The 72,089-nt window shown below is 41.3% G+C and overlaps 1 protein-coding gene across 1 annotated transcript; it reads right to left on the reverse strand.

The window, feature by feature from the left end:
• Window positions 1–11,095: 11,095 nt before the first annotated feature.
• On the reverse strand, window positions 11,096–34,123 carry GRPR (gastrin releasing peptide receptor). The gene is made up of 3 exons (XM_032681009.1): window positions 33,153–34,123; window positions 15,083–15,434; window positions 11,096–12,191 (listed from the first exon to the last, which is right to left on the reverse strand). The coding sequence occupies exons 1-3, from the start codon at window positions 33,569–33,571 to the stop codon at window positions 11,799–11,801; spliced, it is 1,164 nt and encodes a 387-aa protein (XP_032536900.1). The 5' UTR covers window positions 33,572–34,123; the 3' UTR covers window positions 11,096–11,798.
• Between the last annotated feature and the right edge of the window lie 37,966 nt (window positions 34,124–72,089).

Consider the following 72,089-nt stretch of genomic DNA (forward strand, 5'->3'; position numbering starts at 1 on the left):
TTATTAGATCTGTTCCCTTCTTACATGGATGCTGCAGTTCCAAGTTTCCTGGAATGTCTCCTGGACCTTTAGAAAATTCAAGTACAGTTACTACAAATAAATTAGAAATTATTTTAAAGATAATAATCTACCTAAATCCAAGGCCAATATTCTCTGCTCTTGCAAGACTAGCAGGAAGTTGGGGTTACACAATATTGTGAAGGGTGGAGAAAGCATAAGAATCAGTTCTTAATCATTATAATTAAACTGAATTGATTAAGTGGCCTGAAGGATCCTTGAGTAAATTCCAGCAAAAATATCCTTATCCACTCTGAATGAGGGCGCAGATAAACTTCCTAAGATAAATAGAATATGGAAATAGATGCTTCATTAACTCCATTGCCTGGTAAGGATCTTCTTTAAGCCTGTGGCAGAAAACTTAATAAAACCCAGTAAACTTAATAAACCCAAAATACTTAATAAAACCTACTAGGTAAGAGACTTGACAGATTTTCTTAATGACTATCTTAATAAACTCCTAAGTCTGTGGTAGGAAACAGCAAAGAAATATGTTTTCCCTGTAGAGAGTTTGCAAGATCTCCCATGCAAATGGAAATACGTGCAAACTGGTAATTAATGCCAACATTGGGCACCATGCAGCAGAAACAAAGAAAAGCTCAGAAGTTCTGCTCCAGAACATTTCTGCTATCTGCAAGTAACATAAGGCAGCAGAAGGTGATTTTTTCTATGTATTTTATGACTAAGTAGATCAAGAATTGCAGCCGGCAACGTGTGCTCACGGCCCAGGAAGCCAATCGTGACCTCACCTCAGCTGCACTAATGAGTAGTCAACAGGTCGAGGGAGGGGATTCACTCCCTCTACTCCAGTTTGGTGAGAGTCCACCTGGAATGCTGTGTCCAGCTCTGGGGTCCTCAAAATAAGCAGATGTGGACCTGTTGGAGCAGGTGCAGAGGAGGCCACAAAGATGATCAGAGTGGTGGAACACCTCTCCTACAAGGACAGTGAGTTGTGGCTGTTCAGCCTGGAGAAGAGAAGGCTCTGGGGAAACCTTAGAGCATCCTCCAGTACCTGAAGGGGAGTATGAGATTGCTGGAGAGGGACTTTTAAAAAGTCATGTAAAGAACAGTAGGACAATGGAGAATGACTTTAAGATTAAAAAGGATAGATTTAGATTAGATTTTAGGAAGAAAATCTTTACTGTGAAGGTGGTGAGGCACTGGAATATGTTGCCCAGAGAAGTTGTGGATGTCCCATCCCCAGAAGTGTTGAAAGCCAGGTTGGATGGGGCTTTGAACAACCTGGTCTAGTGGAAGGTGTCCCTTCCCATGGCAGGGGGATGGGAACTAGATCATATTTAAGGTCCCTTTTGACCCAAACCAGTCATTGATTCTATGAAAAGAATTGCTAATGCATGCTAAATGCAAAAGTACAAAATGTTCCTAAGGTTAATCAATAACCATTTTAGTATAGTTTTAGAAGATATGATCTAGCATTAATATCAAATACTGCATTTACATTTTAAAGCTATTCAGATAATTTCTCATACACAAGGATTTTTGAAAATATCAGTAGGCATCCAGATTTCCTTAAGTATCCCTATCTTAAAAGCTATGCAAAGATACTTAATTTATCCTTTACTCTTTTGTGTGTTCAAGTCATGAGATCACTGATGTGCCAGTACAATTTTTACTAGCCACGTCTGCCTGAGCAGAAAGAAACCAGACTGCAGACCATGTAGAATCTGCAGTCTCCGGGCACTTCATGTAGTGCTGTGAGATATCTTGTAACACTTTTCTCTACAGTTTTTTCATTGAGTATCAGGGACTTTCCAATTTGTGCAAAGTGATACATTAAAAAAAGTTAATGGAATATTAGTGTACTCCATACCTTTACATGGCAAATACACAGGGGAAAGTCTGAGTTTTGATACTCATACAGTGTGAAAATACCTACTCAAACACAGTATTCTGCTTATTTCGTGGTGTTTAATATCATAATACACTGATCACTTGCAAAAAAATGCAATATAGGAAGCATTTTCATGTAGTAATATATAACAGAACTGTAGCCAACAGGATAGAAAAAGTAAATGAAGTTTTAAATGGTGGATAGTGCAAACATGTAAAGAGAATAATAAGCAGTCCTTTCTCAGTTGCCTATACTGTTTAAGCTTTAAATGATAAGTCAAACATGGAACAAAGCATGAGTGCAATGTAAATCTGAACCAAAAATGCCAAGAAGAAGAAATTGAAGTTAGTAAGATATTCTGCCTCCTGCAGCACTCCTACACACCTAATGCCTGCATCCAGCTCACAGTGTTTGTAATGAGAATGGAAAAGGTGTTACAGGCTTGGATTGGATTGATGACCTCCAGTGCAATAACACTCAATAAAAAGCACTGTTTCCTTCAAGCTGCGAGCTGCAGTTGATTCTTGGAGGGCCAAAACTGTTGTGTAACAGATGCTTGAAGTAGTATGGATCTTGAAGCAAAAGTCATTCCTAGTTTATTTCCAGTGAGCCAGACACACAGCCCACTGGTGTCAACATATCACAGGAGAGCCTTCATAACGCGCCTCTGTATTTTTCATTAATTAATCAACTTTATGCAGCTGAATTTCCCAGCCAATAATTGTTAGATATATTCAATTACTCTGATCCTTTGTTTTTACAGGCAATGCTGACTGAAGCTTTTCATTGCTCTGTCTGTGACCTCCTCTCTCCCCCTGCTCCGTCTGCAGCCCCCTTGTATTGCATCCACATCTTCTCTGCTGCTGCAGGCCAGTGACAGCAGAAATGAGAGTACTACACTTTTCAAAAACCTTTGCCAAGTCCTTAGGGTCTGCATGTCTGTTGTTAGTCCAGTGTTGCCCAACTGGATCTGCGGTGAGGATTCTCAGTGGGATTTTTTTGGTGACACATCCTCTGCTGCTGTCTATTTGGTTGTTGGAATATAAGCCTTTCTGATACCTAAAAATTGACGCAAAAGCAAGTGAATTAAAATGCTTATGAATCTTGTGGGTTATTTTCTAACCAAAAAGCAACAAATGTAATCTTATTTTGTCCATCATGTTTTATTAGCTGTAAGTTTTGTGTAATTCAACATTCACTTTTTGACAGAGTCTTCAGTTTGAGCCCACATTTCTGTAGAAGTCATCCATGAGCATTTTTAAAAGCACAGTGTATAAAATTAGAAAATTATACAAAGGCATGAAAAAAATCCAAATTACAACACATGCTTTCACTTTTTCACTTTTTTCTTTTAAATTTCCTTCTAAATGCTATTTCAAGAGAGCTGAGATATTAACATTCATGCAAATTTTCATTTAATAAGGAAATTATTTTTCGGTGGTTTTCTTATCAGATTATACATCCTCTGGAAAAGGAAAGCAAAGCATGTTTCAAATAAAATAAACTGCACTGCCTCTGTGCACAGCAATTCAAGACATTTACATTCTATACAGATGGTTGAATGCATTAATACATTACTTTACAAAGCAATAAATAATATTCATAGGAGATATTAAATTTACACACGCTTTATGAATTATGTACTCTTGTACTTCATAACTAAGCTTTTGCACACATGCACTTGAAAACTGATATGAAATGGGTTGTGTCTTCAGCTGTCTTCAGAGTGCACTTCTAGTAAAGCCAGTCTGTGATATGATATGTAACCACTTCTTATCTTGCTGTCATTGTTTTTATAAAAAGTAAATACTGTGTGGTCCTTTTAAGATATTTTTTAAGTGCATGTCATGGTAATGGATTGCCACCCTTCCTCAATTGATTTCTGGCTTGTTCTAGATTGCCAGCAACTGGTCCTGAATGCACATTCAGAACAATTAGAAGTGTACAATGATTTTTCCTCCAGGAAGAAACAACTGAACTTGAAATGCCCTCCTGGGGTTCAGTGCTCACCTGTCTTTCAAAGTGTTCTGCTTCTTGGAATGAGATGGGTTCTGCCTGGACACTCCTAACCACTGAGCGAGTGCAGTGTTTCATGTTCATAAAATCAGAATGTTTTTCAACCTAGACTCTGTTCCTCAGATGGTACAACACAACTTACCTCTTCCCTGAAATGCAGCACTACACTCACAGGGAGAAATGCACTGAATTTTCTCAAAGAGCACCACATTTCCTTTTGGCCATCAGTAAATTATGTTTTTCCTACAGGTCACCCCTTTCATGACAGATATTAGTGTGTATCAGACCAAGGGCCACTGCTCTTGCTCTTCATCTTCAGCCTCTGGCATAGGTAGCAAAACTCTAAGCACTGTAGGCATGAGATTGGCTTGAGAATTTTCTGGATTTGCTATTATCTTCTTCTGAATAAGCCTATGGCAAAAAGACATTTTTATTCTGAATTTTCCTCCCAGTTTAGTCTGGTTCATGAGTAATCACATGGTAGAGGGAAGACAGGCCACAGGTTAGACTTACAGTCTAAAAAAGCTTGAGCAAGGTGTCTAAAGTCATCCCGAAGGATCACTGGGGCCACCGCGAGTGTATTCACAGCCAGTTCCCCTTATCATGTCAGTGGGGATTAGACAACAGAGGGCCAAATGAGCAAAGGCTTGAACCACCATCAGAAGAGGTCTCCTATGTGCCTCATTAAGGTGACTTATGGGGAGTAAAGACCCTTTCTCCTTGTTAAACGATCTTAAGAGCCTGCCTAATGTGACATCAGATGGCGGTGACAGGGCTCCGGGTAGCAGTTGGTAAGAACAGAAAAATGGGGCATCACGTACACCCTTCTGCTGGCCAGCATGGGGACAGTGCAGGACAGAGAGGGACCCGGGACAGAGACTCAGATAATTGTGGTGGGACTTGTCTAGACAGACACGAGCCATTTAAAAGTTAGGCATTCAGCCTACGCTGGTCATCTAGAGTTGGTCTGGGTGGTGAGACATGCAAAGGTAGGTGTCCAAAACAGGAGGTATGATGTGCATGGAATGTGGCTATCTGTCTCCATGGATTGGTGAAGATTAGGTGGCAGCTTGATGAGGCCAGGTGGCTGTTTTTTTCAGGGCTACAGATAGGAGAGAGGCACCCCATCCCTGGGGACTATGCTCAACTCTGTTGCTGACCTCCAGGGACAGTAGGTCACCCATTTCTACCTGCTTTGGCTTGGTTTTAGGCCAATCATAAAACACAGACAAAGGTGTCACTTTTTTTTATTCTTGAACCCTTCAGAGTTCTTTGGACAAGAAGACTTTTTCGATGGGCAGGTGTAACAATCTTCCTTCTCTGCCTCACAGTGCACAGCCTGGTGTCAAACCCACCACCCACTAAAATCCAGCTGCAGGGAGATGCTGATTGGAATAGCAATAATACACTGTCTGAATCCATGGCTGGAAGTGCTGACACAAAGCCCAGATCCATCCACTTCAAAGCAACATACTGGGTGGACCTAAGGAACTGCCTCGCCTTCAAAACACAGAACAGCACTTACAAAGAGATATTCAGCTAAGGCAGGCATTTTGCCATTAAGTCTAATTAATTTACATTAAGATATGTTCAATTCTTTATTTCAAAAGAATTTTGGAATCAATTCTCTTTAATTCATATCCACTTATAATAAAACAGTCAAGCTAATCACAGAAATCATTTGAAGTAGCTATTTCCATAAACAAGCAATTAGGCACTTATAAAATTAGTTTTGGATGTGATTTTAATATAAAATTAGATAGTCTTCATTGATAATCTTAACATTAAGCAGAATGTCATTCAGTCTCTATTCTTTAAAGATTTTACAATTGTTGTGATCAATTATTATGAAGTGCAAGGTAGACCTATAAATATTGATTGAGCTGGCCAGCAGTGATGGACTTTCCAAGGGGAGACCCTTTCCAAATAGAACTCTTTCATCCCTTTTGTGACACGACCTGCACTGGTGCCCTACCTGGGTGAGGACTCCTATTAAGTGTGAATCCACATCCAGCTCCACCAGTTTCAAGGTGCTGAGCCTTTTAAGGTGGCCTGTACAATTATACTTCCTAGAAAAGCTATTACAAACGAGAAGTAAATTATAGGAGATCTGCAACCTGCACCCAAGTTAACAGCACCTGGTTTGGAAATGTGTCCTGCCTCATCTTCCAGGAGTCCAGCAGGAGGCTGTGCCCACCTCCCACCTATCGGAGGGTTCCGCCCACCCAGTTACTTACAGCCACAGCTGCAGGCAGGATGGCAGAAGGAAAACCCTGCCAGCTCTTTTGGGAAGAGAGAGGGGTTGGGGACAAGGTGGTCTTCCCAGAAGAGATGTGTGGTCACAGATCTGGCACAGGGCTGCTGGCTTTGGGGGAGCAGTCTGGCTGTACAGCCCATGCGCAAGACACGCGATGTGCCGGGCAGGGCTGCAGCGAGTGCTGCTTGTCCAGCTCACCATCCCCTGAGCCCCAGCTGCAGGGTGGCTGAACTCACTTCTGAGGGCTGTCTGTAGCTACCCAAGCTAAAATACATTTTACAGCCCAACAAAAACTTTTCTATTCCTAAATAAATACCAATTTACAGAAGACCCAAATCAGCTATCTTCCATGCATGTCTTTCAGGCTTAAAAGACAGTGTCAGGTATAAAGATGGTATCATACAAATTTTTTAAAAAAGAAATGGAGTAAGGGTAGCACAACTATTTCAGTAAAGGTGCAGAAAACTCTCAGGTTTGAATAATGCCATCTAAATATTTCCTTGCATCCTTGAACTGCTGCCTTCTTCCTCTTGGAAAGGGCAATATCAGTAATCTCTAATGATTTACGGTAAATGATACAGGCCCATTACCTGCTGTGTTTTCCTAGAATGGAGAGGATAAGCTACCCTGTTATTATGGTGTCTAGCACTAACGATGAGCCATGCAGTTAACATTCAGGGGACTGCTTACTGCTCAGATAAGCAGCTCTGAACTTGCCTTTAAAGAAGGCTGAAAGACAGCACTTTTTTTCCCAACTGAATACACACAGATGGATTTCTACTCCAAAAAAAATGTAATTTGTCAGAAAAATGAGCAAGAAGGTATATTATTTCTGCCAAACCATGCATAAAAATATAATGTTTCTGGGTTTTAACTATAACATTCATTCCACACAAATCAAACTAATTGGGAGAATCAGGATTACTCGTATCAATAACAGATTTCCTGTTTTCATGTTAGGTGAATCGAGAGGCTTTGAATTACTGTTTGTTTGTCTGTTGGTTTCTTTAAAAGAATAAATTAATTACTTTATATGTTATTTGGTGGATTTTTTAAAATAAATATTTGAATTAAATAAATATTTTAATAAATAAATATTTGTGTTTAAAAGTACAACTCTTCCTTTCCACCATCTGGTATGTTTTCTTGCTTACAACTATTATGGCCATGCAGCAGAATCACACCCCTTTGATTTTTCATATTTAAACATTTCCTGAAAAACACTGCAACACAAATGCCCCTCATAGACAAAGCTGAGGAATCCAGAATTCTTTACCTGGTGTCAGTATTAGAAAGTTTCTCTACTTTTTGATTCTTTGTGGTGATTTTCCAAGCCTAGAAGAAAAACTTTTTGAGCTAAACTGCACTGAATAATCCTAAACTAAGGCAAGAACTGCTGAAAGCTGTGATTTACTTGGCATCTTCGTCTCCCACTACATTCAAGGGGAGCAAAGGGAATTCAGCAGTCTCAGAAAATTTAAATTTCTAATTAAGAACAATGCTTTATCCTATTTAATTTCTCCTGAGAAAGCATAGACACAACTCAATACAGAATCATAGAATGGCTTTGGTTAGAAAGAACCTTAAAGATCATCTAGTTCCGAGTCCCCTGCCATTGGCAGGGACACCTTTCAGTAGACCAGGTTTCTCAGAGCCCCATCCAACCTGACCTTGAACACTTCCAGGGATGGGGCATCCACAACTTCTCTGGGCAATCTGCTCCAATGCCTCCCCACCCTCACAGTAAAGAATTTCTTCCATATATCTAACCTAACTCTTTCAGTTTGAGACCATTAATCCCATAACTCACTACAGTTTCTCCTGAAGAGGCCCTCCCTGGCTTCCTTGTAGTCCCCCTTCAGATACTGGATATATCCCTGTTCAATATTAGTTTTGCACTTCACACCAATTCAGCTAATGGCAGCTACATGTTTTTAATAACTCTCTGACTGTAGTAAACAGCAATACTGCCCTAGGGTGTAACATACAGTATTCTGGCCCAGAGATCATTTTTCCCACATACAACCTGCATCCAGTGGAACATGACACAACTGCCACGTGCCAGACATGACAGAGAAGAGTGAACCCAAAGAAATATCTAGTTCAAAGGGAATTTCACGTGTCCAGTTCTAAAGGTGTCTGTGTGGACTCAGCCAGAAAATTCCTCAGCCTCCCAGCAGCCAGGCATTTCAGAGACACTGTCTTTCAAAGCACTGAAATATAGCATTCCTTAAACAACGTGGTTTGAGTCACTATTGTAATGGTCCCTGTGCTGATGGAGAGAGCAGAGCTGAGAAGTGGGTGCAGAGCCACCGCAGGGTCACAGCCAGGGACTCTCCCCACCAAGGACTGCAAAGCTTCCCAGGACCTGGCAGTACCTGAGGGCACAGTGCTGCAGTCACCTGCCAGGCTTATATCCTGGGCACAGGTTTTCTTGGGTTATATCTCGGGCACACGTTTTATTTTGAGCACTTTGAAAATTTATCAAATGAAACACTGCAGACAACACTCCAAGTTGAAAGAATCAGCGCTGTAGCTGTCCCAGCAAACACTGCGAGAGCTCAAGATAAGGGATCAGACTGCTGCAGCAGTGTAAAGTACATCATGTTTTTGAAATCAAGGTAATGAGACAAGGAGTGAGAAACAACAACAACAAAATTGCATCTGCAAATATTTCAATTACATGATGGGATATTTCAGAAAACTTTCTTGAATCTTCCTTCCCTGACCCCAACTGCTGCACTGTACTTTTTTCATTATTTTAATATCAGGGTGAGATAGAAACAATTCCAACCTCAGTTTTGCTCTTCCAGTGGCACTAGAAGAAGAATGCAAGTTTGTGAAATACATCAGAATATTTTTTGCAAGGAACCTTTTTCAATGGATTTTTTTTTCACAGAACCACCTAATTGTCTTAAAGATATTAAACAGAGGGGCAAGGATCTGAATAAAATGAAGAATGTTAATGAAAACTGACATGTTGTTTGAAAAAAACCCTTGATCTAATTTGCTAAATATTAAACAAAGTTGTAGGTATCTTAGATTCTGATGAAATGATTGCATGGAACTCCCCCTAAATTTGTGCCTATCAGCCTCAAAAAGAAAGTCAAAAGGAATGACAGAATAACAGAATCATTAAGGTTGGAAAGACCTCTAAGATCATTAAGTCCAACCAGCAGTGCCAAGTGCATCACTAAATAATACTGAGTAAATTAAGTAACAGCGAGGCTGTGACACATGTGGACACTTGCAGCTGCATTTCTGGAAAGCACTTTCCAGACCAAAGCCATAACCATCTTTCCTGTCCTTGGAGGAGTCACAAGCTCCGTTAGGAAGAAAAGGGTAAACTCAATAGCACTTATTTAAATCTAGGGTGCTGTATCTTCATAACTCTCTTGTGTTCAAAACAGTATCTTTCTCGAGGAGGCAGGGTTGGTGTTCAGCTTAGCCTGAAGGGAGATATAACAATGCTCTTTTCCCCATATTTATGATTTTCTCATTTTTATGATTCATGATTTATGATTATAGCCCCTTCTCTCAGAAAAAAAAATTCAGAAACTTTTGAAGTCTCTTGTTGAGCAACAATAATCTCTTGTTTGTTATCGAACAGAGGACACATTGTGTAGCACAGCTGGTGTGGCTGTTGTTGAAGTATTTAACTCCTGCTTGCATTTGATGAAATTCTTACAAGTCTGAAGAAAATATTTAGTAAAAATACCTGAGGTCAAATGAGTTTTGCTCATTTTGAAATGTCATAAACAGCTCAAAGCCTGACCAAACTCTCTGAAATGGTCACAGACTGGGCTTCTGATACTATATGTGGCTTCTTGTTAAAGATTAGGGAAAGCACTGAAAATTTTAGTACATGAGGACCTCAGATAGTTCAGTAAATTGAAATTAACACCACAGTGACACAGTCATCTGAGCAAGGGAATTGACTCATCTGTAAAATAACCCTATCACATTCATTTTTAGGCTGATTGGGGTGTGGAGACACTTACAACTGCAACAGGGGGTGACACAGGGGTGGTGGGGAATATGGCAGTATCGCCCTTAGCAGCACATCAGCACAGTGGTGTGGCCACCTCCTGAGCTCACTTACCTCCATGTGCAACCTCACCCAGAGGGCAAAAGGGAAAATCAGTTGAAGTTTTCAGAGCTCTGCCTTTGGCAACGTAGCCCTTGTGAGGCCTTGGACACAGCAGCTCCCACCAGCATCTCAAAGCAGCTGCAGATGCAAGGCTGAATGCTTTTACACTGCACACACGATTTTTTGTACATACAGAGCAAACCCAACACAAAGTTTTACTGGCTTTCATTTATCTTTTGCTGTGGTAATGAAAAGGATCATTGTCAAAGAGGATGAGGGCCATTAAAACCTCAATATTCCACTACAGTGATTGGTTTATGGCCTCATTTGGCAGCAGTTTTCTTTATCAGGTGTGCAGCTTCATTGCCTGTCCTATGGCCCACATGCTTCAAGAGTTTGTTATCTGCAGGACACCGTGCTCCTGTTTCCAGAATAGATGGTACCTGGCACAGGAACAGTTCTGGGGTGAACATTACAGAAGACCTGATTCTCCAACCTGTTAGCCAGTTTTGGCACTCTGTCTCCACAGAATTTTGTGAAGATAGAAGGAAAAAAATATGGGTTGGAGATCAGACCTTGCATTGCTGATAGCTTTTACTGAAAGAGTGTTTTACAAAACACTGCTACATGAAAAATAGCTGTACTTGATTTTCTGTTATTGCCCACCGTTAAACAAATCCAACTAAAGTTTTGTTGTATCACTTAGGTGATGAAACACTCACTATCTCACACCTTGAAGACAGAAATAGCAAAACTAATGCTTGGAAATCACCCTGCTGTCTCCTCCACAACATAGCAACAGCTCACACATTTGAAAACTTTAAACATATTCCAACTCACATTTATTCGTGTTACTGCTTTCACACTGATGTGGTGCAAGATACTATTCATTTCAGATGGGGCCACTGACATGCCCCAGTAAACTGTTGATACGTTTCATACCATGAATTAATACTGTACTCAGAACATTAATAAATACTTGAAAAGTCTGTAAATGACCTGCAGTGAACTCCTTTGTAAAAGTATTTACCTTATTTAAATGGATTTATTTCTATGTCAAAATATATTTTACCATGAACTGATGAATGAAACTGTTCTGACAAATTGTGTGCACCTGATATGGTCTTTGTCACTGCTGTAAATCTGCATGAGTTTGGGATTGAGCAGAAAGTGATGAAGATTCTGCAGAGCCAAACAATATTTGATCTTAAGGTGCTCATTTTGCTCTCAGTAGAAGCAGCAGGTCTTGAAGCAACTTCTTACAGCACTTCCCAGGGAGCTCCCGTGGGCTGGTGCTCAAAGATTTGATGCTCTGATGATGCCTCAGTCCAGGGTGAAATGTTGGATACTTCAACCTCAGTCCAAGATGAAATGTTAGATGCTTCAAGCTCCTCTGAGTTCTCTGAGCACATCAGACCTCCTTGCATCCATGTGTGCCTTTGTGTGTGTGCTACTCACCGCCCCTCCTGGAGCAAAGTCAAGCTACCGTGCTAAGTACATGATATGGTGGTGCCTGACTGTGCCCTTTAGACATAGCCCTCGTGGCAAAGGTGGTTGCCATTGATAAGGCTGAAGGTGGCCAGGGAATGGTTGGTGCTCTTGAGGGAGGTCATTCGTGTGGTGCTCCTGGCCATGCTCTGGGACCGGATGAGGAGCCGAGCTCTGCAGCAGAGCAGCTGGTTGTTGAACTGTTTCCGAAAGCTCTTGCTGAGCAGGTAGAGAGCAAATGGGTTGACACAAGAGTTAGTGAAGGCCAGGATCCGGGCACAGATGCTGGCAATGAAATGCAGCACGGAGGTGTCCACCTCGGAGTAGTGGTAGGACCGGTATAAGTAGACGATGTGAGTGGGAAGCCAGCAGAAGGCAAAGAGGCACACAAAGACCAGTACAGTCTTGGCCAGGCGCTTACGGGATTCAATCTGGAAGAAGTAAGAGAGATGCAGATTAGCTGCTATCCTAGCTCAGACCAGTAGCTGACAATTTTTACCGGCACTGCAGGTTTGGGGCTAGCCCATGGCAGGTGGGATGTCCAGAGCAGGGAAATCTAGACTGCAGGTGGACAGAGTCAAGAACTCTCCTCATCTCTCCTCAACTCCCTTCCCTCAAAACCAAACAATTATAAAAATTTATTACATAAGAAGTAGTCTTTCCTGTTTAGAGAAAAAATTCCATTGACTTGTCAGTTTGCAAAATCCCAGCTCAGGCAACAAAAGTGTGGACATTTGCATTAGTTTTCCACATATAATATATACAATCACATGCAATTTTAATATATTACTTTATTATTAGTATTATTATTATTATAATTAATTATCGGGTAGGAGTCTGGGATTTTTCACAGAGCCCAGATGCAGGACATTCTGCCATAGGGCCATGTGGTATATGTACACAAAAGTGCTGTCAACAGCTTACAGCCCTTTGAGATCAAGTGCAGCACTAGGAGTCTGAAGGAGATGGAGAAACAGAGAAAGGATATTCTGTACTTGGGGAAACACCGAGGCAGTGGCAAGGTGGATCCTTCAGCTGAAAGCACTGGAGCCACCAGGAGAAGACAGATACAGGTGGTGAATAGATGGATGAAAACCCCTGAGCACAATTTGAGCTTTGTCAGGGAAAGGTGCTTTTACAAAGCCAGCTAACACGCAGTACAACCTTCATGCACACAGGACACACTTTTGTTTGACTTACTTCTACACGCTTGGAGTCAACCCAAAGGTATTGCTCAACTGAGGGAAGCTGAGGTAAACCATACCTTGTCTTTTGTCCACAAGTGCCACTAGGCCAAAGAAGGGCAATGAGGATGGTGAAGGATCTGGAGCACAGAGAAGTGGCTGAGGGAGCTGGGGTTTTTAGCGTGGAGAAGAGGAGGCTCAGGGAAGACCTCATCACTCTCTGCAACTACCTGAAAGGAGGTTGTAGCCAGGTGGGGATCAATCTCTTTTCCCAGGCAACCAGCAATAGGACAAGAGGGCACGGTCTTAAGCTGTGCCAGGGGAAGTTCAGGTTGGGCATTAAGGAAGAAGTTCTACACAGAAAGAACGACTGGGCATTGGAGTGGGCAGCCCAGGGAGATGGTGGAGTCCCTGGAGGTGTTTAAGGAAGGACTGGATTTGGCACTGAGTGCCATGGTCTAATTGACAAGGTGGTGGGAGGTCACAGGTTGGACTAGATGATCTCAGAGGTCTTTTCCAACCTAGTTGATTCTGTGATCTCTTTTCCTAATGAGCACAAAAACCATGATGGAGGTTGCCCAAAAGGAGAGGACAGACAGAGCTGCTCAGAAAAGTACTGCTCTCTGGGAGAGGTTGTGCAGCCAGAGTTTGCAGGATTGGAAAGTATAACACTGCTGACTTTTTAGGGCTTAGTAATGTTCTCCTCTCTGGCAATCCCTGCAACTCTTTACAGGTGCTCCTAGGGAATTTGTTGCATCCCACTCCCTGTATTTAGGTAGGACTTGGATGACCTGAAACTGCCATATAGCCTCAGCCCCACTGCCCTTGCTCCTGCCCTAGTACAGCTGCAGTGCCTGGCCAGACTCTAGGGACACTTTGCTATCCTACCTCCCCTTCCAAGCTGCACAGGTAAATCAGAAACTGAGCACCTTACACAGGCTCATCTTTCCTCAGGGCAGCTGCAAGCAGGAAGCAGGCACGAGAGACCTGACAAGCCCATTTTGACTTTATTTGGTGCCCTTTTAATGGCACTGAGTGAAAATCAGCCATTGAGCTTAGGGAGGATTGACATGTACCAGGTGATAATGTCTCCAGAGAACGAGCTGAAAATTAAATCCTTTGAGAAAGGGCTCTCCTTGGCTAAACCATATATTCTTTTTAAATGTATGCTTAATTTGATATAGGGCTATTGAGGCCACATCTGCACAATAAAGAAATCGATACCAGTTATCTCAGATGGAGACCTATAGCTCTTGAATGCACTGCAGGACAGGAATGATGGACTGAGGGTGCTAGACTGCAGCCTGGCCTTTTGCTTTCTTTAGAGCTCTCTCCCCAAAACCAAAGGGTGAAAGGACTGCTTTTACTGCTCACTTTATTGTCACTAATCAAAACAGCCATCGGATCAGCAGAGAAATGGCCTGCAGGGGAGAAAGATTTATGTGCATTCAGAAGGGGAAAAGGACAAGGATTTCAGAGATTGCACCTTATTTGATGGGCAAAACCCAAGTCTTTCCAGGCCTACCTCTTCACCATAGCACCTGAAAGCTATGTGACATGATTGTGTTGGGTCAGCCTAAGGTGAAGGTGTCAGCTGGGTGCAATTGTGTGGACAATTGTTCAGCTGAAGAACAGCTTGTGTCAGTTTAGCTGAGGTTGAAGCACACCTCAGTTGAAAGGAAGAGGTGAGACAAATAAGATAAATATGTCAAGGTCAGTAAGCTGTTTAGAAACAGGCAAGGCTTTATCCAAGGTCCTCTCTCTCACAAAACAACTTTCAGAAGTTTTGATTTTCTCCCATATCACCCCTCTGATTCTATCTCTAAACACTGTATCCAGCTCTGCCTCTTCCCCTGCATACCAGTCAACACCTTTCCAGGCTTTGGCATGGGTCTCCTGCTATGCTTGCCATGGTAACCACTCTGCCAAAGTCTCTGAACTTAGAAATAGGAGGTAATGCTTTAACTGTTTAGCCCTGTGTCGTGGCTTCTTTCAACCATTTTAATTCTTTTACCCCAAGTAATCTATTAAAATTAGCACAACAAATGCAGTCTGTTCCAGTATAAATTTCTCTGTATTCCATCTTTCCTCCCAGATTCAAAGAGAATGTGGATTTTTGAAGAAAGTCAAATCTCTACCTGTTTCCTCACATGCACATTTCCTTCCACGGGGATGTTGTAAGCACTCCGGATCAAATTCTTAGCAATAAAATAATAATATACTGAAATTACAGATAGGGGAATGATATAAAATATGAGAAATGATGCCATTGAATGAATTTTGGGATGCAGCCCATCTGAATGAGGGTAAGGAGCACAGCTGATGAAGGTTTTATTAGTCCCTTTGTCATGGAAAGGGTGTAGATCTGAAAACACTGCTTCAGGGATGGCAAGCAACATGGATACAATCCAGATTATAGCAGCTCTCACACAGATCTTCATCAGTGCATGGGATGCTTGGATCTCCATTGGCCTTACTATAGCTTTATACCTAAAAAAACAAACAAAAAAGGAAATAGTTTATTGACCTCAACATTCAGGCATTGTATTCCTGCTTTTCCCTTTCATTCAGAAATAAAAACCCAAATGAAAGCCTCCTTTACTCAAGACTGATTTCTTTTCTGATGTTTTAAATTTCAATGTTTTCAATAGATTTCTCATTTTAAACCAGAGCCACCTGTCATGGCTCCATTCAGTTTCACGTGTATTGATTATGAGTTTGTTTAATTTGCAATCAATGCAACAAAGCACAGTGCTGCCTGACATTAACATGTAAATTAATATTAATGACATTAATATGTGTCCAAATAGCATTAAGACAGGAAGTGCAATCATAGACTTCTCTTCAAAAGCGTACAGCAGCTTTCACAGAATAGTATTGAAGGAAACTGGGTTGAGATTTTGCCACACGTTTCAAGCTGTGAGTGTGCTGGCCTCCTGCAAGCCACAGCTTATTTTTAGTCAAGCTACAAAGAGCATATTGCGTGTTTTAATTGCTATTTGGTGGTGCAGCTGGCAAGAGTTGTCCCTAACTCAATGCACTCAGATTAAGTAGCCAAAACTACTAACTGAGTTTCTTGCAGAAAAAAAAATTATTGCTTGCTATGTTAGATATGTAGAAGACATTTCTGATTTGAAATTTTGTCTTTTATTATTTCAGCCTTTCAGAAAATTGTACTTTAGAATCCAAGAAAATCATAGAATCAAACTTATTTGAAGTTGATGTGTGTAATGAGAAGAATGGAAAACATCAGAGCTTCATATACGCTGGACCCCTGCTCTGGCAGGAGTTCACACTCCAAGTAAACCACAACTCACATATACATTCAAGAAACATGGTAGAAAAAAAAAGATAATTAGGAAGGATTATCTACAGGTTTCCTAAATTAGTATTTAGGGTCATCATCATACCAGTTACAAACTGTAGGATATTTCTTCCAGGATCTACCTCACACTGCCTGAGGTGCATTTGGTACCCCCTTGGTCAGCCAAAACCCATGCTCTGGGGACACTTCATGATTCCCCGCTTACTACAGTCTTCATTATCTAAGGTTAAACATTTGAAGGAGGAGTCTATCAGTCCTGCACTGTTTTAGCTGGATAATTGCTTCATTTGCAGGATAAGCACGAATTCAATGTCTGATTATATGCAATGCAATATCCTGGTCAGCACACCTACTCTTTCCCTCTATGTAGGTATGATTGTGTCTACATATCTCTGATTATATTTTATATACATAAACATATTTGTATCTATAGATGCATGTATATAGATGTAAACATAATTACATACATATTTCCATTTATTTATACTTATTTTTATAAAGACTGTATCTGGACATTTTGTCATTTGCAGATGTTCCTTCATACAGATGTCTTGTGTAGATGATTTTTTCTTTCATGTACTACAGACACTTTGCTCAACACTTTGCTGTTTAACCACTTATTCTCCGAGCTCTACAGCTCCCCTTTAATCCAGCTATGCAGCTGCATGGGCCAGACACAGTATTTTTAAAGCTTGCGTAACACCTCTTTAACTTGCACTCTAAAACTGGGGATTAAGTGGCATCATACTACAAAGCACAACCTTCCAGCATCAGATCATAATCTCAGGTCAAGAAAATCATGGTATTTAAATATGATGCTACAGCTATTGCAGTAATAGAACAGAAGGCAGATTACTAAAAAAGTGTTGTTGAAATAGCTTGATTCACAGTCTAACTGACCAGATATAGATTACTGACAGAAACTCTAGCTAACTGAAAATCTTCACTAAACCTTAAGGAAGAGAAATGCAGAAGGAAATTAATAATATACCAAAGTATTAAATTTAGTTAATGCAAAGGTTTTTCTGCAGATGCTTATTGTATGTTTATCAACATGGCATGTTAGCATGATTATTTCAGGGATTTTCTTATAAAATATAGCCAGCTGAGACAGTATTTTACAGCATTAATTTCCAGGAACATGAATAAGTTAAAGAATACAGAGAAAGAGAAACTCTGTTTAATTTTTATTAACACTAACAGAGTAGGGGGAGCCAGAAAATGAATCCATTTCAAGTTATCAGTATATTTTAATTAGAGATGGTATTTACAAACAATGTAATTTTGAGAGAACATAATTAGAAATGGCTAGGAGTGCTGGTACTGATTACTAGTGTGCTGGTTTAAAGGTAAACTGGCAGGGGAAAATGAACCCAACTCAAAAGAGTCAGAATAACAATTTAATAAAAATAATACAATAAATACAATTATACAGACAAGCAATTGGTTTTAACCCACAAAAGCCAAATGTATAACCCAGCACCCTGGGGCATGAACAGAGTGGTGTTCGTTGGGCCCCCCTCTCTCCTTGCTGAGCCCCACATAGTCCCCCCTGAGTCCAAAGTAAAAGGAGAGGGAAAACCCGTTGGTGAGAGTGCTGTTGCAGTTCGGTCGAGAGTGGTGGTTGCAGTCTGGTGGAGAGTGGTGGTCACAGGCCTTCTCTCGATCCCACGAGTGGTACCAGAAGTCCCAAGATTATATATCCTCAGGTTCAGGCAGGAATGCCCAGTACCTCCCTCACGGTGGGGAGTTCCACAATGGGGATGAGGACAGAAACATCCTCCTATCTCACAGGCCTCTTAACACCCAGTTTATGGCCTGAGAGGTCAGGTGTGCTCTGGGCAGCTGCTGTAATGGTCTATTAATAACAGTTTCTGGGAAATGGCATGGAAGAGTATAGAATACACAGTTTTGGGTTACACCCACACAGTGATGAGCTGGTCCCAGATGTTCTAACTAGGACAACTAGATGTTTAGTTTATTTTTAAAGTCTCCTACAGCTGATAAAGGAGAAGATCTGACAGAGGTTTTGCTTCAGTGTACACTCAAAGCATGAGGGTGAAAGAACAGAAAGATAAAACAGAAGAAACAAAGCTAGAAAATAGGTTTTGAAAATGTACATTCTCAGGTGCAGAAACACAGGGAGATATTATCTTCATAGCCTGACAATGAAATCAAATTGTTCTGCTGACTATTTGCATGACTTCTTTGATGGTGGGTTAACTTATTCAGAAATCTTCAGTAATCTCCATTAGTCTCTGAGTATTAAAGCTTGATTGATCAGTATTGATCTGGTGGGAGTCTCCATTTCCAGTCACCTTGCTGATGCACCAATGGGTCCCTCCTCAGCTCGTGTCTCAGCAGGAATTCCCCCTCCCCTGCCAGCTTGGGTTCTGGACAGCAGTTACTGTCTGCAGTAAGGGCACAAAGGGTAGGGGTTACACATGAGGAATTGGACCCCCCAGCTGGTGCTTGGGCTGAGACACCACTAGGAGGTTTTCCTCTGGTCAGTGTTCAGGGGGTGAAAAAGCTGCAGCTCCTGGTTGGTTTCTGAGTGGGGCTCAGAAATGCCTTCACTCCTTTACTTTCCTGCACCACCTTCCTGGTAGGGTCAACCTCAAGTTTTATAATTTATTTGACATTTCTTAAGAACTTCATCAAGGTAGACTGGATTTGAGCAGCAGCTCATTCTGCTTTTCAGCACATATATTTCCAGTCTGTATGTCAAAAAAAAAATTCAAGCTCTCCACAGCTTTGTCCTCTGCAATTTCTTTTTCAATGAGTTAGCCTGAGGCACATAGCACATAACGTTACCACATTTAACATCCAGCATGTGAATATTTCTATCCACTTTGAAGGGGACATTGATGAATATGCCTATATACCTCAGTGGAGCCATGGACCTACATGGCCAGTCAAGCAAGCTTTCGTGCAAAGGTCTTATCACAGCATTATTTTTAACCCATATAGTAACATGGGCTCAGGCAGTACGTGTCACATGTTCAACTTGTCTGCAGTAAATCTGGACATGGCCCTGGATTTATCACCTCACATTCAGTCTCTCATTATTGTTTAATATATTTATTTTTTTCAGCTGAACTCCTTTCCATATCCGCTTTTAAAGAAATTTTTGAAAAAGATTATAAACCAGAGGTAGGATTCATGCCCTACAACAAAGGCCAAAACTTAAAAATATGACTTCCGAAGATTCAGCTGAATAAAAAGAGATAGTCAAGAATTCATGTCAACTCCAATCTCTCTCCAGTTGTCAAACAGGCCAGATGAAAATGCCTGGGTTGATGATCTGATCAGAAATATGAAAGAGATGCTGACCTTTACTACTGCCCACTCTTTGAATTTCTCTGTTCCCCTATGTTTGTTAAGCAGCAACCTGCTGCATGCACTGCAGCTGCCTTTGGGCCAGGATGGATGCCAATCATCTCCATGCTTCTCAGTCTTGTTCAAAGGAGCCCACAAAAAGAAATTACACATCGGGCACTCTTAAGTGCACTTAATATAACTGCAGTTCCTGAGGCACCATGATGGACCCTGTAGGGAAATCCTCTCCTACACCAGCCACAGTCACCGCTCTGGTGCTGTCCCAGGTCAATCTCCAAGCCTCCAAGAGGAAGCTGGTGAGAGGGTTGCTTCAACCCAGAATGTCTGATCACTTCCTAAACTAATCCTCAAAATTCGCTGTGGATTGGTAAGATCTCACAGAGCATGTGCATGTCCACTGAATCCTTGGAAATGTCTTATATACATCTCTTAGGATCTCTATCATACTTTTGAGTAATTGTTTCTCAGAACTGAAACTACTGAAATGACCATAAACCACTAAAATGTGGCACACTAAAGGTCTTTCTGTGGTAAACACTTTTTACACTGAGGTTAATATGACAGGCAAATAGAAAACTATGTCATTATCCTTGTGTTAATAATAACATAACTAACGACAGCATCACCTAATGTACTCTAAAACTTGGACTGTGCAAACATTGGTTAATACCGTGGACTTAGCCCTAAAGCTGCAGCTTCAAATATAAGCACAGAAGTAGCTTTACCATGGAAAAGACAGTTCCAGGTATACTTTCCAAAGACACAGATCAAAATAAGGCCCCAAACAGATGTCAAAATTTCCTAGGAGCAGTTTCTCTGCTGGCACAAAATACTTTATCCATCCTTGTGCTCCTCAGCTGAGCCAAGAAAATACATATCAACTGAAGCATAAACAGACTCTGCCTGCAAAGCCATTATGCCTATATGTTTCTAAGCATAGGGACATGCAGGGCTGAAATTTTATTCTCTGGGGAAGAAAGGACCTTATCTGGACATTGCAGCCTCAGTTCTTCCCTCATGGCTTTTTCCTGTCACCTTCATCCACTTACTTATGCCTGCTACAACAGCCACAAAAATTAAATTAAAACAACTAAAGCATGGGAGGAAAATCAGATTTTTCCCTTGGATTTAAATTAACTTCGCTCCATATGTCTAAATGTCTCGGGTTTGTGTTTTTAGGGAAGTAACTTTATGCTGTGTGGAGAAGCTGGTTCTATACGGAGCCTCATCTTGCTTTCCTCTTTTATGTCGGCTGTGGGAAAGGAACATCCCTCCCTCACGGCAGCGAAGGTGGCTGGTCATAGAGGTCAGTGGTTGTCAGAGATATTCCTGGTGACCGAATATGACAGCACAGCTTGTATAGTGTTATGTGCCTGCCACTACCTCCCTTTCATTGATTGAATCTGACTTAAAAGGAGGCACTAAGTTGCTTTCATAACTCTTGCTTCTTTACTTTTTTCAGCAGTGGGAGTGTAGCAGAGAAAACAGCTAAAAGAGACTCTGCCACAGAGTACTGCTCTTTCTATCACAGTCCTTCCAAACATGTCCATCTTCTTGCAGCTTAACCTCATGCTTTCAAGAAATATAAGAAGAGAAAAAAAAGCCTCCCCCATCCTTTCTACAGAGAAAAAGGACCCTGCCCCTCCCAAATGAATTTGCAGGAGTGACAAAGAAAGTTTCACTCCTTAAGTGACAAAGAAAGTTTCTTCCAAATAGTATCATCTGCTACTATGTCCTACACTGTTTACATAAAAAGATCCTGGGCCCTACTCCTGAATTTGTATAATGATTTAAAAAAACCAAGTGTGTTAAGACCTGTTCAAACAGAATTTCAGAAGCCTTGCCTGTCCTTGCTTCATTACTAGTCCCGCTGTTTAGACTGCATCAGGCTGGCAGAAAGATGTGCCATACTGCCACTTTCTGCTTTATCTCCAAAGTGAGAAATCCACTTATAAAGTTTTGAATCTGTTTAAACTGAGTTCTATTTTGAGAAGTTGGGCTAATGTGAATCTCAAATTTAAATAAAAAAGCAGGGATTAGTTGGAATGGACTGATGTCCTAAAAAAACCAGCCATGTAAATTGCTAAGAAGTGAAAATGCTGAGTTCTTCCCAGCTCTAGAAAACGAGCTCCTGAAATTGCCACAACTTCCTGTGGTAATGATGAAAGAACTGCCTCTCAGTCAGCACATCCCCACACTTCTTCTGTTCCCACTTGTACACCAAAACTGGGAGAAAAGCTGTGCAATTTACAGTCCCTCTAATCCTCAGTCATCTGTTCCCATTTGTAAGCTTAATGCGCGTACATTGATCTGATCCTGGCACGACAATAGACTGAACAAAAATCCTCTCATTAAGATTTTCTAATTATGTTCTACTAGTATCACATTATTGTTTTGCCCACATAATATGAAGGACTGGCTCAGTCACCATGCAAAAAAGCCTAAGGCAACAAAGTTGATGCTATGGAAAAACTACATAAATGAAGCACATGGAGCCCTGTTGAGTGTGAAACTCCACTTGGAAAGCAAGTCTTATTAAATATCTGAAGAAATTTATGACAAATGAGATGCCACAAACTTTCTTTATTGTTTCCACCATGAATGTTATGAATATTTATAGCTCTGAAGACAATTCAATAAATCCACAAAATTGCTAGACTGTCTAACCCATCAACACACTCCGACAATCTATTCTGGGTCTATCTGCTTTCTGCATACTTAGTTATCATTATTATGCATGATTCTTGAGTGAACATCTGTTATTAAAATCTTCAGTAAATTGCATATGGGCACAAAGACATCTCTAATGGGCAAGTCTTAGACACATTGGCAGGTTCTGCCTACTTTCTCTTTTTATTAATGTAACATTTAAATGGAAAGAAAAAGGAGGCATTGACGGAAGTGGTATAGTTCTCACTTTCTGAAGCCTGCAAAATTCAGTCTGTATACCTGCATACTGCTACATTATCCTGGAATCTGGACAAATGGGAATTTCAGTCCAGGAATGACTAAATTCAGAATTGAGGCAGAGTGTTTTAGAGACCATTGAACTGCACTACATTTTGGGGAAGGAGAATTCAAACAGTACTCATCTCATAATGAATGTACTATCCTTAATCATGACCATCCAGAGCATAAAATATTTCATAAATTAACTATATATATGAAAAACAATGGCTGTAAAGGTTCCTAGAGGAAATAGTGTGAGTCCCACAGATGATGCTTTTCTCATCAGAAAGACCCCCACTGCACCCAGGGTATTTATTACCAGTAGATGATCTTCACCTGATTCTAAGTCAAAGATTTCAACGGAGCCAGCTTTGCAGCTTGTTGCAGTCCTCGCAAACAAATGTGAGACCTGATGTCAGAAGGAGGGCTGGGACCCATTCATTTATAAACATCCTTTAACTTGAAAAACAGCGAGCTCCCCCCCACAGCCAATGTCCCAACTCCTCAGCACCAACTCAGCAGGGTACATGTGCTCAAAACACTCAGCCAGAGGGATATGTGTGTTCATGCCACCTGGCACCAAAAAAACATGCTGGTGGAGCAGCTTGCTGGTGCTGGGGTTGGTAACGTGTTGTGCATCTGCAGTGGAGCTGGGGGAACTGGTGCTGGCACCTGGGTCACCAGGCACACAAAGGAGCAGACCTCACTGATGCTTTCCATCCAAGGCTTTGCTGTCTCAGTCCAAGTCTCCAGGCTTGTCAACAAGCTGGGATCAGGGGATTTGCATGCCTGAGGACTGAACTCTTACCAGGACAATGAAAGCAGGGGCCTCAGACATGGACTGCTCATTTTACTAGATAATCTGCTGTATTTCTCCTGAAAGCACCACCTTTGGTACATAAATACAACATCACTGACTAACCTAAACAGGTGGCATAACTGCTGGACATCCCACAGAGCCAGTTACAGAAGTTCATTAGAGTTTCTAAAAATGGCAGTTTCTCAGCCCCAAAGGTTCTGCCTGTGATGTACAATAAATCAATACTGCTCCTTGTTCTGACAGAGAAAGAAGAATACACCATTGACCTAAAAACTAGCACTTCCATAAGCTATAGCAGCTGTGGTGTGCTTATCTTAATTTTGTGGAAGGAGAATATATATATATATATATATATATATATATATATAATATATATATATATATAAACCAAGACCAGGTTGGATGAGGCTTTGGGCAACCTAGTCTAGTGGAAGGTGTCCCTGCCCACACCAGAGGGCTTGGAATAAACGATCTTTAAGGTCCCTTTCAACCCAAACCTCCCTATGATTCTGTGAACTTTAGAGAAGGGGATTTCTTGAAGTTAACAGGAGCTGTCAAATCAGTTGACTGCGAATACAAACATAAAAGCAACAACACTAACTATACACTAGTAGCTGACCCCCAGCCTGCTCCCTGGTGCCTCCCACCTTGCCATGAAAAAACTCTGCAGGGCAAAAAGCTGCCCCAAATAAGAGAAATTGAGGAGTCATGCTTAAACCTCACAGAAGTAATTTAAAAAATCAATATGCAACAGATGGGGAAAAAAGCAAAAGTAAATGACAGCAAATATTGGAGTTTTAAAATGTGGGTGACTGATAAGAGAAGCTGGAGGAGCCAACAAATTATCAAAGGTCACATTCAGACGAATGTGCATTTTACAATACATCAGGAACAAAAAAAATAATCAGTAAGTCAGGCATACACATAAATGGTGAATATATGAACAAGGATGAGACAAAGTGATGAGCAATGACCAGATATTTGTCTTTAAGACCAAATCTGTGGGAGATTTATGTGATTTTATACTATGTGTGCAGTACTACAGCCACAGCAGAAAACTTGTCAGATGTAATAAAGAAGATGTGAGCCGACATCTGCTAACACAAACCAGTTTCACACCAGCAGGCCTGAATAATTTACCCCTAGGAGTACTAAAGGAACTGCCTGAGGAACAACTGGTGTTAATTTTTTTACAAATCTCGAAAAAGTGGTGATTTCCCCAGAAATGGAGAACTGGCTTCAAAAGCTGTGAAGTTCAGAAAAGTGGGAAGGTGTGACCAAGACAACTGCAAGTACTCGGGTTGCCCAAGGCCTGTTGTAGGTAGAATAACAGAGAGGTTAATCCTACTAACAGATGATAATTAACATAAGGCTATCTTGTTTAAGGCACAGCAGATTTCAGGGGGGTTTTATCTCTTGTCACAATGTGATAGGTGATGTAAATAGGCTGTGGGCCATGCTGGTGTACAAGGGAGGCACAGCTTGCCATGGGCATGTTGGCATGAGTGACCATGCATGTAGATATGCACATGTGTGTGCCTGGGTACCTGTGGTCCTCCCTCTCCCATCCATGCAATCCCTGCCCCACTCCCACAGGGAAAGAGTTAAAATTCAGAGTCCTGGACTAGGGGGGTGTGAGCGGGGGGGCTGAAGCTGTTCCAGGGGAGGACCCCGAGCCCCACCACCTCCCCAGCAGCACATCAAACAAGCTGGCAAGAAGGTAGCAGTGTGTGGGGCCATTTCTAGCCTGGGTCCTGGGAACCTGCTCTAGATGCAGTGTTATTTATTGTGCATATCAGCAGCTGCCTTGAGCAGGCTATAAAGCTTTGCTGGGAAAGTTTGCAGATGACACAGTGGATGACCAGACTAAAATTATTGTAGAGTCATTGAGGTAAATGACCATAGTCTAACAGAAGCCATTTAACTCAGCCAGGTGTAAAATAGTATATATAGGACCCAAGTGAGCAGGAGATGCAAAAAAATTAGTGCCCTTTCAAGGAAAGAGGAAACCAAGAGAAAGCATTAGTGTGTCTCTCCTGCACATGACAGAATGAGATATCCTGTGGGATTCCCATCATTCCAGTGTAATCCAATATACAGTTAAGCCAGTTATATGGTGTTTAAGTCCTTTCTGTGGCTTCAGTAAATGTAAGTGTCATAAGAGATCATCACCACTACATGTTGGGGCTGAACAATCTAGTGCTATCCTTGACTGCTCTTATCATGGAGCCATAGAACAGCTTGGTTAGGAGGGGATCTTTAAAGGGCCAAATAACCCAACACCCCTGCAAGGAGCAGGGACATCTTCAACGAAATCAGGTCACTCAAAGCCCCACCCAATCTGGCCTTGAACACTTCAAGGGATGAGGCATCCACCCGTTCCCTGAGTAACCTGTTCCAGTGCCTCACCACCCTCATCATAAAAAAATTTCTTTCTTATGTCCAACCTAAACCTACTGTCTTTCAGTTTAAAACCATTGCCCCTTGTCCTGTCATTACAGGTCTTGGTAAAAAGTCCCTCTCTGTCTTTCTTATAAACCCCTTCATGTATTGAAAAGCTGCTACAAGGTCTCCCCAGAGCCTTCTCTTCTCCAAACTGAACAACCCTAACTCTCTCAACCTTTCAGCTATGCTGTGAATTGGACTATTATGCAGTGGTTAAAGATCAAACAAATTTCGATTTGAGATATGGCATAAGTTCTAAGCGGACAGGATAACAGTGACACACACAAGAGAGGGGCAGGGTGGTATGTGAGACTTTAGTCTGAATATTTAGAACGTAACCCAGTGTCACTAAAAAGATCTGTTTTAACCCAAATCCTATGAGATACTCAGTAGCCTCTGTGCACAGGTGTGGGCAAGAAATACTGCTGAACTGCGCAGTAGCTCCTAGTCCAGCGTCTGCATCTCTGGTTCTCCCAAGGCATTTGACTGTCCACATCTAAATCTCACGCTTCAGGGCTGTCTGAAGGTGTGAAGAAATGTTTCTTTCTCTCAAGGTGTCATGGTACTGTTTTCTGTCCTGCCTTCCTATAGAGCTGCAGAGACTGACCGTAGCCAGAGAGCAAGCGAGGACAGGATGGGCAAAGCCCTGACAATGCTTCTCCCTTTGATGCTCCACAGTCTTCGGCAGTCCAGTTAAACTGATCATTAGCCTGGCATCAGGGGGAGAGTTTTCTGCAAGGGGTCTCCAGCTTTCTGCCTTTCTCTACAGCATAGCAATTGGCTTCCTGCTGGGATGCCTTCTGGTGTCTCAGCACTGCAAGAGGCCCAAGTCCTTTTTTTCTGCCCCAGGGCACAGGTTGGTCTTCTGGATATTGGAAGGCCTTGCTCTGCCAGAGGCCCTACACAGTAGATAATGTGTGGGGGACTGAAGAGCCTGCTACAGGCAGGAGCTCAGGTAGGAGCTCGTGGCCCAGGGTGTCCCAGATGGTATGGGCTAAGGTGGGCACCTGGGTGTCAAACTGCTGAGAAAAAAGTGAGGGGACTCCATAGGGCTAGCGGTGATGTCTTTTTCAAAAATAAAGAAAAGCAGGGACTGTCTGTGAGCAAAGCAGTACTGGATGTTTCATTGTATATATGGGACAGGTTGTGCCTGCTTCTCCTTTTTCAGCTCAACCGCCTTCTACTCTTCTCAGTCAGACTGTTGTCCACATCTGAACATCAGGTAAGTAACACACGAACTGATGGGACCACTGTAAGCTCACCTCCCTGCAGCGACGCTGACATCCCAACCCACTGCTGGGACATGCAGCTGGCAAATTCTCCGTGGCCAGTTGCTCTCCTTATTAACAGTGTGTACAGCACTTCGTACCGTGAGACCATGACAACTGATTGGGGGTTTTAGGTTTTACTGAAATGTAAACAATAGGTAATCTAACTTTTCTTCCTTTTGATTGCTTAAATATTGACAGTCTCCAGCACATTAGCACTGACTCTAACCTCGGATTTGCGCACTAGTCCCACTGCTATAAATGGAAGCTCTAATCTTCCTGGTTATAGAAGTGCATCTATTGTGTTTTGGCCATCTGCTCTGGTTAATCAAGATATTCAGAAAGTTTGTGCTGTTTGATCTGTTGCTCTCGGTGCAGATGGATTCAGGGGCTGAGGAAAGGGTGCTAAGAGTGTTTGTGTTATATCGACACAGTGGCCAGCAATGAGGATCTAAGACTCTCGTACATCAGCTGAAAGAGATATGGGTATGTCACTCTGCATGTGCCCTGTGCCACCAGCACGTGAAGAGCAGCAGCAGGGACACTGTGCCAGCAAGTGAGCGTTGAGATGGGGCTGCCCAGTGCTTCAGTGTAAGGGAAGGCTTTGGGCTGGGGCCCAAAGTCCCTCCAGTTTTCTTCCCCGGCTTGGAAGGACTGACGTTCCTGGCTGAGATCACATCAGTGGATCCAAAATCTACACGTGGGGTATCATTCTGCTGACTTGCACTGACTGGATTAGAGGCTGTCTTCGTAGTTCAGAGAGCAGCTTTCTCCGCCACCCCCTCAAACCTTCCTGGGGCTGCATAGTAAATTACAGGACTAGTAAACTGCCAAAATAGTTCCTTAGTGACCTGAAAGAATTTCATGAATACCATGGCTATACTGCCCAGAATAAATTCATAACCACCACGGACCTGACACTTTACAACTGATCATACTTTTTTAAAAAAGTGCCACTTTGTAATCCAGTTTGGCTTTCCATAGCTTTTATTTTAGAGTGGCATACTTCCCCTAGTCCTCTTGTGGAGACATAATCCAGTGATTGTAAAATAAAATAAATGAACTGACATGTAGATATTATTCCTCCTCTGGTTTTGCACGTAGTATTAATAGTAAGGGCTGGAGACATCTAAATCACAGAAGACATGAGTCCACTAAACAAAGACTTTTGCATGTTTAAAAGTGTATTTCTAGAAATTCTGGATTTGCTGCTTTCCTTCCACCACTTTTTTTGTTGTTGTTGTTGTTGGGGTTTTTTTGTTTGTTTTTGTTTGTGGTTTGTTTTTGTTTGTTTGTTTGTTTGTTTTTTGTTTTGGAGAGGGGGTTGTTTGAAGGTTTTATTTCTTAGATAAACAAACTGTCACATGAGTTCAGAGGAACATCAAAAGTCATGTCTGTGACACATTCCAAGGGACTCGGCACAGCTGGAAGCGCTACAGCATCCCTGAAACCATCCCTGCACCCAAAACACTGAGGTCAACATTTCCAAAGCTAACATCCTCATTTCAGGTCTCCCACATGACTGCAATTCCTGCTGTCTGCAGCTGGTCTTACCAAGGTAAGGAACCTAACCTCACACGGAATGTCACTCCATGTGTCTCACTACACTGTCACTCCCTCCCACCATGGGACAGCAGGCACCTCTGGCTGGCAGGCATTGCTGTAGTTTTCCAGTACTAAAATCCAGATAATCCAAGGTGCTTAAAGTAAAGATGCTGCTTGTAAACTCCAACTACACTTAACACCTACTCTGCTGTGTGCTTGTAAAAACAGCATTACCTCAGGAAGGTTTCACTGCATGAGCACCGGGGCATTTCGATTTTTTACAATGTCAGTGAAACAGTGGGGAACTATGATCAATGCTTGACAGCCTGGGTAATTCAAATGCAAATGTATAAATTCTGTCAGTCATGGGAGAAAGTCAATTAAATAAAGACATCTCCCATGACATAGGCAATTAAGTGGTCTGCTTTTCCTCTTACTGTGCAAAGGTTTTCCTTTATTTCCTGTCCCTTGATGAGCCAGCCTTGGCCTCCCTGCCTAGGCTAGAAGCCCAGGTGTCACAGCTCTCACAAGTGCCTCTGTACCCCTTATCCTTGTACTGAGGAGGAGGAGGGCAAGCCGATGGGTGAACTCAAATTTCCTTTTTTCTGGGATCAGCTGAGCAGCAGCTGAAGAAACCCACTGCTTCAACAGTGCAGAGCAGCAGGGCAGACAAATGTCCTTTCCCTGCCAACGTAATTTACAGTCTTTCTAAAACACACAAACAGCATGCACACACATGGAACACTTGTTTCTTTGCTCTTGTATACTCAGCCCTGGCGCCTTATCACTCATGGAAGGTGGCTGTAAGCACACCACATGCCTTAACCTTCTCCTGGCTGCTCTGCAAATTTGACACGCTTCCAGGAAAACAGGTATCACCTGACAGCTCCCACTGCCCCTGCAAAAGCAGTCAGACAGATGCAAGCACTGTGCAGCCAGAGGAGTGGTACCACGGGAAATACATTTCTAATATTGTTAACTCTTTTTTACCCTTTCTTGCATACTGTCTGAAATAATTTACCTTTAATTTCTGATTGTACACAGAGCCAACCTAAGCACCCTTTGGCTAGGCCCTTCCTGCTCAAACCTGTGCAGGGGTGCTCTTCTGTGTCCATTTGTACACTGAGCACTTGCAGGCTGGGAGGCTCCCACTGCAGAAAAGCTGTTTGTCCCTCTATTTCTCCTCAAGAACTTTGCAAGTGAATAGTCAATCCTCTAGAGAACCCCTCGGTCTCAGCGGGTCAAACCACGGAGCAGCTTTTGGTGCTCTGTGCTGGAGGCTGGCACTTAGCAGAGTGCAGTCACTGGCAGATGATAGATTCCTAACACAGGGGAAAGTGAAAATGGAAAGAATAAAACTATACCTCAGGAAGGTACACTCTTGCATCCATGATATGGGACGTGCAAAAACCTATTAAAACTGGGCCCCTCGTTTCCAGAAGGTGATCCAAAGCAGCTGAGACGATTTGTACCGTTGTCATAAACATGCAGCGTAAAAGTGTCTCACCACTCTCTCACATGCTCTATCTGCTCATCACACTTACACCCTGCCTTTCATCTTGTGTCTCTGGAAATGACCCTCTTGCATCACACTTCAATGCTTTTCTTTATGCAGCAGATTTCTGACCCCTGCTATGCCAGGTCTCTCTAGGCATCACAATGATACCTTCAGTGATGCCAGCAGTTGTCCCCACTTACTTTTGTCAGTAGAAGGACACTGGAATCAAGAGGGTTTTATTATAACTTTTTGCAGAAGATGAATTATGGACAAAAGTTCTGTAGTACATTGACAAGTCCCACTTTCTTTGGATACAGTGCCATGTGATGCTATTCACAGCGGATCGTTTAGATTTTTTCCTTTCCCATGGTCTATGGCTTTGATTCATGAGAACAGGGACGTTCACATGCCTCATATGAGTATCTCAGGTAGGGTTCACATCCCCGAGCATTAGCCAGCTCAAATACAGGCATGTAATCTGTGCTAAACAGCAAGGCTTCCTCTATATCCAAGGAGGGAGATAGGTATCTTGATGTGGTGATTTATCCTTTTGTCTCTTTTGGAGGCATCTCTTTCCATGGACTAGGACACCTTGCTGACTATCTTGGAATGGCTTCTCACCTCAGACAGCAAAAGCCAAGTGAGATGAGCTGTGCCTGAGCAGCGTTACCTGCTGGACTACTGAGACCTCATGTTACCTGGTCTCACCACCACACCCCTTTCTTCTGCAGGTGTTTCCCTTTGTGCAATGTCACGTCTGTCCTCAGAAATGGTTGTCTATGAAACCACCTCACATGTCAGGCTCTGCATCTCCCTATGGAGATGGGGCTACAGCAGAGTATTGGGCTGACAGACCCTCCACAGTCCCAGACAGGCATCACCATGGTGGTCACATTCAACTGACATGGAAGTTTTCCCTTTACATTTTATGGTTATTTTCCAAGTGGTTCTGACATGATTAATACTGGGGTCTGCAGTTCACAGTGACAATTTTAAGAAAATAGACTTATGGGCTGTGAGCTGACAAAATACAGACTGTATTATTTTCTAACAAAATTGTCCCAGCACTGCTGTTAACTTAACAAAATAGAAACTTCAGCAAATCTAACAGATAAGGGACAATTGTGTTTCAATGCACAGCGGTTTAGATTCATAGATCTAACAAAGTTAAAAGTTTCATTATTATCTCCTTCTGCAGTGGGTCACAGATGCATTAGAAAAGGGTAAAATGATCCCTTGGAAATGGGAACATTGAAAAGTGTGGTAATATTTGATAACCAGTAAAGTATGATGGTTAACAGGTTTCAGATAAAGCTGAAGTTCAAACTTAAAGTCACTAAAGCCCAAGCTTGGCACAGCTGCTGTTTTCTGTTCTGTTCTTTCACTTCAGGCAAAAAGTGCTATTGATGTGTTACTCAGTAAAAGCATTTGCAACGTTTATTTTATGTGGCACGTGATCAGATAGCAACAATCTCTCTATAACATAATCTTCTTTACAACGTATTTTTCCTTTTCTTACACTCCTTAAAAATGGAAAGATGAATTTCCTGGAGAAATACTTCTTGTTTTCCTAATATTTTCTTCACAGTAGTTCAGGTGGGATCCAGCCACCACATCAAACTCAGGAAAAAGTGTAGGTGGTCCTTTACTAGGGAGTTTGTGCAGTTTTCCTATTTTCCCAACACTTTTTGAGCACATTGCTTTAAGACTTTTAACTACATATAGGTCTGTTTGCCATCTGCTATTGGGACAAGCAGTGCTATTTTTATACATATCCCAATATGGAGTTGACAAACATATTGACTGTTCTGTCTCTGAAACTCTAAGGAGTCATCTGCTTTCTTTGAGATTGCATACAATATATTGAAATATGTGCATAAACCACACTGAAATCTGAAAAAAGTAGTCTGATGTTTTCAAGCAGGTTAGGAAGAAAGACACAGAGTAGCATGCAAGGGACTACTCAAAGTAAACCTAGTTTCACTTATTTGTGAATGAGGATACAGTCCCCAGGTCTTTTTTGAGCAAAACAAAACTGAAATAATTTTTCACTCAGTTATTTGGTGTCACTTCAGCATGGTGACAATGTGCTCCTTAATCTCTTTCTGAAGTATCCAAATTAGAAGCAAAATATCCTGTCTTTTCTGATGTACATAAGAGTTTCCATAAAAGCCAATGTCTGATACTTACAACCTTTCCAGAAAGGTAGGCTCCATTCTTCCAAATAACCTTCAAATGGAAATGTCTTTTGAATTTAAATCTGAATGCTCTGAGATAGTTTTCAAAGCCTCACAGAAATCGAAAATAGGGCTGGCTTATTAGAAGCATATAATTTGTTAAAGTCAAAGTTGTTTTAACATATTCTAAAATAGCATATTTACTGCACATTATTTTTTATCAAACATTATTGGAAGATGAAGTTTCTGAAACAACAGCACAGATCAGTTTTGACTGGAAAAGGAGCAAACAGTTTAATGAAGGGAAATACACCGGCTATCACAAACTGAGGTTCCTGGCTTCAGGCATCCTCATTTTAATATTTGAAAAATATTTTATGAAATATTGCCTCACTTATAATTAGCCTGAAGGAAGTAAACCACTAGAAAGAATTGATTTTCACTGCACTTTAAATTGCTGCTCCAATGCTTTCACATTTGATGAAATATGGATCAATTATCTTTTTGGCAAATATGAACATGCTACCTTTTAGCAGAGCTTCATTAACAGCACTTTCTCTCTCTGGTCTTTAGCTTGATCTGCTCGTTTCTATTTGAATTAATGTAGACTATTAGCTAAATTGCACAAACATTTATTTTAGCCTAGAAAAAGTATCCTGTGTTCAGTCTGCATCCTCTTCAAGTTCTGTGCTAACAAACACCAGAAATTACCTGAGGTGGTTCTTTTTCCCTCATTACATTAAAAATAGACTTGTTACCTGAAAATACACATTCGTAGTCGTGCGTTTTATGGAGTTATAATTATGCAGCCTTCTTTTCAAGGTGACAGCAGCCAAGCTTACCTGTCAGCTGAGAGAGCAGTGAGAGTAAAGACTGACACCCCTACAGAGGTGAGCTGTATGAAGGGGATAAGTTTGCATCCAGTTCTGCCAAACAGCCACTCGTCAGCAAGGTACCTGCTGGCATCCACGGGCACACAAGTCACTAGAAGCAGCAGGTCTCCCAGAGCCAAACTGGAGATGAACAAATTAGGGACATTTCTCATTGATTTAACAGTACAGAAGATCTTAATCAAAGTGATATTGCCAATAAGGCCTATCAAAATGATTATCCCATAGATTGTGGGGATGGCATAGAGGAACGCCGGGTAGAACCAGTCGTCGCCGAGGAGGGAGAAGTTTGCACTCTGATTGACAGAGAAGTTGTAGAGAATGAAGTTATCTGTTTCTAGGTCTAGCAGAAAGCACTCTCCAGATGCCATTGTCCTACTTTGCTTTTCTCGGAAGACAGCTTTCCTCTTTGAAAGTCCTCACAGCTTTAATTTTGCTTGCTGGCTGGCTTTAAGCAGTCAGAAGAGCTTAAAAGTCATATCACTTTGCGAGACATCTTGATAATAACCAAACTGAAAAGCACCTGCAGCTTGCTCCACAGTCCTGTTTCTGTAAGATGAAAGGAGAACATCTTTTAGCATAGTTTGAATCCTGAAATTTGCTTTTCCCTCCAAGACTTGTCTTGTTGTTGTGTATTCCTCAGCTCTGGAAGGCCATTTATCAAATTCACAGACCAGCAAGTGGCAGGCATTTTCAAAAACGGGGCTTGCTAAACTCCCAGCTTCAGGTCTGCCGAGCAGCTCCGAGTCCGAAACAAGGGAGTTACAGAAAGCACGAACTTTCGGGAGTTGCTGCCACGCTGCATCGCCAACCTCTCCCGCTTTCAGTGCCTGCCCCCGCCAGCTGGATTTAAAGCGAGGGGAAAAGCGAGGCTCGGCTGGCGGCTCGGATCCTATAGGCAGGATCTTCTGGACGTCAGTCCTTGCGCTGCTTCCTTCCCACGGTGCGCGCGGGCTGCTCCCGGCGCGGCGGGAGCGCCGGGAAGCGCCGGGAAACGCCGGCCGCCTGCTGGATGCTCCGGGCACTGCTGCGCGGGATGGGGGTGGGGGGGCAGCACCCCCCTTAACTCTTTAGGTGAAAAAATGCACGTCTGTTCACTTACAGCTCCAGAACAAACCCCCAAACAAAAAAAACCCAACCAAACATAAAAATAAAATACCCTCCACTCCCCCCAATTAATGTCACTCTGCAAATAGATCACAATAGCCATCCCACCTTCTCAAGTAAGAGCACACATATTGTCCTCACACTCGGGTATTCAATTGTTCCAATGAAAGAGAACGATGATATGAAGGTAAATTCACCTTCCCCGGACCCCCAAGCAAAAGAAATTAACGAAGCCAATTAAGATAAAATAAACGTTGTTAAGGGAGGCAAATGAATATCAGCAGCGTGTACCTGAAGTTAACCAGGGAAGCCTGAACTCTGCACATTTTTTTGTTAATTTTTACAATTTGGCGGTAACAACATCAAGGCATGAAGTTTGCTATTCAACATGATCATTTCTATATATGAGGTACCCACCATACTGGCATCTATAGGTAATACACGTTTAGACAGCAGAGAGAAAGTTGCTTGGCTTATAAGAGCCTGAAATAACACCTTCTTAGAACTTAATTAAGATATAGCTATTACTGATGTCTTATTGCTTTATAACAGGCTATCTATGAATATATAAGAGGACTTTCTGGACGGCAGAGAAATATAGTTAATTTGGAAACCAGCCTGCAGAATTAAATGAAGCTGTAATTTACATTTCCCCTTGCAACTGCTCATTTTTGCAGGCAAAAGAATGTTTTAGCAACTGCTAGAGTTACTGTGAAGTCAAGGGGGAGGCGATTCAAACCAGGCATTAAAGTGTGATCACTGGTTTCTGCATAAAAAAAGCATTTCAGGACACAATCTGGAAAATGTCCTGGAGTTTGGGAGCCATGTCCCAGGGTGGGATTCAGAGCAGGAGACTTCAATAACTGTTTTTCTGCCTCATTCTTGTGACCTGGGTCAGTGTTTTCAGCTGCTTTGCTGCTGTTCACTCTAAGTCAACAAGGGACTTATGTGTACCCTTAACTTTAAGTAGGGCTACTTATGGTTTTTTTCCAAGCCAAACACCCATGACAGTGCTGTGCTGGGAACTTGAGGGTACAGAGCAGAAGTCAAATTTTCTGGTATGCCTTTCAGACAGAAGCGTGCTTTTAAAAATAGGCTGGAGTTTGCCACTGTTAAAAGCAGGGGATGGGGAGCTACTGTGCACAGTCTGATCAGGGCACACAGGCAGTTCTGCGGGTCAGGGCAAGCTCCGTGCAAGGCTGCCAGGTTGGGTGGATGCCATTTGGAGGCAATGCCATGTTTAACACAGCAGGACGTACCAAAGGCACAGAGAGGAACTGTGGAGCTACTGAAGCAGCCCAGCCACACGATGTGGTGGGACACCTCTCCTAGAACTTCCCCCAACACATTTCAGAGTCTGATGATAGGGGCTGCATGACAAAGACATACGTGCTTCCCCCCTCCCTCTCTCTTCCCTCTTTGCTTTCTGAGCTTTGAGAAGAAGTGGAAAGGACACCTCTGGAGTTGGTAGCAGCCACTTGGTGTAATCCTGATGGATCCCTGTGCCCAGCAGCATGGTCAGCAGTTGACAGTGACCTGCCCTGAGTAGGCGATGGGACCAGAGACTTCTTGTGTCCCTTCCCATTCAAATGACTTGTTGACTCTGGGATTTGTAAACCCATCACTCAGAAATATAACATCTCTAGCTCTCATCACGAGCTTTTATTCTTCCAGATGGACATTGAAGCGATCAGTTTGCCAAAAATCTTCTAATGGAATCACTCAGTCACCACTCTTCACCATTTAAACTCTCCTACACTGAAATCTCTCTTACTTTTACATGACAAACTATGTGGGGCAAGCAAAGGAAGAAAAGAGAAGTGATGCTGGAAATCTTTCTTATCTTCCAGCAGACGGTGGTGTTGATCACACTTCCTTCAAAGTGAGTGTAGGCACATCACCATGTCCCAGGTGTCCATCAGTGAAGGAAGAGGCTCTCATGATCTCTGAGAGGATGCATTTCACCTTCAACTTTGCAAGCCGATAGATTATTCTAGGAAGCACTTCAAGTTTACAGTTACAGTTTTCTAATTTTTGGTTTTGGCAAACCCAGGCTTCAGGTTTAGGACAAACTCTTTTGAGCACAGAGAATTACAAACTGAAAAGACAAAGGCAGAAGAGGGAAAAAACCCCAGAACCTAAACCAAACATAACCAGATCCTCTAATGCTTGAAACTTAGTTTAGATTATAAAAATCATTCATTATTTATGTCAGATGTAAATAGAGTGTTTCAGGGAAGATGACAAAATGAAGGACACAGTTTTTATTCACCATTGCCCAGTCTGCAGATGTTCCCCAGAAGTAACTGAAAAATGCTGAGGATGTTTCCCAGACATGTTTTTGTCTTGTCATAAATTGCATTTTAGAGATTTTGTTTATTATAAATGGTGTACCTTTTTCATCATGTCACTCTAGCATTTATCTTCCCTTAGCAGGCAAAATGTCTGGGTATTTGTATTCTCATATCCACCTCTGCAGTAGTGTTCATTTCAAGATCCCAGTCCTCTCTCCAAAGGAAGGTGAGCATCAATACCCATATTTCATCATTACTGTAACCTGCATGTATGCAAAAAAAAAAAAAAGTAATTGTAGCACAAAGTTACTTAACTGGCTGTTGGCAGAGTTGTGAATAGAATAATGCAGGTCTCACAAGCCTGGTCCTGCATGATAATGGTTTTCTGTTGGACAATGAGAGATTCCACAGATACTTTCAATAGATGCTTTTTTCTTTTCATCTCCCAACCTTTATCCAGCCTCCAAATGACAGCTGCAAAGAGACAACCTTCTTACTCCTTAATTGTGCACAATGGGGGAGATTTGTAAAAGCTCGATGGGTAAAATTTTCAAAAGCAGTTAAATCTCTATGAAACATAATGGAATTGAGGCTCCTACATTGCTTATGAGCTCTCCACCCAGAAACAGAGACAGAGTTTCAAACAAACGCAGTTTGCATTGAGAAAAGTACATGAGGATGTGCTTTTCAAAGGCACTTGCACAGCTGCAGCTGCCACAGTCACAGTTACGGGAGGATTTTAAAGAGCATGAACAGCCAGCGTGATGGTGTCTTTTGAAAGACACTGATAATTTTTTCTACCTATCTAAATGGACCACTTTGGAAAATCTAGTGCAACAGGGGTTCCTTAGCCCCTGTGAGGTTCCATGGGAGAAGCTCTGGCGATGGGAGCCAGAGGACGCTGCTGCATCCACCTGCAGATCCTGAGTCTGGCCAAGGCTGGCACAGCTATTGTCTTGGAGGGCAGGAGCACACCTGCTGCACCAGGGCAGTCCGCCCATGCAGCATCCTCTACACCAGGCACCTCCAGCACCCAGGGGACGTGGGGGTGATGGGAATCATCTTCCAGAGAGCATGGCTTTTCACCAAGGGTGTCACGTTTGTTGTCTTGCCACAGTAGGACTTTCCTTTGTAGCAGCCTCTTGCAGATCTCCTCGGAGGAGATGGATAAACTTGCTTTTGCTGTCCAGTGTCAGGAGAGGTGTCCGTGTGCTCAGGGTTCCGCTGTTTCCCGATAACTGGATTACCGGGGCTAGGAACCAGTGAACCAGGGATTACTCCCTGCTGAGCTTGTGGAGTGCAACATCTGCTGATTTACTGAATATTCTTCTTCTGCAAACTGTTCATCTCCCAGAGGGAACAAAGCAGTGTAAAGCATCCTACCTATAATCTCTTCAAGCAAATTCTTCATTTTTATTATTGTCACCCCTACGTGCTCATATCATGCTCTGTGTCTCAGTTCACCGCTCTGTTTCAGTCATGAAAGTTAACAGAAACTGTTTACAAAAAGGTGATTTTCCAATTCAGTTCATTCCAGGGACCTGATTTACAGCAGAGCTTTACAGAGAGCAAATTCCATTAATTAATTTGATTTTTTTTTTTTTAAAGCAGTGATCTGTACTAATACCTGCATGACTGGAGGTCAGAGGGGCTGGGGAGGGAACTGATTATAATGCACAGCATAAAAGTCCCCTGAGTGGATATGATATGCTGGCTTCTTGCATGTGTAAAAAATGGAAATGAAGCATTGTCAGGTTTTCTCCTTCATCCTGCAGCCTTGCTGATGCACAGCCTGTACTGCAAATGAAGATGCAGGCCACACGATGTGAAGTGCTCCCACTGTGCCTTTGAAAATAACTTATTCATCCTAAATTAGACAACTCCTTCAGTGTGTTATTGAACTTCATAAATCCCCTATTCACTACCAGCACTTCATCATGACACACAGTAATCAAAAACTGACACAGCTGGAAGGGCTGTCTGAACTGCCTAACACCTTGGATGTGTGCTCATGGAGAAGGAAATGCTTGAAGGAGAGACCACGCAGATATATATATATATACAGGAATCTTCTGCCAGGCTCTAAGAGTAACACAGCCATAATGGCACCTGAAAATGCGGTAAGTGAAAGAATAAGGTTGCATGGTGGGCAAGGAACCAGCCTGTGCCTGGTAAATGTGGGATGAAAAGGGATTTGAGAATCAAGAGAGCTGCCTGCGTGAGATGCTTTCAGGGAAGGCACATTTGGAAAAGATGCACAGATAGTGTTGATGTGAGCCCAACGCAAGGAAAAGGATCTTGGCAGCAGCACTCTGAGGAGCAACAAAGCAATTTTTGAGAGCAAAGAATGCTGTAGCAGGCAAGATATGGACATCTGGGCAAGAAACCTGAGCTATAAAAGAGGTAGGAAAAGCTACATTCCACGTACTTTGTAGGACACACCTACAGACACCCCTACACCTTGCAAGATGGATAGACCTCAGGATGCAGGGAGAGGAACAAGAAGAAAGCAAGTGAAAAGTAGTCAAGAAAAGTGTTGCCACCTTGTTGAGAAAACATTTACATCTCTTCTAACCATGCTGAGCTCATGTTGACAACAAATTATTCCCAAGGAAATACTGCAACACAAGATTCCCGTCGTGATAGATAGAGGCAAAGTCATTGAGATTTGAAAGTCATCTACATGAAAAGAAGACAAGTTTGTGGATAAAGACGGCTTGGAGTGTCAAAGAAGGGTACAAAGAAAAGATCATCTCAACGTCCCACAAACAGCTGAGAGGAGACATAAAGAAACCATCAAAGATCCCACAGGAGGGAAAAGTGTGCAGAAGAAGAGAGGGCAGATGAGGAAAGCAGGCAAAGCTGAGATTTAGGGTTAACTGTATAATCAAATACATCATCTTAAGTAACTACATGGCCAAGTAAGGTGAGCCTAGTGGCACTGTTTAAGCTAGAGGAGTCTTAAAAGAAAGAGTTATAGACCTTTATGCAAGAAAGTTCAGTGGAGTGGAAGGGAAGGAATCCAGATTAAAAGTCTGGGCTGGACCTGAAAAAGAAGATGCTCTTCTTTCATGCATCTGTTTTCCAAGATTAAAAAAAAAAAAAAAAAAAAAGGAATCTAGGTGCAAGAAGGTGGAGGACAGCAGCATTAGAAGGGCAAGAAAAGTTCACATAACCCATGCTTGTCCTCAGTTTCCTAACTCTTCCTGAAGGCCACCTTAATCTGGGCAATTTATAGCATGGCTCTTTGGTCAAACATTCCTGGAAGGCTCTCCTGCTCTTGGCTGTCAGCAGAGCCAGTACTTCCCTGTGTTGCTGGCCCTTAGCAGGGACGTGGAAGCATTCCCCAGGCAAGACAGCTGAGTACAGCAGAGCATGGAATGGCATACACATTGCAAAACAGGTACCCCCAGGTCTGTGACACCAACCTCAAGGCTACAAATCCATCCTACTAACATATTATTTTTAGGATCTACTGTCAGACAGCACTGAACTCCACTGGGACCATTAGGAGTTACCTTAGTAATAATTTAAAAGACTTTACTTGGTAGGTGAAACCTGAGCAGAGTCAGCCTGAGTGTTTATTCAAACATTAAATCTATCAAGACCAGACAGCAATGCTAAAGACTATATGATCTATGTTGAGACCTTGGATTGTGAGCATCAGCCCTGAGCTGGCATATATAGGTGCTGATTTAACTAAAATGAATCTTCCCTCCTGACCCCTGGCATGCAGAAGCAACATTCAGGACATCCCACCCTTCCCTGGGGGCAGCAGTGCTGATGGATTCACCCCCAGTTTCACTCTCTTCCTTCACTGAAACATCTCAGTATCCTTCTTGGGCTCCTGGGGTTGGGACATTTTTTTCTTTCAATGTTGTCACTGACAAGCAGCTGGTGCAATAAATTATTGCTGAATGCATGCTGTTCTTTTCCTTTTACAAGGTAAGATGTACTTTTTTTTTTCCATCTTGGTTGTCATGGGAAAGGACAGTTCCCCACCTAACAGAAAAACACAAAAGGGGAAATGATTATTATTAATAATAAGAACTGTACTCTGGGAGATTGGAAGAAACTAAACAACTCAGTGTCAAATACATGTTTTAGAGAGGAAAAAAAAAATTAAGCCCATAATCAACAAAGCTGTTTAAGCTTTTTTTCTAAATGAGTGGTTCCAAAGGTGGCCAGCATAACTCACCAAGGAATGCACTGGAGAAACACAGCAAGGTAATATTGCCATTTGCCTTATTTGTATCGTACTTGAGGGGCGTTTCAAGAAGAAAATCAGGTAATATAGAGGCATTCAGTAATGATAATGTCTGCATCTAGTATCTGATTTGCTTTCTGTTACCTCCTGTCTCATGAGGGGCGGAGGCCGAGCCCCCCGGGCGGGGATGAGCCCCCCGGGCGCCCCCGGGACGATGCTCAGCGCGGCCGCCAGAGGGCGGCGCTGGGCCGGGCGCTCCCGGTACCGCCGCTGCGGCCCCGGGTGGGAATCCCGGCCGTTCTCCCTCCGGGAACCCCGGCACCGCCTCAACACAGGCAGCGAGAGCTGGCGGAGAACCTCTTCTGCGTCAGCAGGAGAGAGAAGCCAGCAAGGAACTGGTAGGAAAATGTAAAGCACAGAAAAAAAAAAAATTCTTTAATAAGGTCACAAATAAAGCCGCGTAAGAAGGGTGGAGAACCACCTGTGAAGGTGTTTGGAAAGCATCCCACGTGAGGACTTGAAAAGAAGTCCACCTGTCTAGCACAGAAAAGTGGCTAACGGGATGTCACTACTCTTGTGGCAGGACTCAGAGAAACGGGAAAATGAGATACCAGCAAGTTACTCCACTGCACTGAGCTGCGATGATAGTGACGAATTTGGAGGATCTTCCTATAGCAGTTAGAGGAAGAGGCAGAAGTCAGGCAGGGCTTCCCATTTTGTCTCAGTTTAATTAACTTTTGTTTGTTTGGTGGGCTGTTCCCAGCACTCGTTTGCAGGATTCATTTTAGTGGCTTTGTATATCAGCAGAGCATCTGACTCAATCCTTACTGCTTAACTCCAGCTGAATTTAAGATATGAGGGCATAGGCTGGCACATCTGAGAAGCAAGGGACGAAGTGGGTTTTCTGGAAAGCAAAGCCATCTACCAGGGTAGTTGAATTTCTTCAAACACCTCCTAGGAGTTTGGCAGTGCTGGGTTTTGGGCCAAGTAATGAGTTTGCTCTGACAAAGGGTAGCAAAAGGAAAGGTGGTGCAAACTTCACACTAATGTCCAAGAAGTGTGGAGAGACTGCTAGGGTTCTGCAGAACAGACACCTCGCTTCTGGTGTCTGAAGAAGACTGTATATTAAAAAAAAAATCAGTAGCTGTACAGAGAAACACACAGTGTAGGGGGAAAATCAACTTTCATAGAAGGAAGTCATAACTCTCAAACCTAACACTATTTAAGTTATCAGCCAGTGATGTTGTTAATAGGGGTAATCAGACTATAAATGTGTACTTGGACTCTCCAAAAGCTTTCATAAACTTAGGCTTTATGAAAGGTTACAAAATAGGATACCAGGAGTAGCTTTGAGGCACTCTTTGCCAAGGAGAAGGATGTCCAGGGGCAGCCTGGGGAGACATCCTGTAACTCTGTGCAGGCCAAAATATTTAGCAATGATTTGGAAAAGGGAGTGAGTTGTGAGGGGCTGAAGTCTGTTGGTGATCCTGAGTTGCTCAAGGGAGTAATGAGGGAAGCTGATTGCTAAGACTGGTAGAAAATTTGGTGTTTGGGTTGATGGGATGGACAATTAGTGACAAGAAACACAATTTCATACTCACAGGAATAAATGACTTTGACTAGTCATTTGATAGGATCTAAACATCCTCTTTTCGATAAGAAAAGCAACCATGGCATCACTGTGATTAATTCTCTGGAAACATCTGCTCAGTGCACACAGACCTAAAGGTGAAAAACAAGGAAGGAACAATGAAGGAATAAGGAGGGAATAAGTCACTCGTTTTAGTGCCTTGGCTTCCTGTCCCTTACAAACTGCAGCAATAATTGTATTAAACAGTGGGAACAGCTCTGTGTGACGATAAATGTCTGAAGTCTGCATTTGCCAGCAATTATCACATGGTGGTGTTTGAGGCTGCTGGAACATACTTATTTTCAGTTCAGAAGAAAACTGGGCAATGCTGAAGCATTGGCTGGAGATCTTTAGCTTTTAGTGTTTTCAAATAAAAGTACTGCATTGTCTTGTGCTGAGAAATTAGTCATGTGCTACCAAACCCATGGACATTATTGTCCATACCTCCAGAAGTCATCCATAGGGAGGTGGTAGACATGTGACGACAATTGGTCCAGATTCACAAAAACATTTAGGAACATAACTCACTGTCATCACTGGGACTTCAGTACCTAAATGCTTTATAAATTCACTCATCTGCTGCTCTCTTCTTATTCCATGGCTATAGATCAACAGAACTGATAAAACATGGCTTATATTTAAAGAGTGATCTCTGGATGCTCTTGACATTCTTGTGCTAATTAACATAGTGACAAAGCCAAGGCTTACATTCTCTGTTGGACACTCGGATTTCATCTGTGAGGACAAGATATGAGCCCTGGGCTCTGTCAATGTGCTAGCCAATATATCACTGTCACGAGTATCCCAATATCAGAATCCAAGCTGAGGTGAAGATTAATGTCTGTCAATACTGGGCACTGAGGAAAGGGTTGGTGTTTGATGTAATCACCACCTCAGTGATACTTCAAAGAGCCCCACAGCTCTACTCATCAGTAATGTTTACACTGACTGCTAAAGGTGATATAAGCTGAAGAAGTCAGAATGTTAGCGAAAAAACCTAAAAATCAGAATTTGCTATCATCATTATCAGATCTTTTAATTAACTAGACAGAAAGGCAATGAAAAGGAACTACTATGCCAGACAAATATGGATTGCTCTGGTAGTAACCACGTTTTTAGTTTGCCATTCAGTTCCCCTGAGTGAAATCCCAGATTTCCATCATAAATTGGGAGAGCTCACTCTTTTTCTCAGCTCAAGTAAGGACAATTGGCAATACACTCAAAATGCTTCATTTTAGTGTTTTCTAATAAATTCAAATTAATTGGTTTCAATTCAGCTGAATAAGTAATTGCACTTCCCATTTTGTGACATTACTATGTGAATCCTCTATGATATTCCACATCGCCATCTTCACAAAAAAAGTGCACATTTGCACCCTGGAAAATACAGCTGGATCCAAACAAGAGAACTGGGCCATAAATTACAGGTCTATGCAGCAGAGGACTAATGTGTTTCCTGATGGGATTCTTGGTTTCGTATTTTCCATCAGACTGTTGTTCTTACAAAAACACAAAAGTCTCTGTAGAGGGCCATGTACGTTGTGCTATCCCTGTCCCTGCTGTAGCCTGCACAGTCATCCTTCTGCTTTTGAAGAGGAACAAAATTAAAACTCAAATAAAGCTAAGCCATCATCCCTTGGAAAAAAAGCTAAATTGACTAATACCAAAGAAATGAAAACACTCTTGGATTTCTTTGTAGCTTATTTAAATGTTTCCTGCAACAAACTACCATTTTATCAGTTTATGAAGAGTTAAAAGAAATATTTGATGACTACACTAAATCACAGTGATTTTGATGAGTGGATCTTGCAGTAAAACTGTCAAAGAAAATTGCAGCTAAAGATCTGCTGGTTTCAGTGGGCTCCATTAACAAATGAAGACCACAAAGTGATAGGAAATTACAGGGGAATTGTGAGTTTCTGCAGTTTAAAACTCCAGGATGGGGAGAGGTTAGAAACAAAATAAAGCAAGAAGTTGGAGATTACAACCAGGTGAACAGTTATTCAAAACTTAGATACCTGTACTGGAGCAGGCTCTCAATTTAAGCAGTGTTCAGTGTCACAGTGTGGTGATAAGCTACCAGCAGGCCGGGGGGAGGAAATTACCTTATGTATCTGCGAGGGCTCTCTCTGGCTTAAGACCCAATTCAGAAACTCCCTGAGAGAGGGCCTTCAGGACAGCAGAGGCTTTTGAAAATATACGGTTTGACACGTATTCAGAATGGTCTTGTGATATTCTCTGAGCATCTAGTGTATGATATACTAATGGAGAAAATAAGGGGAAAAAGCAATCATTTGCAACAAGAAATTAGATTAGCTACAATGAAGACAGAGGGGAAAAAAGGTTTTGAAATAGAATTCCAAGGCTGAAATAACTGAGCTTTTATGCCCAGAACAGATACTACATCAGAAGGGAACCTGAAAGTGTGAAGTGGGTAAAGCTTAGTCTTATTTGGAGTGTACCTTTTCTTGCAATGAGATAGACAGCCAATTCTGATATCACACAGCTTTTCTAATGGCATAACTTCCATGAACTCGGTGGTTTGCTGTCTTGATTTACCAGAAAAAGACACATAACAGTGTTCAGCAAATTCAATTCTGCATTTATAGCAACTGCAAGAGATGCAAAACTGAGATGCAGAACTATGAGTGCACTGAAAAAGTCAGCTCTGAATCAGAAGAAGAAAGCTCACCATCCTTTGTAAACAAAAAGGTATAGTGTGGAATTCCCACTCCATCTGTGGAGAATTCATTCATAAATATGTTCCTGAACTTCACTCATAAATCAGACTGCAAAAGGTTTGTAGACAATGTGCCGATGGATATGATTTACCAAGACCTCAACTCAGTTATGTCATTCCACTAAAATACAACTCTTTTTCCTACAATAGATGTTATCCATATGATAAAAGAGAGCTGGAAGATCCCTGGAATTTACAGCCCTAACAATGCTTACCATGAATGCCATAGGGAAAAAATCTTTCAAAAAGATGCATAAAGCCCTCAGCTAAAATTAAATTAAAGTCAGCGTAAAACACTATCTGTATTCATGAATGTATTGACAGCTCTCAACACTCATTTCTATGTTTTGGCAAGTCAGTGTCCCATTTATTTAACTGAATAAACAAATTATTGGTTTTCTGGGCAGACAGACAAGTGTGTGGAAAATAAATGACTTTCTGAATCCTTTCCTGAGCAAATCATTGTGCTTCAGTAAACATCCTATTGATAGAAATCCCAAATAAGTGGCTTCTGATACAATACAAGTATAACTATTGCTTTTTCTGCATTTCATGGAACTAATCCTATTATCTGTCAGATAATATTAGAAGAGAATTCAAGTACAAAGTGAATATATCATCCTGGAAGTTCAGTGGAACTTTGAACACAGAACTAAGAAAAAAATCATCTGACAAATGCTTTGAGGATCTTCTACCAAGGAACAACTTTATACAATCATTCAACTGGAGCTGTAGTTGTGACACTTGGCTTTGATCCCTTTACTTGGAACACATGTACATAGGACACTTACTTACTATGGGGTGATTTTCATCCACCATACAATCTACTTATTAGCATACTCCTAGTTTGCTTGTGTTGTTAATTTGCGTAGGATATGCTGTGCTAGAAAGGGCAAAAGAACTGTTATAGCTGTCAGGAAATTTGCAGCTGATGTTAAGTTATTCACTTCTATTCAGGCAAAGGAGTTAAAAACTTAGACAATATGAACATTTTGTGGACTACATGAAGAATGCTGGGGTCCTCAGTTTCCACATAACAAATCTGACAGGAAAGACAAGATTTTCAGTAGGCATTTATTTTGCAAAGATGTTGCCAATAGAAGAAATGGAAAATAGCTACCCTCAGAAAAAAAGCTGTTCTGGTGGAGTGCTTGACAGACAGAAGAAAACCATTGGAGATCTCTGAATTATCAACACCTCTTAACACACCAGTTATGCTGTTGCACAGCACATCCTTTCTAGGAACTTGAGCAATGGCTGAAAACAATAGGATCCTTCACCCACCTTCTCTGAGGTTAAACTTTTTTTGCCTAATCCAGTCTGTTCTTTTGGGTATGCCAAAATGGAGATATCATACTAATGTATAAAATGCTAAGAGAAGAAATAATTACATGCTTTGCCATCCAAATCTAAAAAACATTCTGTCACTTAGATGAAAAAAAAATCAGTAATACTGATAAGACATTTAACAGCAGTAACATTTCAGGCTGTTCTTTGTAAGGTATGATGCAAATGTTGAAATAAAAAAAATATATTAATTATAAAATAATAATTAATATATTATAAAAATAATATTTTAAAATAAAAGCATGTTAAATATGAGGAAGGTAAAATGAAGCCATGTCCATGGCAGTATCTAAAACAATTTTCAGGCAGACTCAATCCAACACAGCTCTGTCACTTTCAGCCACATCTGAAAACTCAGTACAGATTCTGTGGTTCTTTTTCAAACCCTCCATAGTCAAATGGAAGGTTTTCCATTAATATTGGTAGGCTGCCCTACCAACAATAGGGTAAAAGGTATTGATATCTAAACACAGCCATTTTCCTGACGTAAAACCTTTACCTAAACGGGAGATTAAAAGTGTCAACTTATTTGTACACAGAAAGACATCTCATATTTCCCATCTGAACAGCTCTGATTTAAGTCTGAAGAACCAGAAAAGCTAAAAAGTGTTATTATGAGACATCTGTGAGGGAGCTGATAAATGAAAATACCTTTTTGACAGTGAGTTCTGTGTGTGTAAAGACAATTTGAAGTGCTCTTTTTGTCTGGGCTAAGACAGGAGGTGGAGGCCCTTCACGTCACTGCCCAACTCAGAACGGTTATTAACAGTGCTCATTCAGTGTTTCATGAGGATAAACTAAGCCACAATAAAAAGCTATGTGCAAAATACTTCCACACTGAGAAATCACTTATCAACTTGTTGTGGTGTTCAAAGCCTCCTACTCAGAGTTTCAGTATAAGCCTCTCAGTGCTCCCAAACCTGGAAACTTTAGTCTGAAATGCAAGTTCGGCAAATTAGGTTCATAAAACTACAGGATACCCAAGGGGCCAGGTCCACCTCATTGAGTCTTGAGAATGGATATAGGTCCTAGTAGTAGCTGCAGGACTTCTAAATATCAAGGTCAGCAGTGATGGAGACACAGCACTTCCAGAGAGACTTTCTCACCTGTAGCCTCTTCACCTCTGAAAAATGCAGTTCCCTACTTTCTCCCCTCAGGAAATTATTAGCATTTCTTGCTAAATTTTGGAAATAAGCATGGGTGGGGGGAAACTGGACCTACAGAAGCAGTCAGTAAAACTCATACTGACTTCATCAAAGCCAATATTTCACCCCTGCAGCCCTGAGTTAAAAGCACTGTGTGATGACAGAAAACAAAGATGCTTCTGTAGCTTGTGCTGTTCAATTGCTACACACTGAAGGAGTGAACAAGCGGGAAGAGGGGGAAGGAAAGGACTTGTTAGTGGGGCAGGGCTCCCACTTCAGTCCGAGGACCAGGGCACAGAGCACACACACAGCCCCTCCCATGGCTGGCCATCCTTAAGTTACTCACCCTGGCTTTTTTTGTCTTCTTCCCAGTCTTGAGCCTTGCACTCTGTTAATGCCTTTGGCTCTGCACCTTCCCTGAATGCAGCGGTCATTACTCCAGCTAGCTCATCCATCTTATCCTTCCTGTACTTGGTTCAATAGAATCATTAACATTTTCACTGGAGTTGGCCCAAATGTCCCTAATCAAGAGGAACTGGCAAGCTGGAAAACTCTCTGCAAATGCCTGTCAGGGATGAAGCACTACCACCTTTTCTGAAAGAGATACCATGATTTGAATATCTACTCCTCGTCTCCCCCTAGTTCATTATTTATTACAAAGAGAGGAAAGGATTTTAGATTTTTAGGTCAATGCTATATGCCCCACATTTGCAGCACGGGGAGAGATGCAGGATATGATATATATTCCTTTATGTTGATTTTGGGTTTTGTATGGAATGGGTTGGTGCTTCCTTTTAGGTTTAGGCATCGCAGCCTAAATCAAACATAAAGAGGTAAACATCTGTTAGCTAATAGTTTATTCCTTGAAAATTAAGTAACTTCTTTTACAAATGCAGTTCTTATCAGACAAAGGAGGAAAAATATTTAGTTACCAAGTTGCTCGTACTTACTAATGATTTATAGAAATACTGGCCTCAGACAGATAAGCACCTCCTTATCAGTGTAATCATCCAGCAATTTCATGGCTGTTAGAGCGAAGACCTGTGAAAGAGCAAAGACGTGGTGAATCACTTCTCTTTCTGTCCCTGCAAGACAATTGCCAAGCTTTGGTGCGCTACATTTGGCGGAAAGGCTCTCTCAGAGCAGCAATGTGTATTGTCTGAGGTATTCAAAGAAAGAAACAGAAGCAAAGTGCTGTTATACAGTGAACAGAATGAAGTAATAAATGAAACTTAACACCTCTGGAAACAAAGATTCTTATCTTTAAAAAAACCACAAACCAACCACCGCTGGTAAAACATGAACACAACCCATGTTCTGTCAAGGCTTTCATGTTGTCTTGCTCCATCGTCAGTCTCTGCCAAGTTTTGTGTCCAGTGACATCCATTCCCTCTGTTTGAGTGACTCCATTTCAGCTTGTCGAGTGCTTCTGCTCCTAATTACAAGTGCAGTCATAGTCTCTCTGTAAAGGTTTTGAAGGGTATAGATCTGACTAATGTGAGACAGTATTTGAGTTGACATGTGAAATGAGAAGTGTGCCTCTAAATAGCTATTTATTTCTCTTTGGAAATGCTGAATTCACTTGAGCTCATGGTGACAATGATTTGTGTTTATAAAGATTCATAACTGAGTCATAAATACTCTGAAATAGCTTGAATATCCCACAGCAAGCATGTAACAGGAACATGTTCAGGACTGAAGAGAATTGGACTGGGAACAATAAGACCTTTCATGCTTACATAATGCTGTGACATTTTATTGCTCTTTCTGCTATGGTTACCATGCAGCCAGGACCCTGATGAATAATCTACACTGATGTCAGTCAATATCTTATTCCATAGGTGAGGTTGGTGAGACTACTCATGATATGAGATGCTACTCCCTGTAAGTGATGGTATTGTGGTACCTAATGAGTTTAAATTGTTAAAATAGCGCTTAAATGATAAGTGTGCTAACTACGGTACCAGACAGGGATAATGAGTTAGACTCTGTGTGTGTGAGGGTAAGTGTTTTTCCTACCTTCATAAAGCTAACGAATTTATGAATGGAGCCCAAATTATAAATTACCCAACTGCCTTCTGTATCAGATTTGTATCGGATTTCTGTTTCCTCACTTTTGCAGAACACTGTTTTTCAACAGGACCATCTATAAAATGAGCGGCTTGGGTAATTTTGGAAGGAATCTTTCCCTTTTCATTAACCAACAGAATAAAAATCACAGTAGACTCTATAGTTCACTTTTCCTAGGAATGTATGAATTGAGATTAGTTGGCAATTAAGTTATCTGGTATTGATTTTATATGTACTATCAACCAGCTAACTCCTAGCTAGCAGAAACTCTGATGTTGTGAGAGGTAGAGTCTTTAGCTTAATACTGCTTTTTTTTTCAGAAGGTAAACAGTGAAACATTATCTGTGGTAATTTTCACAACAATGTTCTCGTTCTTTTTTTATCTCTCTAAAAATTAGATGAACAGCTGTGTTCCATGAGTACTTATTTGGCAGAAATTATTTTGCACTAGGCCGAGGAAACCCAATCTCCACATTTTCAAGCAAGTAAATAGAATATTGAGTTTGAAAGGAAGAATGCTTAGCTCTAGCTTTCTCTCATTTCTCAGGGACTGCCACCAGAACATGACCAAAATGGTTCCTTTGTCATGCAGGGGATTATAATTTCTCATTTAGATCAGGGAATCACAGATTCATAGAGTGGTTTGGGTTGGAAGGGACTTTAAAGATCACCTAGTTTCAACACTCCTGCCATGGGCAGGGACACCTTCTACTAGACCAGGCTGCTCAAAATTCGGGAGTGCTCAATGTCTTGCACGGTAAAGCAAAAAGTCTTCCTCTTAAAAGTCTGCACTAAACAGTATCCATGGGCAAATCAAAAGTTGATCACGTTTTTTTGATCCAAAACAAAACAAGCATGCCATCAATTCCACCTCATCTGGAAGACGAGTAGCACTGCAGACCTACTCTTCTCAGAAAGGAGAGCATTTTGCAGGCCACACAGAACTCCCTGGTACATCCACATGCCAGTCACAAGGAGCCTATCCTGCCTTACTTCTGAAGCTGTAGAACAGAAGAGCAGAGGAATCAGCACAGGGAGTATGGAAAATGCAGGTGCTGGGGCAACATCTTCCTGGGAAAAGTAACCCTTTTCAAGAGCAAGATGAGGCAAAAGGTAGCCTGGGAATGAAAGTGCCCTGGCTCCCAGCAGCAAAGCTGGGCTATAACTTCTGGCTCAACAGCCTAAGGACTCCCAGCAGCAAGTGCTCATGCGTGTGTGTACACTCTGGGCTCTCAGAGTGATCAGAACATCCCACCCAGGGCTGGAAACTCACCTGCAGGGAACTCTTTCTCAATGCCAGATGCTCTGCGTTTTCCCTGCCATGAACTTTGGACTGCCCTGTTACACTGGTGTAAAAGAGACTTTTATGAGTTATCTGCACTTTATCTCCACTTGTAATTTGATTGGGATGGGAAAGTTGTTTTGCTCTTGGAGTCTGATACAACCTCAAGCCTTGTGCCTCTCTCACAGATTTAGCTCTCTTCCCCACTGGGGACCTCTACAGTGAATGAGACTGTCGTACTGCAACTGTTTTAATCTGCAAAAAAGTGGAGGCAGCTGTCAAAAGAGAGGTCCTGCCTGTCCTTCTGCTGGACCCTGTGTTTTCCATGTCCATCTTTGTGCTCCCATGAGCACTGATGCACATAGGAAGTCTCAACAAGCTGACAACGGGAGCAGCAAGAAATGAAGAAATGCTTTTTACATCCAGATTGGCTCCCAGCCATGACCAGAGAAGGCCAGCAGAGCTGGAGAGACTTTAGCAGGTAAGGTGCAGGCTGCAGGAGGACGGGACAGACCCTCCTCGTGTATTCTTTTCAGTGCCTCATGTGATCTGACTCTGGACACAAGATGGGCTTTCCTGCTGATCCCTACAATGGTATTAGGGAAAAAGTGTCATTGCAGCACCCCATCTAACTATGCAATAACATATGTTCTTCTGCAGCTTCTTCCCAGTCACTAAACTCATGATGTTCCTAGAAGTTTTTTCTCCAACAGCAATTATTTCTCTGATAAAATGCAGGAGTTTTAACGACTTTTTTTTTCACTCCACTGCCTTTAAGGCAGGTCTATAAATCACACTAAATGCCTCCATATTATGTAAATTGACTCTTTTGCAGAACATTTTTCATTCAGTATAAACAGAGCAATTACATCCTTTGATGTTTGCCCAAAATTGGTATTTTTTTTTGCCCTTTCCAAAGGGGAAATTTTAATCTGTGTCATCTTTTCTTTTCTGTTATGCATTAAATGAGAATGTGCTGCAAATGCTTCATCCCAACCCTCCTTTTTGAAAAACAGCTGCTGTAGGTATCTTCCTACCCCGCCTTCTGATGTGTGTGCATTCCATTGGGCCATTCAATCTTCTTCACTCTGCATTCCCTTTGTGTATTAGGTGATACTTTCCCATCAGTTTTCTTTCTCTTTTTTCTTTTTTCAGAGCACATTCTATGCTTCGATACAAGACATTTTAAAAGTGTCTTCTTTCACCATGTCATGGCCAAACATCTTAAGCAGCTTCTTTTGTCAGTTCATTCATCATTTTGCCAAAGCTTCTCTGGGTTTCTATGTTATTCATCCTGGTGATGCCCTTGACACAAACAGTTGAGTACTAGAGCACTTCTGCTTCTCTGCAGCACTGATCTTGCATTATATTCTGGCTTTGTATTTTGCATCAGTTACCTATAACAATCATGTTATAGAGAGAGATCCTGAACAAAATCAGGACAGTGAAAGCAGCAGGTTCAGAATATGGCTTTAGAGAAAGGCATGGGAGCCTCAAAAGTAGACCAGAGCTCAAATTTTCTTAAGGTATCTAGAGAGTGACAGAAATCACAGAAGCACAGAATAGCTGGGATTGGAAAGGACTTCTTGAAATCATATAATTCCAGCCCCCTTACTAAAGCAGGTTCACCTAGAGCACATTGCACAGAATCACATCCAGGTGAGTTTTGAGTATCTCCAGACAAGGAGACTCCATAGCCTGTTCCAGTGCTGTGTCACCCTCCCAGTATAGAAGTTTTTCCTCTTATTCAGATGGAACTTCAGTTTGTCACCCTTGTCCTGTTGCTGGGCACCACTGAAGAGAGTCTGGCCCCATGACTTCCACCCACAGGTAGAGATGGATATTCTCAGTGATGAGTTTCTTTTACCTAGTTAATGACCTAATTAATTACTGAGAATTAAGATCTGTTTTGCGTGCCATTTTTATAAACTGTAGATATAAGCTAAGGGTTATCCAGCTTTGAACATCCAAGATGATTGCTGAGTTGCTTGAAATCTAAGCTTACAGTGCAGTAAAGAAACTCTGACACACTCTTCTGTTAAAAGATTAATTTTCATGCTGTTAAAGTCAGATAGATCTTCTTTATTGCTGTAACTATTTCAGATTGAAAAATCCATGATGACAGTTTGCTTCTGTGTATCATTTATTTTCTTAATTGTTTTCCCTCAGTGCTTCTTTAATAACAGAGACACATGGAGTCAGTCACCCTGACAAAGCACTCTTTCAGTTAGCAGTGAGAAATTCTCAGTTGATTTCACCCCTACAAGTGTCATCTTTCTTTGTCTTTCTGTCAGTATTTTTGAACAAAAGTCAATTAATTCTTCTACAGCCATAGTTTCTTTGCAGTGCTGTAAACTCTTCAGTACTTCTGAAGCTAAAACAATTAAGTGTGCCAGTTTTTCTTTCAGCCAGCATCTACAGTAAATCTTCAATTGATACTGACTTTACTACTGTTTTCTAGGCAATGCCCTTTATAATCTTAGTAGAAAACCTACTGTTATACAGTTTTTTAAATGCTTCCAATCTTAGATGAATTGACCACACTGGTTCTGCAGAATTTACCACAGAGTGATTTTTTTGCTGCTACACCAAATCTCTTTCCCCTCCCCCCCCTCGTTTTTGGCTGGAGGATGTATTCACTTTGTCAATCATCATCACAGCTTTTGATAGAAACATTGGTACCTCTGCAAAATCAGAGATCTGCTGAAGGAAGTTTTGTTCAGTTTGGTGGCTGTTGAAATCTCAGCTGAACAATTCCAGCAAGTCCCATTTTTTGCTTCTACCTCATCATCAGCCCTTTCACAGCTGTATTATCTGTTATTGAGGCAAAGAGCCTCTCCCTAATTTTCTACTAGTCAATTCTTTATCCTTAACTCACCCATCAAATATCCCATGAACTTGCCCTTGGAAAAAACCTGATTTTTTGTTCAGCAACACACTACTGTGACAAACTGTCCACAAAACACCCATGAAAGATATTGGATGATTTTCTTGTAGTGGGTAAGGCAGAATGAAGGCATGGCTAAAGCAATTAGGGTCACAACTGTATAGTTTCCTTGTGGGTTGTCCTATTTGTATGTTCTTTCCTTTTTGTGACCTGGAACAATTTTCTTTGAAGCTGTCTTCTCACTTGAGCTCTCAGCTTCCAAACACAATCCAGCCCCATAGGAAGTGGAGGTGAAGGACAGGATTTTGCCTTGAACCTCTAGGAGCTGTAGTCGAGAAGTCTTGCTGGAAATCTTCTTTAAAATCTTCAATTGCTCTTTAAAATGAAAAAATTACTTGCCTAGTTACAGCTGGAGACATTTGCAGCCACTGGCCACTTCCACGTGAAGTGACCCTGTCCCTGTTTTGTGGAAGCTTTATGTTCATGATTTCCACCTATGCACTTAAAGGTTTTGCCCTGGCCTCAGAAGAAGAGTAAGAAAGGAAAAATATCTGAATTTTAAACCTCTCAGGAGCCTCAGATCGCAAACTAAAAAAACATCTTCTGTGACAGTCACTGTTTACTGTCTCCAGTCACAGAAAACGCCTTATGACCGAAATTGAAAAAAGTGTTTATTTGAATGTTTAAACCTCTGACAGTTCTTTCATTCCCTGTTAGAGAAGTTTTAGTGTATCCTTTATTTTATTGGAACACACTGTAGGCAAATCATCCTTGTTTGCCTCCCTTTCTATGGCAACCCCTTCTTGGTCTCCTTTTCAGTCCTTAGAGGGGGAAATCTTCCTTTCCTTTGCTCACTGCCAGCCCTGGATGCCACTTTGACACTGTTCCGAGTCCTCCTGATTCATTGTGGCCCCACATGGGAGCTGTTACAGATTGTTCCTGCTGCCCATGGGCTTCAGATGCAGAAGTGAGGAGAAGTCCTGACCTGTTTACAGTAATCTGTCACCTGCCTTCACCACACAGGGTTTAACGATACAGTGACTCACTCAGCAATACTGCAAGACATCAGAGTTGTTTTCTGCCTTGCTAAAAGCAGTGATGTTAATTTTACAGCACTTCATTATGCAGGATAAAAAGAGACAAATTTCTGCTCACATAAGTTTGCTGTGTAAGACACTCTTCTTCACAAGATGTTAGGTTTGATTGTGGTCTCAGATGGATGATTTGAGGGGGAAGGGCAGCTCATCCTTATGGAGCAGGTAGAAAAACAGTTAGAAAATCAAGCAATAAAAGTATTTTCCATGGGGCTTGCTCTGAACGGGTGCCATGTGGGAAATGTGAGGTGCCTCAGAGCCAGCATCCCTACCGGGACTAGGACTTTAAGGAACAGCTGAGCTGACAACTTTATTTCCCATGCTTGCCATATAAATCACTCCTACTTCTAAAGTTTTGGGCACCAGCAATGAATCCTAGTGTCAATGTAAGATGTATCTCTAAGAAGCACAATTTTTCAGACAAAGAAAACCACGCCGAGTTTTCTCAAATGGCAATAACATCACTTTAGTCCAACATTTTAGTGTGCACCACAGCAGTGGGCAAGGGCCATTTAGTGAGGTCTGAAATCCTATCCTAGGCAAAGCCTCTGGCAGCAGACAGGAAGCAGGAGCATTTCGTGCCTAAAATTTAGACACCCTGGATCTGCTAGACTGTAGGAGTATTTAATCTTGACTCATTACTGTGAGTGAGCTGTGAATATCCTGAGGAATAAAAGCAATGATTTAGTTTTCATTTATTTTCATAACAATATTTGTCATTTATAGTAACTAGGACAGCTTCCTGCAATTTGGGAAAACCTTAATGAATTCTTACCTAATTCAATGAATCACCATGGAGCCCATATTGCATTTCAAACACTTAGAGTGTGCTAGTCATTATTCACCTGCCTCCAGTTTTCAATCAACAGATCTGGGAGGCAGAAAAATGAAAGAAAAATTTGTTGAAATATAATCAGAGAAATCATTTGCTACTGCTTGCAGAAATTAAATATGTTTGTAGAAAATGGAATGATTCTGTAAATGCTTCTCAACAGGAGTAAATTTACTACCACTTTGATTTGCAATGATTCAGTCAGCAAATAATAGAAATAAGCCCTTGATGAAAAAAAGTTACTGTTATTTAGAAATATGATTCTGTTAGAATGCAAAGATAGTCTTGATAGAATGACTTGACTGTTTTGAACTTAGAGTGGAGGAAGATAATTGAAGACCAAGATCTCTTGGATATATGACTTAGTGATTGCATCGTATGTTCAGAATGGAAAGTATACTACAAAGGTTTGTGAAAAGAACCTTGCAAGCTGAAATTGCAGATCAAGGTCTGCAAAGACACGTGCTTCATAGCACAATGCTATCCCCAAATCCCATATAAACTTAATAATATCTTCCCAAACTACTCAACATCACTAAGTCTAACTGATGCTATGCATTCAATTTATTTTCTTCCTTTTTTTTGTCATTCCTGGATGGAGGACAGTAATAATGGAAATCAAATTTCAATACAAATCAGAAGCAGGTACAGTTTCTTGTGTGATGTTTTGAATATTTTTATATATGAAACTTGAGCTGAAAAAGGTGCTAGTGCAGTTTGCTGATAGATATTGTAACAGCATGAAGAAGTGTTGAAAGGTTCAAAAAGTCATTAGTGTCCTCTGGGTAAACTTTTCAGAGCAGAGTGGGCCTGACTATACTTACCTTTGTGGAAACCTATGTCACATTAACTTCTGGTAGGAGAATTCACAGGTGGCTGATGACTCTGTGACATGTAAGGGCATATAGAAGAATGAACTTTAAAGCACTTAAGTAGACAGAAATTTGGTCTGCACTATTCCTCGTCAAAGCTATCAGTTCTATGCTACTTTTCTGCCCTTTTTTCCCTACGGAAATTGTCAGCAAATTGTACTGTCTGCCCCAGAATCTTCTTTTATTTTGATTCTCAGTGAAAACAGGTTTTGTAGTGTCAGCCACTTACTCTGGTGATGCTGTTAGGTGACGACAGCATGATTAACTAGAGTAAAGCTGTCCTCACCTAACTGCTAAATCTCACAACAGAGATCAGCAAAGACACGGTTTTTTGTGCTCGACTTCACCACCTCAGTAAAATATTGCTTCAGACTGTTTTGTGACGTGTCTTCCTCCTTCAAGTGAGGCTGTTTATATTTTAATTACAAGGTAGAAATCTCTTTTTACAATGTTTGTGTCTGCTGTAGCTTTGCTCCTCTAAGAGCAATCATTTTCAAGGGAGGGATAGGTCTTATTATTTGATAGTCACTTTTAATATTGGTTAGATCTTAATGGACTCTGATAGGATTTTTTGCTTTGAAGTCTACACAAGGAGTGTGCAGGTGCCAAGGGCCACCTTTCTCAGCAGAGGGTTTTGCACTCTGGAAAAGCTCAGCCCTGCATAGGCAGGGGACCACACCTCAGGTCCCAAGGAAAATGCTGGGAGAGGGCTTTGAAGGGGCAGGCAAACCCAGGGGCTGGGAAGTGGCACCATACAGATTGACAAGAGAGAGGTGATGCTGCAGCCACATCTCCCATTGCTCCTCTCAAGGCAGTCAGCCTTTCAAGGCAGTCAGCATTCATCTCACCACACTCATGTGCATCAAGGCTCCGTGGCTGCAGTACTGAATTCTTGCTCCTTGTCAACCCAGGCTGACATCCTCACCTACTGCGCTGCAGCTGCACTGGCAGATGGCTGCTCCTGGGCAGGTTGATATTTTTGTGAGGTTTTTGTCCATTTGCTGGTTTTAGCCTGTTCTGGAGCAAGCCAGGTGTGCATTGAGGTAGCTTGTGTGACATGAGGAGACAATCTTCACCTCGACTGTTAATAACATTTTGGCTTTTCACTTAGACCCTCTCTTTACTCAGGATGTGTCAGTCTTCATTTGTTGGTGTCTCTTGAACGATGCTCCTCTGAGGCCAATTTATGAAAAGTCCATTCCTAGGGTGGTTCATGAATTGGAGTGAAGGAGTGTCCCTTACAGATAACTATTATGTGTTACTGCCCTAGCATGAAACACTAAAGGAGTATCAACAGGGATGACTGCCCATGGCAGGGTGTGGACTAGATGATCTTTAAGGTCCCTTCCAACCCAAATCATCCTGTGATTCCTGTGATCCTGTGACTGTGTGTGAAATTCCTTAGGGCTCAACATGGAGCTCATGAAAGCCTCTGAATAACATACAAATTGAGTTTACAAATTCCCTTCACCTCCCAAATTTTGGTGCTTGCATATCTTGAGAGAAATGTTAAAAGTCATTTTCCAAGGGAGCATACCAAGAATATACAGATATGTATTCAGCCTTCTTCCAGGTTGTCTCTTCAGACTTGGGTAAATGTGTCAATGCTTATATGTATTTGAGACACATACATATCACCAATTAAGCTCTCTGTGGATGTACCAAGTCAACTCCAAGAGCAGACTAGATAGATTAGGTCCATGATGTGCTGGAAATAATTATCTGTCTCAGTGGTATCAGTTAGCCTGATACTGCAACAGATTAACATAGCTAGAGCAGTAATAAAGAGTAAGGGTCTGTCTGCACTCCACAGGGCAACTTGCTCCCATTACTGCTCTAAGATCTCATAGGAATAAGCTTCAGCATTAAAGCAAGGATTAAAATTTAGAAGAAATTGCACAAAGTAGCATAGAAAATCTAGTAAAGAATTTTTTGTTACTATGACAAAGAATAACCTTTTCATTGAAGCTTTCTCTAGAATACAATAAAACTCTATTAAGCTTTGTAAGTCTTAGCATGCTGAAGCAACTAGGAAATGTTTTGCGTGCTTGTATACTAATCAGGGAATTCTCTATTCTCTTTGTCATAGTGTCAGGTTGTGGATTTTTTGTTGTGGGGGTTTTTTTTGGGTTTTTTTTTGGATTAAAGGACGTACAGTGTAGACAGGTTATTACAGAATTGAAACCTGTTGCCATTTGCAGAGGAGTGGTTCTTCATACTGTGCAGTGAAACAGACAGGTATTTAGCCTGAAGGGGTAGAAACATAATAAACAGGAGCCTGACATTTATGGGCATGCATGCATTTTGTATTTCAGTCTACCTATGCAAAAGTTAGTTATTCTACAACTGACTGGTTTTGCATCTGAGCAAAAAAGGGAGTGATAATGAAAAAATTACTGTTTCAGAAGTTGACATGACCACTTACATTCAGTTCTAAAGTCATGCCTATTTTTAGAGCTGAAAGACACAGACACTTCGAATGTAAATCACTGCCACTTGAACACAGCTCAGGAGAAACATTTCTGAGCTATTAGCTCTGTTTCTGCCTCAAAGAGGCTGAAAGAAAAAAGGGTGGGTTTTGTGATTATGAGGTTTCTTACTTTGCTTGTTCACCATATAATATAGACAAGTTTTCAGTCTTTGGGAGAAGATACTGATTTCACAGGATTATTCTAATCTTTCATGGTGTTAGAAAGGCTTCTTCTTATTTATTAAATATTTCTGTGTTATGATTTCAAAGTATTCACTATATATTCACAAAAATATTAATAAAATACTTTGTAGCATGTTATTAACTCATGGTTTTCATTGTTCAGAGCTGGTTCCTCAAACCATGACATTCTGGGAGGTATTTCCAAAAGTAACACTGCTAACTTGTCCCATCAGTCTCAATACTTTTACATGATGCTAGACTACAGTCAGGGGTAGTGCATGGGTCTATGCATTTCTATCACAACTTACAATGAAATATGCTGCTTTCCTTCAAAATATCTTAAAGGGGGAGTCTTATTTTCAATCTATAAGTATATAGGCTTTTGCTATGTAGTGATATCAGGCTGTAACAAGCAGCAAAAGTGTAGAGGGAGGGGGAGGAAGACTTGCTGATACAATGCATGGGAGAACCAGTCTTGATTTGTACAAGCAGTTTCTGTCTACAATATAAATCAAACTAGTGTAAAACAGTCAGCTCTCTCCTGAAGATGACTTTCACCTTGTAGAAGACTGTAAACTCCAAATGGCCGTGCGGTCATGTACGAAGCTTACACTGAAGCGGAACAGTTCAAATCCACAGCATCAATGCTTATGGGGAGATGTTCCAAAATGTGACAGCACTATCCAAATTGCCAGCCATTTTAGGTGGCCATGATCCATGCTGGCTCCTGAACGGTGCCTGTGGCCATTGGGTACCATATGGCCCAGACCAGAACCATACCTGGGACCTTTCTAACAAGTTGGGGTGAAAAGGACTGAGTGTCTTGAAAGCAACCTGGTACTGCTTTAATTTGCAGGCAAAGCCTCGCAAATCTGGGAAAAACCCTCTTTCAGTAGTCATGTTCCAAATCCCAGGTCTTTGTCTATTGCAGCAGTAACAAAAATATAATTCTTTGCTCTCTGGAGCAGTCACAAATCCCACATCTGAATCTGTCCCACTGCTATTGGCACCCAAGGCCATTTCTTGGGAAATAACTGAATAACAAGAATGGCAATCACTAAGAATGTCACAATGCTGTTACTACTTTGGGGCTGCAGTGTGCATTTCTTGAGCTGTTGTACCTCATAGCCATTTGCTTTAATGAGCCTTTCCACTGTTCTCATCATGTAAAGCTACCTTAAGTGGCTTAAAATGTACTTGGTATTGGAATACTTTTTGGACTTCTTCCAAATGTGCAAAAGTACAATTCCTAATTCTTAAGCTTCATAGAAGTCTGGCTACTTGAAACTGTCAGGGCAATACAAAATGCTTTTAATGTCAGTGAGAGCCAGGCTGAATGTCTTTGTTTTGTCATTAAGTCTCTGGGCACAGACTCAGATATACTGTGTTTATTTTGAAGTCAGAGAACCCCCATAGGAATAATTAAATAATTTCTTTAAATTGTGGTATAAAAAGAATATAATTTGTTACAATGCTTCAAGCAATAACTGTTTCCAAGGAAATTACCTTAATGAAGATATTTCCCTTATTTCTCTTATTATTCATATATTTCTTTTATTATTCACATCCTCTTGTGGATTTGCTGACACCAGCACAGTTGTACACAGTTGATTTATGGCCTCTTGTGTGTGTGTGTGTGATTTATTAGTTTTATCCCATATTTTAAATTGCAATGAAACAATAAAATAAGTAGAAAGTAGCTATTACACCTAAAAATTCAAAGATGTCAGCTCATTATGGAAATTATGGCAAAGAAATGAAATAAAAAGACCTTCTGATGTCCCAAAGATGGGTTAGTTTGGATCAGAGGAAGAGACTGTATGCATGTAGGGATCTCCTACACTTTAACAGCTTTTCCTTAGGTAAACCATGAAACATCCACCTGTATTTTCACCCCATCTTAGAGAGAACAACACACACTTTCAGTTTAATGTAATAAATACAGTCTGCTAAGCTACCACATGGCCCCGGCATCACTTCAGGTACTTTTAACATTTCAGAGCTCTGGGCCAGTTGGCCTAAGATGCAAGGACTGTTCCTTGGTCTTCTCTTTCCTTGGTGTAGACATGTACAAGGAGACTCCAGAAGCAGCTGGTCCTTTATCATAGACATTTCTTGGGAAGTAGGAAGAATGCTGTCTACAGTTAAATGACACAGCTGTGTTTTAAGCATACTTTCATTATCATTATAAAAGTTACGGTGATAAAAGTCTTTTTGTCATCTACTATTAAAAGTGCAATTTTAAATGTCAGCATTAGTTGGGCAGTGAGAGCCAGCACTATAATCTTCTGTGATGGACTGATCTGGGAATTCAGACTGAGCAGCATGTTGCTGCTGCCGGTGGGGAAGCTCTCTCCTGAAGGTGACTTTCACCTTGTAGAAGACTGTAAACTCTATATGGCCATGCAGTCATGTACAAAGCTTACACTGAAGCAGAACAGTTCAAATCCAGGTTACTGTAGCATATGGTAAACAAAACCAAAACAAGCCACTGTAGCTAAGCAGGACCTAAGACGATGCTTCTAGGCAGGCTGGTGGAATAGTGCTGTCTGTAAGACTGAGCCATTTGGCACTTCCAAAGCATGTCAAACTGTATGAAAATACCCAGGCACTTCTCCATATGCAGTAAGAATCAAAACTAAAACAAGCTATGATGTCTAACAGCTGGTATGTCACACAGAAGTAAAACCAACCGAACTAAAACTGTAACTATTGACATAAGAAACATGTTAACTGCCTTAGGCCAGATGGTGAATGCAGATTGGCATAGTTTTACTGAGGTGAGTGATTTTGTGCTCATTGATCCCAGCTGATGTACTGAATCTGAAGGATCGCTGACTGGACATAGGTGAGTTGGCTGTAAGTTATACAAAATCAGAAACAGTAACAAAAACATCTTGTGGCAATGTGCAGGTGCCTCAGAAATGACACAGTGGCATAGTGTTTTCTACAGATTTTCTCGATTCTTTCATAAAATACTGTTTTTATCAGTTTTTTTCAGTGCAAACAAGACATCTGTATTGGGAAATGACATCTGAGCTGCCCACTGGGGCACTGGGCAGCATTTCTGCTTTGTAAGGTCCCTTTCTGTGAAGATATCTGAGCCTTTACCAACTGACTTCCAAACCTGTTTTCACTTGTAGTACTCTAAATCACGGACATCACAACTGAGATTGATGGAGCTACAGTGTTGTAAACTGATATAACTTGATATCTGCTTGGCAGCCAGAATATGCTGGGCAAAAGCAAGCACGATAATTTGTTTTCATTGAATGTAGCTTTGAATCCTACTAGAAGTACTGGAGCAACCCTGAAAGGCAGATGATGAGAAAGGGCTTGGGAGTATCAATCCTCTCCCTCCCTCAGCTGTGAACAGCTACTGCCCATGCTGCCTCCTGCCAGCCCTGCCCATGACAGCACAGCCAGCTTTTGGGCTGGCATGTACTTCTATCTCTGCAGAAATATGCTGAGAAAAATTAAGGGGATGTGACCTGGAGTTCACTTCTGAACAGCAAACAAGCCAGGTTAAATTATGCTCACGGCCAGCAGCTGGAACAGCTGACACCAGCACAGCAAAGCTGTGTGGCAGTGGTCCTGCAACCCTTTGCCTTTAGGTTTCACTGTTTGCAGTTCAGAGGCCACCCAGCAGACCAGAAACCTTTCACAGCACAGTCAGATCCATCCTCATACCAAGGTAGCTTCTCATCTGCCCTCTGAGCTTGCAAAGTCATTTCAATCACTTTGGTTCCGTTCTATATATCTTCACTCTATCTGTCCATACATGTGTAGTCCTCAGTGGCCCCTCTGTGCCTGCTCAATCCTGCTGCCAAAATGAACCTTACTGCTCCCTTCAACCAGCATGCTGGGATAATTTGGGTTAATAATATTCATGCAAAAATTGCACTTGGTGTGTGTTATTTTTCACTGAGATGATTTCCCTTGCGTAACTCACATTGCAGCCTCACAAACACGTGGACTGCCTTAATTGAAATGGCAGCAAATTAGGCCATAGTGGCAGAGCTAAATATTCAGAGGTGAGAACCTCTTTAGCTGGAACCTCAGGAAAAATGGAAATATATCCGTCATTCTGCATGGTTTTTTGCAACTGAAGAGGAAAAGTCTCACTTCTCTTTCTTCACTGGTATCACTTTAGCTTCAGATAATTATCCTTGACTGCTGTTCATGATAAGTTAGAAAGAAAGAATTTCCACAAGCAGAATATTTCCCACTTGTAAAATTAGGCATCTGACTTTTCTAGTGATTTAAAACATCTTATGTGTATAGAGATATATATACTCATGCATACATAGATACAAATATAAGTGTATACACATGTATATATGTACACATACTCACAAACACAGAGGTGTAGCAGTAGCCAGAGGTACTTATGCATATCTAATGTCCTACTCAGTCCCATTGTCTGTAAAATACTGTTGATTTTTTTCTCCTTCTTCTTTGTTTTGGTAGTATTAGCATTGTAAATTGATTCTGTATCCTTTTTCCTCCATATACTTTTTATCGTCTTCTTAGAAGGAGAAATTAAATGTCATCATAATTAAAATTTTTCAAATTCAATCAACTTTACTGCCATTAAGGAAAATACCAAATAATTTAGACTTAAGGGTGAGACCAGGTAACATGAAGTAGCAAAATATTAGAATGTCTCAGTCCTCTCCCAGTTAATCTGCCTTTCCAGCTGCTTTCCACAGACTTTTCTCTCAGCAGTGAAGTAGTACCCATCATCATGGCTGGGCTTCACGAAAGAAGATTTGAGGAGGGCTCCACCCACATATGTTACAAGCACACTGGTGGCTAAAAAGGCCAATAGAGGTAGACACGTCCGGTTGCAAAAGGCGCAGCAGAAAGACTCCTTAGATGGTGTATTCTGCAAGGCATGATTCTTTCTGTGTTGCCTTTTTTCCTCAAGAGTGATCCTGCGTGTGTTCTCAAAAGCATCAGCAGCGTTATAGATGGTGTGTCTCCAGGCCTCCCGATTGGAGGCCAGAGTAGACCAGTTATGGTGATCAATATGGCCAAGGCTGAGATGTTGTTGTTTCAGGGAGTCCTTGTATCTTCTCTTCAGGGCTCCTCTCATGCGGCAGCCGGTGGCAAGTTCACCATAGAGCAGGATCTTAGGGAGGCGGTGGTCCTTCATCCTGGAGATGTGTCCTGCCCAGCGCAGCTGTGTTCTCAGTAACATGGCCTCAATACTTGTGACTGCTGCTTGTTCTAGAACAGACATATTAGTCACATAATCTGACCAGTGGATGTTTAGGATTGTACAGAGGTAGCGTTGGTGGAAGCGTTCTAAGAGACACAGGTGGTGGCGATAGATGACCCATGATTCAGAACCATATAAGAGAGTAGACAGAACAATGATAGTGATGGTGCTTATGTAGCCCTGCAGAAGCTTTTGTAGTTTCAGCATCCTTGCTGCACTTACTCAGCTTTGCTTCAATGACTTGCATTACTACACTGATTATTCGGTGCAGAAAAATTAAAACAAACAAACAAACAAACAAAAAATCCCACAGTAATAATGGATAAGGCGAATTATTTGGTTTTTTTGGAACAGTAGATTCCAGCATTTAAAAAAGTGGCCTCTAATGGCCCTATAAATGAACAAGGTTTTTTTTTCCCTGAGTGCCTTTAAATTATTAGTTTATGCGGTTTGAACATTCTTTTACAGTTTCAGTGCCACCACCAGCTCTCTTCTAAGGGACATCATAATGTTTGTTTTATTAATAGTCATCTGCAGCAATGATGACAACATTCTGTAGCATTTTAGATAAGTGACAAAAAATATCTGGTGGCAAGCTGGCAATTAAAGTGTCCTACTTCAGACATTTACTATGAAAGATGCTTTTGACTTTTCTTCCTTTGAAATGTACTATAGAATGCAATGTCTACTGAATAGGACAAATGTTACAATTTAAAAGCATTGGTGATATACTGATTAAGGAAAGAGGTTATATTTTAAATAAACAGCTGTTTTCAATTTATCCTGGGAACACTGAATGTTAATGTTAAAGCTGCAATTATTTAATTCATGAGAGGATCCAAAGCCACAAACATATAAATGTTTCATATTTTAAACAAAGCAACTCATCTCCCTTTAAATTGTTTGTAAGTTGAAAAAAACCAAAAAAAACCACCGCCCCACCATCGCTGTCTGACTGGACTGCTAAGATCTCTGTGAATGAGCTAGTCGGTTTGAATACTTCACAGTCAAAACATATTCAACAACAAAGCCAAATACTTTGGAGAGGCAGATCTGATAATCCCAGTGGCCAGATAATCTGTGATGAAAGGTTCTTCTTCAAGCAGTTAGCACTTGCCATATGTCCTCAAGCATGAAGAAAAATGTCCTCTATAAATGTGTCCTATCAAACAATTGCAGATGTTCTGATTATGTGGAACCAACTCTTCTGTGAGTTGCTAAACTCCTGTTATCAGCATTATCTTGTGACAGTGAATTCAAGTGCTGCATGCTATGAATTTCCCTTTAGCCTTTCCATTTCATTTAATGTTTCCTTGTTCATCTTCTGGAAAAGGGCAAATGAGAGTCCTTTGAATTACCTTCTCTGGATCATTCGTTACAATAGGCAGAGGTGATACAGCTTCTTTTTATTAAATTTGGTATTTCCCATTACAATACCCTGTTTTCAGTTGCCTCTAACTTTGTCAGACTTGACTGCTTCAGGCTGTAAATGTCAGTGCTATGTACCCATCCTGAGCTGAATTTTTTTTCAAAGGTTTCAGGCAAAGCAGATTAGCCATTTCTGAGAATGAAAAAAACTACTAAGGAAAAAAAAAAAAGCAGCTGTTTTTCAGTGTTAAGAAAACCACCATGATGTAATTTGGTTATTCAGCTATAAACCAGGTCCTCTGGCTCAGGATCTTTGGAACTCCGGGCTTAATGATTTCCCCTCCTTTGAATATTCACCCTGTAACAGCTGCTCTGTGCAGCCAGTTGTCCCAGTCCCTGTGTCTCCTTCCCTATGAAGTGACAGATGTGTTCACCCCGTCACAGATCCCAGTTCAGCCTGGGCAGAGGAAGGGATGGGAAACATCGGTGTGGGACACTGAGGCTGAAAGGGGGAGAAGGGAGGAGAAAGGTCAGGAAGAAATGGGAACTAACTATGTGAGGCATTGAGAGGAATCAGACTCCCCCACTGCAACAGAGAGGGCTGAACATCTTAGCTGCACCCAACCAGCAGCTGAGGAACAATGGCCAGGGTGTCCCAGTCCAGCTCTGGTGACATATGTAGGGCAGGAGTCGGTCTAGGAGCTGCAGTTCAGTTGTCTGCAGGTAATCCAATCACAGCACCCCACCGTGGTGGAAACAATACCCTGTGAATGAGTAAAATGAAAAAAATGGGAATTAAGTACTTCAGAGCAAAGGAATACTAGGGTTGAGTTTGTCAGTGGAGTGATTACATCTTTCTTGGGCACTCTATTTTCAAATCTTCAGTTATATGATCACCTATTGTTTTGGCCAAATGTCTCCGCCTAAGTCAAAGCACAGAATTAAACTTCTTAAGGGATAAATATTGGACAAGCAGTAGGGAATACAGCTCCTTGTAAGATCTCGGCACCATTTACTCAAAGTGGTGGGAGGAGCTGTAGGAGTCTGTTGGAGGAAAAAGGATAGTTAAATGATGCTGTGGAGGATCAGCTACAATCATCCCCTCTTCCACTGTGCTCCTGCACAAGGGCAGTCAAGGCATATGGTGAGCTTTTCATACCTGGTCAAAAACGTTCCTAATTTTCTGTGATATGTGATATGAGGTGCTGAGATCAGGTCTGTCAAAGCACTGAATACTCAGATTTGCTTCTTGAGTTAGAATTTGCTGTATAATACTCTGAAAAAATAAGGTCCAAAATATCTCTAATGGGGTACTCAAAATTAATGCTATTTTTTTAAAAACTCTAATAGTTGTGTCTCAGATCCATCTTTGCAAAGTGGATCCCTACTCATTTGCTGGGTATGTAAAAAAAATACAAGTCATTAACAGATCTAAAATCAATAGGTATCGTGGGAAGAAATGAATAATTCTGCCTCCAGTTTGTAGTTTCAATAGCCTGCAGGAGGTAAAATATGGAGACAAAACATAAGAAAGGAGAGCACAATACGGCCATAAAGACCTACTAAATCTGTACTAAAAAGATAAGGTGCCTAGGAAAAAACAGTGTCATGTAATTACCAGTAGTGGTTATGCCTACGCTGGGATTGGTCCTGTAAAAGCAATTAAACAAATGCTCCGCTATTGTCTCTTGAAAAATAAGAGGCTCAGTCTCCATAGTTTATCCTTACCTGGAAATCTCACCATTGTGATTTTAATGACCCAGTCTTGAATGATCTCAGTTCCTGATCTACCTGTTGAAACAGTCACAAAAGTGAATATTCCAGAAAAAGCAGCTCTACTAATTTATAGCCCCAGTTAGCTCACTGTGGCACTGATGCTTGGTTCTCAGAAAGGAAAAACTAGAAAGTTATCTTCTATAAACAAGTTTATGAGCAATTTCTTAGTTTTAGTAACAGTTCATTTGCTAGCATAGAATCAAAGTGTATTGTGAGTTCATTTCACTGAGAGAGGTAATGAAATCTTAATCTTACAATAAACTGCATCTGATTACATCTCAGAACACATGTAGATCTGAGGGACAAAATAGTTCCAGTATCGTACTTGTACCAAAGAGCTTCCACCTCCATGAAACCTAATGAAATCAGTCTAGTTAACGTATTCCAAAAAGAATAATTTCTTCAAAAGATGGACACAGTACTGGCTGGGCTTTTTCAGCACAACATAGAAAATATGGCACATTTTGGCCGTGTCTGGTGGCTCCTGACTTTTCCAGCTGCAGTAGCACAGTGCTTCTGAGACATGCCCAAGGCTCCAGGATGTGAGGTCTGAACAACCTTCCTGTTGTTCATCTGTCCATCCATGGGACATGATGACTTGCAAATACTGCATTATAGATAAGACATGTAGTTTCTGGGATGTCAAATTGTACCCAATACCAGGTCACCAGCAAAATCTGTTTCTCACGTAAAATGCAGGCAGTGACTGCCTTTCTCCACCCAAGGCTGGGCAGCTGTTGATTCAAAATTGCTTGGTTCAAAGTTTCTTCACAAAGAATGGGATGGATGGGGTTCTCCAGCTGAATGGATGAAAAGACTGCCTGCTCCTAGGCAGTAGAGAGACAGGCAGCAGAATTAAATGTGTCTGACTTACTTTAGATGTCTGTGTTAGGATGCGATGACTCATGGTCTAGAAATGCCTGCTTCTCCACTGATTGCAAAAGAAGGCTGAGAACCCACCCGAGAATCATGGAATCACAGAATATGGCGAGTTGGAAGAGACTCACAAGGATCATCGGGCTCCTGAACTCAGGGACCTCCCTGTAGAGCTGGATCTCATCCCCTGGATTTCCCTTCAGTCATGGCCACTCGAGCCTCGGTGACTGAGGGTTTGGGCAGGTCTTACCCTGTTTAAATGTCCCAGCGGTCGAGGAAGCTGAAGAAGTCTGTGTTATTCAGAATTTCATCATTTGTGATTTTCAGTCACAAAACACATTGTTTCTTAGCTTGATGAAGGAGTCGGATTTGGAGTGGCTTAATGCAGACTAAATAGTAGTCATAATGGGTAGAAAATCAGGATATTAAAAATCATGCAACGTTTAAAAGGTAATTTAAGAGGGTATTCATTTTAGTGGGGTGAATTATGTAAGTCCAGAGAAACATATTCTAAACTATGCCTAGTAAATAAAACCCATTTTTGGAAAATAAACCGATTTCTAATTCAAAAACCCATATTTTCTACACCATTTAAGATAGCAGTAGGAGCCCAATTGAAACATTAATTTGAACGAAAAAATTCCACAGTGTCAGTTTAGAGGTCTAAATGACAATAAACAGAGTGGTTGTAAACAATCCATATATAAAAGTGGTGAAGGGCTATTGTAGCTGAATCAATGTTCTCTTTGAGTGGATGGAGCAATTTGTGCACTTAAACTAAGAACATATTTGAGTTACAATTCCTATAACTAGAGATGCACTGGTAGGTATTCTGTGAAATTCTTCCAGTCAGCACAGAAGACAGAGGCTTAATGGAAGATTGTTAGGGGTAACGCATTATGAAGTGGTAAGTTTTTTAACCTGTGAGACATTTATAGGAATAGGACTGAGTCCTGAGTACCTTATCTGGGCTATAGACCATAAAAGGTGAAAGTAGGGCAAGTGTAAGGGGAGGCTGGAAAACTCTACACGTGCTTTTAGCAAGTAAAAAGATCCTTGGGAAAAGGTCAGTGGATGGAAATATAAAAATCAAAGAAATAGGAAGTAATAAAATTTTAAAAGCACTTGAATCTAGGAAATGATGGCATTAGCAACAACTCTTCAGCTAGTAAATGAATAAGCTTAGAGACCATCCAAAATGTATTTTGTAAATAAATGCATGGACTCTGGAAAAAAAAAAAAAGAGGCAAAATTGTGATTTCTAATGCAAATAATGAAAAAAGGTTTTACAGGATGAAAAGGACTAAAAGGAGCCTACTGGAGTGGAACTGAATGCATCAATCAAGTGATTAAACGACCAGAATACGAATTTTGGGCTTTCCAAGGGATGTGAATACAGACTGTGACTATGGTATGTGTAGGTAAGTCCATTGCCAGCCCCCACCTGGGAGGCTCGGCAGGCCCCTGGAATGGGGTATATGGGACGTGGCTACGTGCAATATTCCTCACTGCAGGGCCCTGTGCTAGTGCAGGCATAAAAACTGACCTTTACCTCGAAGACTATAAAGGAGGATACCAGAATGTAATGCATGATATGGGATATTACAGCCTGATAATAAAGTTTGCTATATTGTTTAAGAGACAATTAAGTCACAGGAAAGGAAAAAGAAAGGCAAACCAAGAGTCATCATACTGGGGGAGAGAGAGGAAAGGAGACTAAAGGGCTAAAAAATACCAATGTGAGAAAATGAAAAACCATGTTTCTGAACACAATCTGAAGGAAAAGTAATGAACTCACCTCCCAAATTTTCCTGTGCACCCACACACATCTGCCATCAGCATCCTCTATCACTGCTCGAGCAAACCAGCTCTTTCAAGTCCTTTGGGCATCCATGTGTGCTAGGTGAGCTCTGATGTTCTTCAGGACAGACAGATTCTGGTACTGGATGAATCTAACCCATTCTTTGCCTTGTGGCAACTTCAATGTCTCTGTGAAATTAAAGTGAGATAAGAAAAGAACTGTCTGTTCTACTCAACACTGCAGCACTATTACATTTAAATACATGCTCCTGACTTCATACAATGCCAGAATAATAACATAAAAAGTTGACCTACACTAACTATTCAATATTCTCTCATTTTTTATGTTCATCATTTTTAAAATTTAGGAGTGAAGCAAGGCTGATGCAAAATAAAACATTTAACTTTAGCCTTACTACTGGTAAATTAGAGCTACATGTATTTTGACACAGGGAATTAGGCTAGGGTATACATCTATTAATGTTACAGATTCTGAACTTAGAATCTGTTACAGATTATGAATTGAGAAATGTTTTATAGATATTTTTATATGTATTTATAGTTACACACACACAGAGTCATGCCTCACTTGAATATTGGTAAAGTCCAAACAGAAATGTTGGGTCTAAGATTGACAGACTTTGAAAACCAAATGTATCTTGGGATTTATTTTTTTTATAAGCTGAAGAACTGATGTTGTATGTGTGGAATTCTGATTAAAATGCAGAACTGAAAGGAAAAAAATCACAGCAACCAATGTGTGTAGTTTAACAGCAATAAAATACACCAATAAGCAAAATAACCCTGATGTATTGGGAGAGATGTAACTAAATACATTAAAGGAAATGGCTGAAAGTATGATTGTGTGATAACTCACATGAAAAGTGGTGCTTAGAGCAGAAGAAATATCTTCTCTCTCTACAGAATGTGTTCAGCCACAACTTTTGTAGACCCAATCAAAACTGACACAGTTAAAAATATTTGCCTAGGTTACAAAATCCATAACTATATAATTTAACATTTGCATTTGCTTTGTCAGTTGATTTTATTACTTATAGTAAAATGTCAGATTTTATAAATCTCAGAGTCTGTTTGCAGTTCTGCTTTTTATCCCTTATTCTCTCTACTTTTGAACAAAGCCCTTGAACAAATTGAAGTAGGGCTATCAGTCAGGGGAAGGGAGGCCTTTTCTAACATGGTAACCTTTATTAGTGGCTAATACATCGATCAAAGCAGGCAACAAATTCACAGCTGTATATGCAGCACATAAACATTAACATTAGCAAATTTCCAATTTTTTTCTTAATATTTCACATTTAAAACTAACTATTTGTCTTAATAGAGGCAATTTATTTTACACTCACGAGAGGGACAGTTGCCAAAGGGATCAGTTTTCAGACTACGGTCCTCAAGTGAGTGCCATGTTGTGATTTGTGACAGTGACTAAGTGGAGGGTGTGAAATGGGGCTGGAAAGGGGACCAACATGGATGATGAGTGCTTTCCTTTTAGGACAATGGCCTTCTTCCCAGGAAGCTAAATCAGTCAGGTAGCAGCTTGGGACTTTTAAGAAGTCTTTAATTGCTACTTGAACAGCTGCGATAGGAGGGATGAATCCGGCTCTCGGTGACTTAATAAGGGCAAGATTTCTGTGGGCAGAAAATCATGTTATCCTGCTCTGGAGTCT

The sequence above is a fragment of the Chiroxiphia lanceolata genome, chromosome 2, assembly GCF_009829145.1.
Source record: "Chiroxiphia lanceolata isolate bChiLan1 chromosome 2, bChiLan1.pri, whole genome shotgun sequence".
In the NCBI taxonomy this organism is placed as follows: domain Eukaryota; kingdom Metazoa; phylum Chordata; class Aves; order Passeriformes; family Pipridae; genus Chiroxiphia; species Chiroxiphia lanceolata.

Excerpts from the sequence above, each read along its gene's own strand:
- GRPR (XM_032681009.1), bottom strand. The coding sequence starts at position 33,571 with ATGGCATCTGGAGAGTGCTTTCTGCTAGACCTAGAAACAGATAACTTC. Across the intron at positions 15,435-33,152 it reads ACTGCTCTCTCAGCTGACAG|GTATAAAGCTATAGTAAGGC; the intron begins GTAAGCTTGGCT and ends TTGTTTTTTTAG. Across the intron at positions 12,192-15,082 it reads ATGTGCATGTGAGGAAACAG|ATTGAATCCCGTAAGCGCCT; the intron begins GTAGAGATTTGA and ends TACTTCTTCCAG.